At 38.5% G+C, this 72,089-nt stretch overlaps 1 pseudogene; it reads left to right on the plus strand.

Annotated features, from left to right (window-relative positions):
* Positions 1 to 29,447: 29,447 nt before the first annotated feature.
* LOC134484698 (heat shock cognate 71 kDa protein-like) lies at positions 29,448 to 47,648 on the plus strand (annotated as a pseudogene).
* Positions 47,649 to 72,089: the final 24,441 nt, after the last annotated feature.

Genomic DNA, 72,089 nt, shown 5'->3' on the forward strand with positions numbered 1-72,089 from the left:
CCTGGGTACTTGGTAAGAAGAGAAAGCAATGGACAAACAATATGTTTACTGTCAATGACTGTAAATCAACATTCCTGGCCTCACAGACTTCAGTTTTGCTATCAGGACAATAAAAAGTTTTCTTAAACTAATGTAAGGAATAAATCACACAGCAAAGTAACCAAATGGGACTTTTGCTAGGACTCTGACAGAGTAGTATTGATTTCATGGCTATTGAAAATCAATAGGGTGGTTCCTCCAAAAATTAGGACTAGATCTACCATGAGATTTAGTGGAAGCTTACCTAATGTTAAGAATACGCTAGTGTAAGTTTACACTAAGAAATCTAAGGTGATGTGCCAAGGAGACACCTGTACCCCCATGTATTCTGTTAAATTATCTGCAACATTTATGCATGCAGCTTTGATGTCCATCAATAGAAAAAAATGACTAAATGTCATGTTATGTTTCTTATCTTTGAAAATGCAGCAATGAGAGGGCTCTTTAATTGAGAGTTCAATAACAACAGTTTTGAAACAGCAACTTAAAATTATTAAAAATTGAACATTTTGTTCAAATGAGCTGGTATGAAGCAACCCCAGTGTGAGTATATAATCTCATCACATTTCTTCACAATTGTGATTCCCACATACTTTCAATGCTCCTATCCCATTTGAACAAGAGAAGAGTGGTCTGGGGCTCACACGTCTGTGAATAAATACGCAGTGAATGCAGCTACACCGGGGGCAGAGGGTAAAGAGAAGCCTGAGATATACTGAGTTCAGTTCTACCTATTTCATTACTTCCATTCCTCCCTCTTCCCCTCCCTCTCCTCTCTTCACCCTTTCATCTTTTACAAATATGAAGAAATGCATAGATGCAGACTAACACAAACATATTTTGCTGATGTCATGTATTGAACTCAAAATAGTAATGTTAAAGAGTTTATTAACGATGAACTATTTCTAATGATCCTTTTCACCGATGTGTGTTTCTTGGTACAGTCTTGATGTAGGCTGAAAAACACATGTTTATGCTTGGCCTTATCTTTCTCTGTGGAATAATCAACTATTCAGTATTATTGCAGTAAAAAGGTGATGACTTACTCTTTGTTTGAAGACCACAGAAATGTAAAGGCTGATGCAATCCTTCTTCCTTCCTTTCTTTCTTTCTTTCTTTCTTTCTTTCTTTCTTTCTTTCTTTCTTTCTTTCCTTTCTTTCCTTCCTTTCTTCCATCCCTCCTTCTTCCTTCCTTATTTTTCCATTTTTTTCTTATTTACTTTATATACCAATCACCAAACCATCCCAGGTATCCTGTATTTTATGGCTAATAACCACTTATAAATGACTACGTACCATGGATGTAATTTTGGAAATGGATTACCTCACTCAGGACAATATTAGATCCATCGATTTGCTTGCAAAATTCATGTCTTTGTTTTGAGTAGATAAATACAATTACATTGCATAGATATACCACATTTTCTTTAACCTTTCTTCAGTTGAGGTACATCTAGGTTGTTTCCAGTTTCTGTCTATTATGAATAAAGCTGCTACGAACATAGTTGAGCATGCGTCTATGTGGGATATTAGAGCATGTTTTGGATATATGACCAGGAGTGGTATAGCTGGGTATTGAGGTAGAACTATTCCCAGTTTTCTGAGAAACTACTAAATTAGTTTTCAAAGTGGTCGTCTACATTTACATTCCTACCAGAAATGGAACTATGTTTCTTTTGCTCTACATCCTTGCAGGTATGAGCTATATCTGGAGGTTTTAGTTTTAGCCATTCTGATGGGTATATGATGAAAAGTCAGAGGTGTTTTAATTTTCATTTCTCTGATGAGTTAGGACTTTGAACATTTCTTTAAGTGCTTCTTGGGCATTCAAGACTCCTCTGTTGAGAATTCTCTATTTAGTTCTGTACCCTATTTTTAACTGGGTTATTTGGGTTTTTCTTATATATGCACTATTTAAGGAATTAATAATGAATGTGGAAGAGTCTGTCCGCTTATTCTAGAAGGCTGCATTCAGTATCTTCAGGTATCAGTTTAGGAGGCTATAAACTACAAATGCATGAAATCTTTACTGAAGTTACTGTCATTGGTTGGTTTCCTCACGACTTCCTAAAGCTTAACCATTCCCAGTATAGCAAACTTCTATCCTAGGTCCAGCCTGACAAGCGCTAGGAAACTCATGAGTAAATAGGTAGAATTTCTTCTATAGCCATAGCTGTTAATGATTTTTTTCAACTATCAAAACCTTTATCTTATTTTTCTCTGTCAGATATTGAAAGTATGATCACAATGAATTAAATTGAGTTCAGGGATATCTTATTTTATTTTATATTATTTTTAGTGAGAAAAATCATCATTCTTATTACTTATTCTACCTGTTGTAGCCAGTAATGACCAATGAATGTAGGGACATGGAGCAATTCTCATATAATAGATAGAGAATTATGTAGCATATTTAGTAAAATTGGGTGGCTACTCTCTTTAGGATCTAACTCACATTCAGTAAAATGACTCAGATCCAACAAAATGTATACATTTTATTCATATTTTATAAAGTTTTAAAATGCATATACCCAAGAAACACTAGCCCAACAAAGATCTATAATTCTTGCATCACATTCAGCTGGTGTTTTGCATTCCTCTGCTGCATATTCCAAAGAATGCATCATAAAATATTATTTTATGTTTTGTCTTTAGTGTTGTTGCTCTAGAGCTCTGGTAATCTACCTGCATTCTAAGTGTCCCTCCATTTAGGAATATTCCAATGGCTGGTTGTTTTCCTCATGAGGATGACAAGCTTCCCTTACAAGAGAAACACATAGAAAGTTCTAATTACTTTTTATAAATTATTCTTACTAGAAAAACACTTCATATGTGCTACACCTGATCTCTTGGAGGGTCCCATTAAAGAGCATGATACCTAAGAAGCAAGAACTACTGCTGGCATCTTAAAGCTATCCAAAGTACTGCTTCTAATTTTGTGAGCATCATTTACTTTAATGGCTGTGAGAATGAAGCCACTTAAGTATTGTTCATCTTTATATCAGAAGAAACATGAGTGAGATATTTAACATGTAAAATGTGAAATGGCAGTAAAAAGATTGGAGGTTATCATGAGTAATCAGACACTCAGAACAAAGTACTGTAGAAAACATGGTACTTTACCATTAATGTAAAGAGGGTATTTGTTCTTGATACTTTTCTCTTCTCTCCTCTCCTCCCCTCTCCTCCCCTCTCCTCTCCCCTCTCCTCTCATCTCTCCTCTCCTCTCCTTTCCTCTCCTTGCCTCTGCTCTCTTCTGCTTTCCTTGTCACTTCTATACTTTCTTTCTGTGCTCCCTTCTCTCTCACACATGCATACAAACACACACACACACACACACACACACACACACACCACACACGCACGCACGCACGCATGCTTGCACAATTGTCTTGCTCCTCCTTCCACCACCTCTCTGGTAATTGAGTTACAGGCATGTGCCGTCTTGTCATGTTTTCTGTGATACTGAAAGTGAATCTCAGGACTCTGTATCCACTAGGCAAGCATTCTCTAACATAGCATACATAATTAGTTTTATAAACCAGATCAAAATAATTTGAAAAGTGCATTTATTTCAATTTTGTCAGTTAGTTTTAGGCATGAAACAGCATTTTCATCATCGAATAAGAGGTTCAATAAAATCAGCCAACTCTCTATGTATGACTTGCTCAAGCAAAGTCCTCCGGTGATTTAATTTCTAAAAGATCTGTGTTTGAATGTGTGCTAGAGCTGATGAGATTATTCATGACAGGATCATAGTATTCATCAAAGAACCCTTTATTTCACTGTGATATGCACTTTTAATGGAATCTCAAATACTGAGTGTTAGACCATCTCTTCTCTTTCTTTAATTTGAAATTTAGCCAAATGTCACTCTTTAGATCAAAGAGTCTTAATGAAATTCATCCAGAAGGAAACAGCCTGAAGCAGACTTTGGAGAATAGTACATCATCAGAATCAAAATGAATGCGATCATGTGGTATGATTATGTTTTTGTTTCGGTTTTATTTCTATGCTTCAGAGTGAATGTAAAATACTGAAACCAGTGCCTTTAAAGTTTTAAACATGAAATTCATAGTGCATAGTCATAAGAAGTAGTGGATACAAACACGTTAGGGAGTAGAACTAGCCTATATTATTCAAGGTACAGGATCATAATGAGTCATAATATATACCAGAAGACAGTTAAACTTTTGCACATAACTGTTGCATTACACCCAAAAACGAATTTACATGACTGTGTCTCCTACCGTCTGTAATAAGTATCAATTTTAATATGGATGTCTTCAAATATAAATATCCCACTACTGGAATAGTCAATTTAAATATAACCTAATCAAACGCTTGAGCACTTTACAGTTCTTCAGTAACTGTTAGCAAAATACTATGCCTAGAGGAAGTGGGCAGAAGAACCTGGCCATTGCCAACATGAAGACGTAGAGGCTGTCTTAGTTAGGGTTTCATTACTGTGAAGAGACACATGATCAAGGCAATTTTTCTAAAGAACAATATTTAATTGAATCTTGCTTACAGTTTTAGAGGTTACATTAATCGTCATGGCATGAAGCATTGCAGCATGAAGGCAGACATGATGCTAGAGGACCTAAGTGTTCTAGACCTTGATCTGCAGACAATAGAAGAAGACTGTGGGACTGGGTATGTCTTGAGCACATGCTTGCCTCCACGATGATACACATCCTCCAAACAGGCTTCTTCTAGTAATACCCCTCCCTGTGGCCAAGAATTCAAATACACACGTATGGAGTATGTAATCTGAAGGCCATAGCTATTCAAACTACCACAGAGGCTCATGAAAAGAAGAAAGCTTAGGTCAGAACATTTTATATCTTCTTACCTTTCAGCCCCAAAGTTCTCATGCTTTGGAGACTTCTACAGATTTTACTACAGAAAGATATCATTATAAATTTATTTTATTTATAAATTGTCTAATTTTAATTATAAAAAAACATACCATTTTTATGGAGAGACAGAAGATACATTTTTTCTTATAATATGGAAACAGGACTATGACTTAAACACAGAAAGTAGGAGTCATGACTTAATACAAATTATAGGAACTGTACCCTAAACACAGAAAGTAATGATTGCACATAAAACTCAGGAGGTAAGAATGATGTCCCAAACACAGGATGGCTAATCTACCAGCTTAGAAGCATGACTCAAAAAGGCTATAAAATTATTGTTTATCAGATTCTGCTGACCAAGTAAACACAATACACATTTCCAGAAGAAAAATAGAGGCCCTCTTACATTGGGGAATCTAGTCAAAAGAGCCTTGTGTGTTGGCATTTTCCTGTCATCCAAAGAACATGGAAGGAGAAAGATCCTTAGACTAGGCTGTACAGAGAAGTTACATCATGTGCCACTTGCTCTTCAATTGTCAGTGACTCTTCATTAACTTACTGTCTTAAAATTATATGAATATTAACATATTTTATGTCAGAATCATATTATGTATTTATGTACCTTCGATATATGGTCTCTTGAAGAGAAAAGTGAAGCCTAGTACTGTATATCAGAAATAAACCTACAAATATTATCAGGCTGACCCTACATTTATTTATTTATTTATTTATTTATTTATTTATTTATTTATTTATTTGTATGGTTTAGTCTCTGGCCAAGCTTGTGAGGATTTACAACCATTAGATTAATTGAGGTAGGAGATCTGCCTTAACAGTTGGCAGGAATATTCCTTAGGATGGGCTCCTGGACAGAATAAAACAGAAAAGGTCAGCTGAGAATAAACATTCATCACCCTTTGCTTCTTGATTGTGAATGCTATGTTATGAACTGCTTCAAGATTTACTTCAAGTTTGGAAACAAAGTGAACTATTTCTCCCTCAAGTAGCTTTCAGAGTGTGTTATCACATCAACAGGAAAAGAAATGTGACACACATCTGCATATACACGGCTACATATCCCCTCACACACAATCTATGAAATAGCCATATATATATTCATACACACATGCTCATAGACTACATAAAATGCATGGCACATTGCATATTCATACACAGAAGCAAGCATAGAAAAAATCCATTCGTGCACACAAACATACTTGAGATATATGTACCTAGACACAAACACATTCTCACAGACTAGACACACAGATACATACACATGAATACACAATACACACCTAAACACACACACACACACACACACACACACACACACACACGAGAGAGAGAGAGAGAGAGAGAGAGAGAGAGAGAGAGAGAGAGAATTCTGGTTAGTTTGTCAGATAGAAATAAAATATTCACAGAGATCAATTTATAATATTAGTGAAAATTATGAAAAACTTTTGAGCATCAGCTAGCAGAAGAAATTACATTTGTCTTCAAATCACTGCTTTGGTTATATTGTAAATTTATTAACTTGAATGTTCAGAAACTCACAAATAAAGAGATTTTTATTGCATTCTCTTCTAACTTCATGAATACCAGAACATGTAGAGGCAGGTCACAATTCAACACATTTCAATTTCCAGACTACAAGATTTACTACCTTGTCAGGTTTGATTCATTTCATAATACAAAATTTCCTTTTTTGTTTCATTTTGTTTTATAAATTCACTGAAATAAAATCTCACCATAATCTATTTTATGATCTGCACAGTTAGATTTTACAGTGACCTAAGGTGTCTGTGTTGGTTTGCCATGAGAAAGCTTACAGTAGAATTCAATATGCTCCAATCTTCATCATTGCCTGTGAACTTGTCTATACTTGAATTTTCTGTGCTTGAAAACACTGTGTCTTATTAATATGTTTCTATGAAGAAAAATTGTAATTCTGGAAATTTGTAATTTATGCTGCCTCTCCTTTCATTGCTAATAAATTTTCATGTGAGAGCTCCGGAAAGGAAAGTATAAAAGTATTTGTCTCAGACTCAGTTGTGCTTTAAGGTTAATCAAAAGCTATGGTTCTTAGGATAGACAGGCAGGCTATATACCAGGAATATGTTGCCATGTCAGAGGCAAGAAATGTGGGGCATTATTGGAGCCTTTGCCAAACCCTTGGCTTTGACTCATCAGAAAGAGGCTCAAAATATAAAGAAACGGTTATAAAATGGATTAAAGAAATTTTCATTTCTCTATGCAGCTTTTGTTTTGTCAAGCACACACTGCACAGGACTGTAGTTATATAGAAACAATAACTCCAAAGGCTAACTTCTCACTAACGGTAATCAAAGCCACTCACGCAGTAAAGCTGGAACTTGGGAGGGAATATTCACATTTTATAAAGCAGTGGTTCTCAATCTGTGAATTTTTACCCTCCACGAGACTCTACATCAAATATCCTGCATATCAAATATTTACATTATGGATCATAATAGTAGCAAAATTACAGTTATTGCATGGAGCCATATTGGATTTGGGCCTAGCCGCTTTTTGACTGCATGGTTCAAAGTGACTCTGGGCTGTTTGGCCACAGAGACTCACCCCTAAGATGACTGCCATAAGTCTTAAGATTGTTGGACAAAGCCTCTCCCATGAATTTACGGCACAGGAAGATAACATTCAAGGGATGCCTCAGCTCCCTTAGCAGATACCAGTTATCTCCTCAGTCAACACCCAGTGTCTCCACCACCTGACCTCATCGCCTGACTTCTTTGCCTCCAGCTATCACTGCCTATACCCTCATCTCCCCCTCCTTCATATTTCACAAAGGTCACTCCCCCTACCTGAAAGCCTTAAAAGCTGTAACGTTCATCCCAATAAACGAGACCTTGACAAAAGAATCTTGCTTGGTCTTCTTCTTCTCTTCACCTCCATTTTGGCCCACAGGTAGAAAGCCTCTTTGGGACCCTGAATAACTGGGTCCCCGCTGGCGGGGACAAGTTATGAAAAAGGAAGAAAATAATTTTATAGTTTGGAGATTGCCACAACATGAGGAACTGTATTTTAACAGGGGTGTATTACATGTATGGTCTGTGGAATCCTACAATGGATGTCTTCCCAATGGAGATAACTTGTTAGTTTATAATGCTGGATGCCACAGTAATACCAATCCAGTACTGAAGTTCAGGGGGAGGTTCCTGAGACCATGCCTTTAGTACATGCTGGATACATGAAGTAGCTGTGTTCCGATATCAGCAAAGATATAGCAGTGGCCACAGCAGCAGCGACAGGCTACAATAGCCCACAGCAAAGCAGAAAATCTATGAGGGGAGACATCATTTGTCTCTTTTGGACCAAAATTTATGTGGCTGCCACTGGATTGTGTTACCCATATTTGACATGGGGCTTCTCATTCCAAATAGCTTGGACAAAGAAACTCTCATAGATGAGTTAAGAAATTCCAGATACGATTCAGACTATGCACTGCAGATAACAAAAGTATCCTCTGAAATTGGTTCATAAATCAATGAGAGACACTGGCATGTCTGTCTATAACTGTGTACGAGTCAGACAACGTCAATGGAGGCAGGCCATGGTCTCTATGACCTCATCTACAGTGGGAGAGGGAGATTAAAAGAAACCATGAGTTAGATATGAAGGTTTATTGTCTGTTTTAAATCAAAACATTATAGAAGAAAGAAGAAAATAAGTCTACAGGACTACCTCGCATGTAAAACATCCAACACACAATAAAAATTACTAACCAAAAGGTGAAAATTATGCACTAATTCTGAAGTTGAAAGAAAATTTGTAGATAGTGGCCTTAATCAAAGAATTCAACAAGATTGCAAACAGCTGTTAGTCAATACACTTAAAGTCTGTGAAAAGGATAGATGTAATAAGGAGACATTCAAAAGAAAAAAACGGAAGGGTTGATCTGAAAAAAATGCAGTATTTAAAGAAAAAGTTTTAGATGATTTAAAGAAGTGAAGATGAAAATGTGAAAGCAAAGATGTAAACAGGATGTTGAATTAAAACATAAAAATAATATTCTCTTAATGTGAGGAATTAAAAAGAAACCAAAAGGGGCTGGAGAGACTTCTCAGCAGTTAAAATTTCTACTTGGTCATGCAGACAGTTCAGAATTGGTTCCCAGTAACAACATCGCAGGGCATAACCATATACAACTACATGGGATCCAGTGCCCTCTTCAAGCCTCTGAAGACTATAGGTACATATATTCTGCATATGTATATATGTATGTATGTGCACAAAATGCTCATATGCATAATATCAATCATATTTTTAACAAGGAAAAACAAAGAATATGGAAATATGGAGGTATGCATTATTTGACTGTAGAACAGTTCAATCTGAGAATGTAATTTAAGAAAAGAAGTAATAGACCTCCTTAATAAAAATTGATTTAGAGCTGGAGAGATGGCTCAGCCGTTAGAGGCTAGGCTCACAACCAAAAGTATAAGAATACTGACTGCCCTTCCAGAGGTCCTGAGTTCAATTCCCAGCAACCACATGGTAGCTCACAACCAACAACCATCTTTAATGAGATGCGGTACTCTCTTTTGATTTATATATACATGTATGTATACTCTAAAAAACCTTTTAGATCTATTTTAAAATTTATTGATTTACTAATGAATGCCACAGGTTAGGATACGTCACTGACATTAATTGTCTTTCTGCACAAAATGAGAAACTACTAGAAGTAAAATGAAGTAATACAATACCATCAATAACAATTACAAGGTAAGGAATGCTATGAATTATAAAAATTTTCTCAGGAGGAAGTTAGACATTAGATACAAGATTGCAGACATCAGTACGGGGTCGAAGTGATGGAAAGCTGTAACCCTTTTTCATTGAAGGTGTGGGATCCATTAGATGAGCAATGTTCCCCAAAGATCTACAAAAGATGAATCTCAATTTTATTCCTTTTTGATATTCATAGAGGTTAACAGCAGGACTTACATTCTCTGTGGAATATCAGTTCAGTTATAACGTAATTTTGTTTAAAGGAAGTTTCCTCTATTTATAAAGATTGGGAGAATTTTCTAATGTTAAAATTTCAACAACATTGGGGGTGTGATATTGTCATACACCAGCCTTGGGAGGTAAAGACTGGCATTATCTTTCTGTTCCAGGGCTGGGTAGGTCTGCATAGTGAGTCCAGGGCTACACAGAGAAACCTTGTCTCAAAAAGAACCATAACAGTGTAAAGGTGGCCAGCTGAGAGTCTCCCAAACATATTAGAAATAGCAAAGCCTCCATAGAGATATAGAGAATAAGAGTAATTGTCTTTTGTAACAGAAAACGGATATGTCAGTGGGAAAGTACGCCTGTGAAATAAAGCTGCAACATATGAACATATCACACACACACACACACACACACACACACACACACACACACAAATGCACATAATAAAAAACAAAATACACACAGAACTGAAGGAACCTAAGGGGTTTGCAACTCCATAGGAAGAACAACAATATTCCAACCAGACACCCCCTAGAGACCCAGGGACTAAACCACCAACCAAAGAGTGCACATGGAGAGATCCATGGCTCCAGTGCATATGCAGCAGAAGACGGCCTTATCTGGCATCAATGGGAGGAGAGGCCCTTGGTCTGGCCCGTGAAGGTCCAATGTCCCATGGCAGGAGAATTCCAGGGCAGTGAGGTGGGAGTGGGTGGGTGGGGGAGCACCCTCATGGAAGCAGGGGGGGGGGGAGATAGGGGGTTTGTGGAGGGGAAACCAGGAAAAGGGATAACATTTGCAATGTAAGTAAAATATCCAATTAAAAAAATTAACTCAAGAGAACATAAATTATACAATCACTAAATCTCCAAAGAAAAGGTTGACACATTCAAAATAGTTCTTAACCACCTCAGTAGATAAAAGGAAATAGGCAAACTGGATTTTATCAACATTTAAAAACTTGAGAAATTTGAATAATATTTTTACAAAACACACAGATATCACGTGAGAGACACTGCAATTCACAGGCCAATGATGTGTTCAATTCAGGGCTTACAGAAATCACAGAACTCATCCAGAACATGAGAGACCCAACAGAAGAGAACAAATGACTTGACAGAATGCTTGAACCGCAACAACTTTGCAGAAGGCAGATGAGCATAAGAAAAGATGTGGACACAAATTAGTTGGAATGCTGCCACATTGGAGTAAAGAATTGGGAGCAATAAGTAAGTGTTGGTTTTGGCACTGGGAATCCTGTGTCAATGTGTGGGGTAAATATGGGCAAGGTCCTCTGAAGATCATGCAGTTTTCCTGTGCAGTTAAGCATGTGCTACCATGCTTCTGTGCAATCCCATTTTGAGGTATTTTAAAAGGACTGAAGCTGTGTATTCACACAGAAACAATGGAAAGTATCCAGAATTTTACTCATAATCCTTGTAAAATGGAAACAAGCTAAACTCATTCTGTTGGAGTATAGATAATGTGTTGTATTGAACATATGGAATAGTTGTATAAGGAGAGGTTTATGAGAAGGTTTTCAGGGGGAAATCGAAGAGAAAAATGATGAAATTCTATTATCTATTATCAAGTAAATATCAAAAATAAAAGAAAATTGTACATTTTGGGGAAGATTCTCTTAGGCTAAAATTCAAAGTCACTTATATTTTCTATATCCCAGGTGTCCCCTATATACACAACAGATTGTACTCCTTTATCATTATTGATCTATCATTTATTTTAGGGGATGGTTGAAAGTGAAAACACACGAAGGCTAAGGAAGAATTATCACTATTCTCCTACCCAGTACACTTCACATGTAAGAACGATTCAGCAATGCATCATGATTCTGAGGTTTCAGAATACAGAGAATATTTTAGCAACTGTTTTAAACAAGATTGTTCTGAAAGCTAAAAGCATACTCATTTCCATTTCTCATCATTAGTATTCTGATTTTAATGTCACAATAATGCTGATTAACACTGACTTTGAGAACAAACCTGATCAGAGCAGGCAGCTCCAGGAACAATTATGGAGCTTGATTAGTCCAAAAAGGTACTTGGAGTTTTCCTTTAGCCTTCAGAGGCATCAGATATGCGTTAGAGGACATTAGGCACTAGAGACAATGGAACACATTGAGAACCTCTGATACAAAGGGAGGAACTGAAATGGAGAACATGCATAGATGAGGAGTGTTGGCTACAACTGTGCCTTTTTAACATAAGTCCCAGAGATACCAGAGAGGTAAGAAAGGAAACATAGCCACAGCAGGAAGACTATTCTACACAAGAGATCACTGCCATTAACTGAAGTCTCAATTCACAGGCATACATACCTCTTACTAGATCTGTGAAGTACAGGTATTTTCTCTGTAGCCTGCCTGCCATGAGTACTGTTTTATCACCTCAAAATAGAAGAAAATAGCATCTTTATCTGAGTTCATCATGAAAATGACATAACTATAATTTCCTAATTCAAGCCCCGAGATGCCTTGAAAGCTTGTATGAATGGTACTAGTTTATGTTAGATTTAAAAAAAAGAAGAAGAAGAAGCAGGTTGTCTCTGATGTTAGCTTGTCTTGCTGTCTCTGACAGTGGCTTGATCCTCCTGCAGGTTTCTGTCAGCACTCCTGTAGACCTGTTTTCCTGTTTTCTTTCAGCTGTGTCTTGGAACAGAGTGCTCTGCTCTCAGGTGTGTAGGCACTCCCTCCTGCTGACTGTCTACATTATTGAATGTAGAAGCCTATGAGTTTCACAAAATTTGTTTTCTGAAGACATCTTTCTATGAATGTACATCCCTACTATGCACATTCTATAGAAGATATTCTGACTTTCTGCTCCTTGTGAGAGATGCTGTACTTCTGTTCCTCACTATGCCATGGTGGTTGTATGGTCTCACTAGGTGCAGAGAGTACTTAGCTCCTCTGTGATCTCATGACTACAGTTTTCAGAGATGGTAAATTGCCACAAGTTATTTTCTTTCTTGTTTTTCACTGTTGTACAGAAGTCAAGAAAAATATGGTTTTAAATATCCCTTCATGTCTAGAAGCATAAACCTCATCATTAATTTTCACTAAAATTAAGTTTGAGTATGGCAAGATGCAGCTTTAACAAATAATATACCCATAGTTGGGTACAGTTAACCAGACAGTATTGCTTGAATTCTGAATTTAATCACAGATTCTTCCTTGAAACTGTGTTTATAAATGGCTAGCCTTGGCAGAACATGGAGAATTCAACTGAACAGTTGGAATGGCACCTGCTAACCTTTATCCTATGGGTATTCTGTGTGCCTCTTTCTTTAGTGTAGACAAAATTAAGGTGATAATGCAATTGTAATACTAAGGTTGTCTTAGGACTTGTGAAAACTTGTTCCTTGTTTAGGAAACAAAAGTCTAGTCCAGATACTGTTTTTTCTCACACATGTAATAGGAAAATTGTAATGCCATTCTTAAGATGAATATCATGTGCACATTGTTCTAACACACAGTCACACACACACACACACACACACACACACACACACTCACACACTCGTGCACAGCATAATATGAAAACCCTAAAGTTTCACAAAGATTTTGCAAGATGGCAGATTGAATGAAATTATGCTGTTTCCTTTTTCTAATTAAAATTCCTAAATAAAGCCTGTTAAACATTGGATATTTGGTACATAACATTTGGACACTCTGCAAAACTCAGTAGCACATAGGCTTCTCTGGCTCCTGCCTCTATTTTAAGTTAATAAGAAATGTCTCTCTGGTCTCGCTGAGGAGTTTGCCCACAGGCATATGATTTTTGAAGGTATTATGAACACCAGCAGCCAGCTGCACACTCTTGAACAACTGCAAGACACAGAAACCACATGACAGGAAGACACCGAGGCACCAGAACTGAGAGCTCTCCTAATCTCATCTGGTCTGTTTTCTGGTCTGCATTGACTGCTGCTCTACTCTACCCTCAGCAGGCAAGCCAATACACATCTTACCTGACAAGGATTTTAAACTTACCCTTCAAGCAACATCTCTGCAAAAGCAGTGCAACCTGGTGAGAGACGCTCACTCTGAACCCTAAAGAGGCTGGAGTCCTTCCCAGCAATTTGTCTTACACAGCAAAGCACACCTGCTCAATTACTCAACAAATAGGCCTTGCCACACCTTTCTTTTCTGTCTTCAGTAGGAAGGCACACAGGTTCCTTTCTTCTTCCCCAAGGGGCCACAACTGCCCTGTGAGCTCTGGACCCTGCTGACCAGAGGAAGCAAAAGAGCAAGGACCAGTGAAGGAGTACTCCAGTCGGTGGTGACATGAAATTCAACACAGGAAATGATCTGCTACCCCTTCTGCTGCTGCTGCCCCTGAAATACCAAGCTGGTTGTGCTGGTCAAGGAGGCACTTCCCCTTAAGCAAGATTCTAACTGAGTAATTAAGGCTCAGAACCCCTGAAGAAAGAAGACTCTTTCTATGGTTCCCCTAACCCCTGGAGAAGTTTCAGGATTCCAAGAGCTTCCCTTCCGAGTAAAAGGAAGACAGCACCTCACCATGTCCCTTCCTCCCTCACCTTTCCAAGTGACTTTACCAGACTAAAATCAAATTTGAGTTTTATTTCTTTAAAGATTTGCTTGTCATTTTAGTTTGTAATCTTTTCATGGTTTTTAAAGAAATTCACATTGCCTTCAAGTATTAATAGGCATTTTCTAAATAATGAACTATTTTGAATATTGTGGTACTGTGTGGTGTGTCTGGATTCTTGTCATTTGCTCTTACCTTCTCCTTTAATAATTACGTAGGGGTTCTTTTGAAGATAGGACATGTCTAAATTTTGTACTCAAGTAGATGCCAGTCAACATATTCATTAAATAGTAAATGTTGGAACAGAGAAAACTCAACCTATACTGGCACAAAATGTAAAAATCTCTGGAGTTCCCAGAATCCATTTACTTTTTTTCTCCATACATAAGCATCATACTATATTTATTTTTTAAATTTTTATCCACAATTTCTCCTGCCTCCTCAGCCCCTTCTTATTAAAGTTCCACTCTTCCTCCTCTGTTTCTTTTCAGAAAATGTCAGGCCTCCCATGAATATCAACCAGTCATGGCCTTTCAAGTTGCAGTAAAGATTAGGTACCTCCACTCCTATCAAGGCTGAATGAGGCAAACACAGCAAGAAGAAAGTTTGCCAAAAGCAGGCAACAGAATCAGAGACAGCCCTACAGTCCCTGCTCCCACTGTTAAGAATCCCTCAAAAAGACCTAGCTACACTACTATAAAATGTGCAGAGGACCTAGGGCAGTCCAATGTAGGCTCTGGTTTGGTAGTTTAATCTCTGTGAGCTGCCATATACCCAGGTTTGGTGAAGGTGTTGTTGACTTTAAAGTTCCTTATAAAGTGTGAAAAATGTTGAGATAAAACAATTCTTCAGAGAGTTAGACAGAACAATTTGCAAATTCATCTGTAATAACAAAAACCCAGGATAGATAAAACTATTCTGAAAATTAAAGGACTTCTGGGGGAAACACTATCCTTGAACTCAAGCAGTATTACAGAGCAATAGTGATTAAAAACTGTATGATATTGGTACAGAGACAGACAGATAGACCAGTGGAAAAGAATTGAAGACCCAGAAATGAACCCACACCCCTATGGTCACTTGATTTTTGACAAAGGAGCCAAAACCATCCAATGGAAAACAGATAGCATTTTCATCAAATGGTGCTGTTCAACTGGAGGTCAGCATGTAGAGGATTGTAGATTGAACCATTCTTATCACCCTGTACAAAGCTTAAGTCCAAGTGGATCAAGGACCTCCACATCAAACCAGATACACTCAAATTAATAGAAAAAAGTGAGGAAGAATCTTGAACACATGGGCACTGGAGAAAATTTACTGAACAAAACACCAATGTGCTAAGATCAAGAATCGACAAATGGGATCTCATAAAACTGCAAAGCTTCTATAAGGCAAAGGAAACTGTTGTTAGAACAAAACGGCAACAAACAGATTGGGAAAAGATCTTTACCAATCCTACAACTGATAGAGGGCTTATATCCAAAATATACAAAGAACTCATAATGTTAGACTGCAGGAAGACAAATAGCCCTACTAAAAATGGGGTTCAGAGCTAAACAAAGAATTCACAGCTGAGCAATATCGAATGATTGAGAAACACCTAAAGAAATGTTCAACATCTTTAGTCATAAGGGAAATGCAAATCAAAACAATGCTGAGATTCCACTTCACACCAGTCAGAATGGCTAAAATCAAAAACTACCATGACAGCACATGCTGGCGAGGATCTGGAGAAAGAGGAACACTACTCCATTGTTGGTGGGGTTGCAGACTGGTACAACCATTCTGGAAATCAGTCTGGAGGTTCCTCAGAAAATTGGACACTGCACTACCTGAGAACTCAACTATACCTCTCCTGGGCATATACCCAAAAGATTCCCCAACATACAACAAAGACACATGCTTCACTATGTTCATAGCAGCCTCATTTATAAGAGCCAGAAGCTGGAAAGAACCTAGATGCCCTTCAACAGAGGAATGGATACAGAAAATATGGTACATATACACAATGGAATGGTATTCAGCTATCAAACACAATGACTTTATGAAGTTCATAGGCAAATGGATGGAACTGGAAAATATCCTGAGTGAGGTAACCCAATCACAGAAAAACACACATGGTATGCACTCATTGATAAGAAGATCTTAGTCCAAATGCTCAAATTACCCAAGATGCACAGAACACATGAAACTCAAGAAGGATGACCAAAATGCGGATGCTTCACTCCTTCTTAAAAAGGGGAACAAAAATACCCTTTGGAGGGGATAGGGAAGCAAAGTTTAGAACAGACGCAGAAGGAACACCCATTCAGAGCCTGCCCCACATGTGGCCCATAAATATAGCCACCAAACTAGATAAGGTGGATGAAGCAAAGACGTGCAGGCTGACAGGAACTGGATATATCTCTCCTGAGAGACACATCCGGAATACGGCAAATACAGAGGCGAATACCAGCAGCAAACCACTAAACTGAGAACGGGACCCCCATTGAAGGAATCAAAGAAAGGACTGAAAGAGCTGAAGGGGCTCGAGACCCCTTATGAACAACAATGAAAACCAACCAGAGCTTCCAGGGACTAAGCCACTACCCAAAGACTATACATGAACTGATCCTGGGCTTCAGCTGCATAGGTAGCAATGAATAGCCTAGTATTGGCACCAGTGGAAGGGGAAGAAGCCCTTGGTCCTGTCAATGCTGGACCCCCAGTGAATGGGATTGTTGGGGGAGGGCAGTAATGGGGGGGAGGATGGGAAGGGGAACACCCAAATAGAAGGGGAGTTAGAGGAGTTAAGGGAATGTTGGCCTGGAAACTGGGAAAGGGAATAACATTTGAAATGTAAATAAGAAATAGCCAATTTAATAAAGATGGGGAAAAAAAACTCATGCTGTGCAACTCCATTCACTTTGTCATGTGTCTCTTTGAGAGCTCGTCAGAACTGCTTACTTTTTCTGTAAGAAGATTGGTGCTCACCTGTGTTCTGAAGTGAAAGAATGCCTGCTTTGAAACAGATGCTGTGGTTGAAGACTGTTTTATAGTCGTGTTTGTACTACAGGGGTTGCAATTCTCTTAATTCCGCATTTTAAATAGGAAGGATTGGAAAATGTCTGCTCTGTTTGTCCTCTCCCTTAAAGCTACAACAAGAGATTCCATAGCCATCCCATAATTCCATGTGCATGAACAACACCAACAATCCTGCCTTAGAGTTACTTCATTATTTCCAAAAGAAACCTAAATGTTCACCTTTTGACAAGCATTTTCTTCTGTTTTCCTAATGAGCCCCATGGAGTCTTGTTTTGATTTTGTTTTTGTTTTAGATCTTAATTTCTTGTCCTATTGTTTCTATTGTTTAGGAAGCACACCAAATTTCAAAAATATAGTAAAGGTATTGATTTGAAATGTAGCTAATACAAAGATGTATTTAACTTGTGCACGAATGCATATGGTCAAAGAACAGTAAGGCATGAAAAAATTGAGTACGTTTAGAAAGGAATGGTTGTAATTTTCAAAAGGTTTCATTCTGCAGTATTAAGTAAAGTCCTATTCAAAGATAATATCTACACTGCAGCAAGGAGACAGTTAGGGACTGAAAGAATGGTGGAAGGACTTTTTTTGATGTACTTCCTGAACAGAAACCATGGCAAGCTGGAGGAGGCTTGTGCTTAAGCTGCTGAACCTTGCTCTTTCGTGTTGTGTCCATGTTCCTGATGGCTTTAGAATGCAAATACCTAAATGGCTTGAGAAGGAGCAAGACATAGCAGGGGATAAAGAAGTGAAAGTCCGCCTGGTTCTGATGGTTTTCCATCGGGAACAACTTTGAGCACATGGTTGGTTACTGTCCTCCCAGTAGGAATCAACCCTATGCTGCATCAGCCTCTGTACCACATGCTTCAATGGAAAACTGTTTCCAGATGATGCTATACACTGTGAATGTTCATAACTCCCATATCTTCTGTTCATTATTGCAACCTCAGGATGAAGCTATTGTGTGGACCAAAATTTTAGAGGACAATAGAATCAGGAATACACAAAAACACTTTTAAGAAAATATATTTGATGTAGGAAGGAGTCTCTCTTTGGTGAACTATGGTGAAATGGTGATAGGTACTATGAGTTTCTTCACCTTCCTTTTTCACACACTGAATCTGATGCATACACAATTTAAGAATAGTATCATAAATGGATAAAAGAAGTATATGTAATAGGAGCATTAGTAAGGGAATGTATTTGTTCCTGAGGCTGCAGTCCCAACCTTAAGTACCTATTTTCAGAAGCAGTGTTTAAAATCCCATTTTCTTGAGAGTTGTAGATAAAATTTTCCCTATGACAAATGCTCCACTATCTTCATAGTAGCCTTGTTTACAATAGCCAGAAGCTGAAAATAACTCAGATGTCCCTCAACAGAAGGATGAATACAGAAATTGTGGTACATATACACAATGGAGTACTATGCAGAGATTAAAAACAATGACTTCATGAAATTCGCAGGCTAAAGGATAGAACTAAAAAATATCGTCCTGAGTGAGGTAACCCAGACACAGACGAACACACATGTTATATACTCACTAATAAGTGAATATTTGCCCAATAGCTCACAATGCCCATAATACAACTCACAGAACATATGGAGCATTACAGGAAGGAAGTCCAGGATGTGGATGCTTCAGTCCTGCATTGAGCGGGGTACAGAACGTTTGTGAGGGGTGGAGGGAAAGGGAGACCAGATAGGGAGAAAGGAGGTGAGGAAATAAGGGTGGCAGTATCAGGAACTGGAGGAGATGTGAGAGATGTACAAAGGGTCAGGAAATCGAACAAAAATATGTAGCAGGAGGGATGAGTAACTGGGGATAGCCACGGGAGGGTCCCAGACACTAGGGAAACATGAGGCTCCCAGGACCCAACAGGGATGACTTTTGCTGAAATGAGCAGAGAAGGGCAAGATAGAACCTGTAGAGATTACCTCCAGCAGACAGGCATGGCACCCAGTTGAGGGACGCGGACACCTACCCATTTCAAAGTTTTTAACCCAGAATTGTTCCTGTCCAAAAGAAGAACAGGGACGAATATGGAACAGAGCCTGAAAGACTGGCCAAGCAGAAATTGCCCAAACTGGGGATCTATCATTTTTTCATACACCAAACCCAACGCTGTTGTGGTCAAGAGGCACTTGCTGACAGGAACCTAATATGGCAGTTCCTGAGGAAGTCTGGGTAGCAACTGATCAATGTAGATGTGGATGCTTGGAGCCAAGCATCTGACTGAGCTCAGCCAACTTGGTGGGGGAGCAGGCAGAAGGACTGGAGGAGGAGAGGATTGCAACCCCATTGGAAGAATAACATAGGCTGGCCTGACCACCCAGTTCTCCCAGAGTCTAAACAACCGACCAAGGAGTGTACCTGGAGGGATCCATGTTTCCAGATACATATGTAGCAGAGGATGACCTTGCCTGACAACAATGGGAGGGGAAACCCTTGGTCCTGGGAATGCTTGATGCCCCAGTGTAGGGGGATATGGGAGTGATGGGGTGGGAGAGTATGGGTGGGTTGGGGAGCACTTTCATGTAGGTAAAGGAGAGGTGGGAGGGGGGATGTTGGATGGGATGTTGGTGGAGGGGTAACCAGGTAGTGGGATATCATGGGATCGAGGACTAGTGAAGGGGGTAACAGAGAAGTGGAATATCATTTGAGATGTAAACGAATGGAACGATTACTTTTTTTAAAAAAAGTGTCTCCTTTGGAGGCAAGCTGTGAATTCTAGTTCAAAGTTCTATATTTTACAACAGAGAAAACTGAGGCTTAGATTAAGTGAGAGTTCTCTAAGGCCACAGAGGAAAAGTAAAACAAACCCAGAACTTCCTATGGGCTCTTCTCTGTCATATCAATCTGCAAAGTGACGAATATTTTATTATCAGGAAACATGAAAACTGCTTCTTGCAATGTATTAGAAGAATTATGTTTATAGTGAAATATAAAGTATTAGTAAATAGATGTTTCCCACGGTATGCAATCCGGATAAACAGTAGGTTATAAGCAAAGGAAATTCCAGCAAAGAGAATAGCCTATTCCTCTTTCTGTGTTCCTTTAATTGAAAAATAAGAGTTGGCCCAAACATATCCCAGATCATCTACAGATCCCAAAGGAGAGTTGTTAGTGACTTGTTCATTGCTGCACATAATTGACTGAAAGAAAAGCATGCCTATAGTAGGGTCTGTTGGTCCTTATGCCCTAATGTGAAGGGATATATTTTATGCCATTTACATCTATTTATTGAAACAACTTAATACAAATGTGCATCCTAGATATCTTCACAAGTGCTCCTCATGTGCTAAATCTATTGCAATAATATAAAAAATAACATGTTAGTGTATTTCAGAGTGAAGCACGTGGGTATACCGTGTCCCTCAGTAAATGTTAAGATAGATTGGCTTAGGTTACAAATCTGGCATGTTGTTTAGGACACCTCAGATCAGTAACAAGTAGTCACATGAAATACAATAACATGCAATTAGCAAGTTATAAAAACTGAAATTAAATACATTTAGCAAATTGACTTCAAAATTCTAGACCAAGACAGCCCAAATGACAAAATTATAATCTAATCTATGTTAATATTCTGTTCAAGGGGAGGAAATAGGGGAGGATTTTCATAGAGATGTCAAATACACGATCTGATAGGGAGAATGCACACAAGAGAGCTCCTAGAAAGAAAACAGTGGGCTCTACATTCTCATCATTGTTGCTAATCAAATAACTGAATATTATGAACACTCGGTCTCCCACCTTGGCTTTTTCTGTTGTACATCTCTTGCTAAGAAATTCATAGGCTTGATGCAATGCTACACCAGGCCACTATAGTCCAATTGAGTAAAATGTCAGTTACATTAATGCAGATTTTCTTTATGTCTTCAATGGGGTCTGTCCTTCCTCCATCCAAGATGAGGTTAAGAATTCCTATTGCCCCCACTCTTACTTACTGTATCCTCCTAAGATCTAGAAGCACTTACCCATCCATAGCTCATTCATTAAGTGAATAATGGGAGTTGATGATAATAGGAACCATGATGTTTGCCCTATTAAGTGGAAGTAAATTCTAAAATTACAAAATCTGAGACTTAGAATCAAAAGGATTTAGGATGGGAGTTAATATCTTTTTGCCAGCTTTCTCTGGTCCATGGAAATGTGATAGCAATGCCCTTATGGTAATATATGCAAATAATAATTTCCAACTCAGAGACATGCACAACTCAACATACCACCATCATTATTACATGATTAATAGGTTTTGGCAAGACTTATTCTACCAAAGTGTTCTGGTATTTCAGAAAGAAGTCTTTAATAAAAACTTTCTCATAAACTTGTGCACAAGCAAGTCAGAATTAGTGGGAAAGTTGTATTGAAGTTCAAATCTGTCTTAAACTATGAAGACATTTCTTCTTTTTCTTTTTTCTTTTTTTCGGAGATGGGGACCGAACCCAGGGCCTTGCGCTTGCTAGGCAAGCGCTCTACCACTGAGCTAAATCCCCAACCCGACATTTCTTTATCTGTGAAAAAACTATTTGGAATACAGTTCTGGGGCCAGTTCTTTGTCATAACAACCAGTCCCACATAGGAAAACTAATTTAAGTGTTATCCTCAAGGGAAAACGAAGCAGTGTCACATTATTTAGCTAAGGTCTAGAACCTCTCAATTCTTCTGTCAATGTAGTTAATTTTTAAAGTAAAATTATTAACATGTAGTATAACAATATCATCTCAAGCTCATGGCAGACCCAAAGGAATAACTCATCAGTGAGGAAATCTAACACAGTGACAAGTCTAAACCCTAGACTCTTGCTATTCAGTAGCATTTCAGGGGCAAGATCCGGTCTGCGTGCTATTAAATGGTACAGGAAGGCAAGTGTATAAGGGGGTAGGAACCTTACCCTAGATGGCATCTGAATGTTGTGTCTGTGGGAAAGAGAGGTTTGAATATAAAGAAAAGTTCATAATCAATGCCCTTTCTGCCTTAGAATTATACAAGTTCCTCTTTCTCTTGCTCAAGATTATTCCCTGCAGATCTTTGCACTAACTAGGTCTTTGAATTGACTAGAAAAATCTCTGAATTACAAGTAAAATAAACAAAAAATAAGACTTATGAAAAATTGAAGTGACATGTTGGCAAAAGGCAGATATGGTTGAAGGAAGCAATTATTATTGACTGTTTAGCTTTTTATCTTTTTTCACAGAGAAATGCGAGCAAATTTGACAAATAAATTCACAAGAAAGATGGGAGAAATTGCTCTTTTCCTGACACTATAATTTGGAACATCATAGAAATGTATTGAATTTTTTCTTTTTAATGTTCTGCACAGATCTTTATTTCAGCTGTTCAGTTTCAAGAATTGTAGGCTACTGACTCAAACAGCATGACTGAGGATAAAGCCAGCCTCTGGAAGCATTACAAGTACTCACATTCTGTGAATTAATCCTTGTGTTTTAGCAATATTCACACTATGTATGCTATATGCCTAGGGAAATCTAGACCTTGAGAAATTATAAATATATGTCCACATTCTTCCAGATGGAAAATACTCAAACCTCAATCTGTTATTCTGAGAATGATTCTATCAATGATATACCAATGCTACTTATAGAATCAATTCTACTTATAGAATCATGAACACACACACACACACACACACATGCACACACACACACACACACACATCACATCACATCACAAAAATAAAGAATAAAAGTTTTCTAATAGCCTACCAGCAGGAGCTAGAATGAAAACCCAATGACTAAATATATGCTTGATGCTGTTCCAGAGGACCTTGCTTCAATTTCCAACACCTACATAGTAAATCATAACCTTTTGTAATTTGAGTCTCATTGTACTTAACATGTTTTCCTGTTCTCAAGGCAATCAGGCATGCACATGATGCACAGTTATATATACAGTCAAAACACCTATTCATATTAAAAAGAAATATACTCCTAATAATAATACTGAAACTACATATTCTCATGAGATGGGAGGATGGGTGACAAGAATATTCTTAAAATAAATCAAAGAAATATGTTAGTTTCAAGACAGAACAAAATGAAATCCAAAAATTTCCAGACAATTTTATGTTATATAATATATATGAGCTCTTATGAGTGTTTCTCAAAATATACTCTTCACTGGGTGAGAACAAACATTTCCTGGAGTGAATCTGAAAGAGACAGACCAGTCTCCTGTGCTGGGCATATCAGATCAGTTCTCTGAGGAGAGGGCAGTGGATCTCATCTCAATGTGCAGTCTACCGTGAATATGAAAGTCTAGAAATCAGAGCTTCAGTGTTGGAGGCTACAGAGTTTGGAACACTTCGAGTTCATTGGCATTACCTAATGAGGAAATTGTCTCTCAAATCATACTATTTACTGTGTAGATATACATTTAATAAGTGATCAGGTTATCTCACATGGAGAGGCATTTATCAGAACAGTTGCATAAAGCATTTTCTCTGCCTTACGTGCTATTCTCCGACAAGGAAAACCATCAGCAAAATTAAGTGCTGTGAAGTGATTTACATGTACTGTCAGGGAAATGATAGAAAATTAGGTTAGGGGCAAGGCAAATTCCTGGGGTGCACTGAAAAGCGTGGGTTTTAATTTCAGTTGTGACCAGCTGCATTATCACAATCTGTAGTGTGGCAGCAATAATCAGGAGCTGCACATGTGTGGCAAGACCTCATCATAAGACACCTGGATTTCCAGATCAGTGATATTTACCCTAGAGAGCACATATTCTGCCATAAATATAACAACTGGTATTTTGTGATGGGGAAAACATATTTTCTTCAGGAATTTACAGTTATTTAGCAAGTAATGCCCTTCCTGAACTTTGTTTCTGATTATCCTTTTTGTCTGCAGTATTATTTTTCTTTTTGTGTAAAAATAATATAGTAATATAATTTATGTAAAAATGTTGCTCAATCAGGTTAATCCTTATAATTAATCTCTGTGGTGGTTCCTACTGTTGCCCGATTTACACGGAATGAAGCTGGGACACACAGGAATGAGATTTACCCATTTTAAAGGCAGCCGTAGAAGCAATGGTAAATCAAATCCCAGTGAAGCTATGTTCAATGAAGTTTAATGAGGGACTGTGCACCCATGCTGGTCAACCACAGAAATATTTTTAAATTGAATTTGTTTTGTTCTATTGTTCTGGATTTATTTTGTGGAATTGATTCCAATGATCACTTCTTTTTAAGTTTGACTTAAATTGGTTAACACATTTTGTTTCCTCATTGGGAAGAGTCAATGCAGTGTTTCCTGTATCACATAATTGCATGATTATATGATTCAAGGACAGGCCTATAATTGTGGAGTCTGTGCTTGGCTGTCTATGATGATGTACAAGTAAAGAGCACTTCTTGGGTGTTTCTTTGTTCCCAATGTCCTTTCTAGATGGTGTCTTGACTCACAGACTTCTTAGTATTTGCTGAGCCTGGGTGAATCCAAATCACCAGAGTGACTACTTCTGAGGTAACCTCTAAGATATTACCAATCATGATTCTCCATTGTCCTTTATAGAAGCAGCGTGGCAAAGGTCAGAGACCATACATACATCTTTCTGTTTGACAATCAGAATCTTCTTGGATATTAACTAAATATCTGGTCTTCCTCTTACTGGCAATGGCCAGGATGACTTCAAATACTTGTATTTTAAATGCATCCACATTTATGACTTAGATAATTAAACATCAGTGAAAAGTCCTTCTACCCCCAATTTCTGCACTCTAATGAACACCTGTTAATGAACATACTGCTCTATCTTGTTTGATTAATCATACAGTAATCTTGTGGGATTTTTCTTAAGATATATTTTTACTTGCTGTTTTATTTATTTATTTACTTACTTACTTAATTTATTATTCTTTAATCTTTCTTTAACACTGCAGTTGTTACCCTCTCTGACTGTTCCTCATTCCATACCTCCTCCCCCATCTCCAAGAGGATGTCCTAACACCCCCAACCCACCCCAACCCCACCAGACCTCTCCCTACACCCTGTGGCCTCAAGTATCTCAAGGGTTTCTTCTTTCACTGAGGCCAGACCAGGCAGCCCTCTACTGTATAATGTGCCAGGGGTCTCATATCAGTTAGTGTATGCTGCCTGGTTGGAGACTCGGTGTCTGAGAGATCTTGAGGGTCCAGGTTAGTTGAGACTGTTGGTCTTCCTAGAGGGTTGCCTTCCTCCTCAATTTCTTCCAGCTTTTCCCTAATTCAAGCACAGGGGTTCCCGGCTTCTGTCCATTGGTTGGTTGTAAATATCTGCATCTGACTCTTTCAGCTACTTGTTAGCCTCTCAGAGGGCAGCCATGGTAGGCTCCTGTCTTTAAGTAGACCTACACCATAGCTTCAGTAAGGTTTTGAATCTTCCCCTTGAGCTGGATCCCAATTTAGGCCTTTCACTGGACCTCCTTTCTGTATGACAAGCACTTCAAGTCTCTCAAGAAAGAAATTGAAGAAGAACTCAGAAAATGGAGTGATATAACTCATAGAATGGCAGAATTAACATCGTTTTTGAAAATGGCCATCCTACCAAAAGTAATCTACAGATTTAAAAAAATCTCCATCAAAATTCTATCACAATTCTTGAAAGACATGGAAAGAGCAATTCTCAAATTCTCAAACTCATATGGAAAAACAAAAAATGCCAGAATAGCAAAAACAATTCTTAAGAATAAAAGAACTTCTGGGGAAATCGCCAATCCTGACCTCAATCCTTCATTGCTGGTGGGATTGCAAAATGGAGCAACCAATTTGGAAATCAATCTGGAGGTTCCTCAGGAATTTGTCAGGTTAGATCCTTACAAATTTCTACCTGACAGATCCAGCTATACCACTCTTAAGATATATTTTATTTGCATTTGCAGATATATGTGTTATGGGACATGGGTGTATGAGCACATTCATGCAGCTACCTGAAGAGGCAGAAGAAGGCATCGCATGCAGTGGAGATGTGGTTTCAAGTGATTGTGAGACACATGATGTTGGGAAGTGGATTCCAGTCTTCTGGAATAGCCATTCTCTTGCTTGCTAAGTCATCTCAACCATACATCACATAAAAATCTTAGGGTGAAATGCTTGGCTACTGGTTTATATTTGACAATTTATTACCCATTTTATCTCATGTATCTGAGATATTATCACAAGTTATCCCATGATGTGCTATATCAACTTTTGCCTGCACAGTGAGTAAGAATTTTTTCAGAATATTCTTTTGTTGTATGCTATCTTTTAACTGTTTCTGGGTTTTAGAAGACCTATGATCTTCTCGTCATATTTTCCTGCCCATGTTTAATATTTGATTTTCCTCTGAATTGTGGGGTTGGTGTAAGTTTATTTAATTGATTTAATTACAGTTATTTTTTTAAAGCATGATAGCATTGTGAGGGCAACAGAACACAAATTGAAAATGGCAATGAATATATTCTTAGTGTTTTATATACTACAAATCATGTATGGTGATCTTAAGTGCCATTAGGAGAACAAATCAATCTACAACACCTCAGTTGAAAGGAGAGCTTTAAATAAACCAAAGTAAAATATACTAACTTAAAATTCTGGTGAATTCTAATCACTGACAACAACCTCATTTCTTTCTGTGCATGAATTGGCAACTGTGCTATGGCAAACTTATACTCAATGGTACATGAAACATAAAGATAAATTTAATTAAGATACCTCTGCATGTTCCTGAATAAATCAATAAATTACACCAGTGATCTGAGCATTTATGATAAGCCTCTAACAGTGGCTTTGTAATGGATTTACTCTGTTTTTAGAAAAAACATAGCTTCAAGACAAATCTTAAGTCAATGGGCAATGGAATTTAAATTACTAGACAAGCATACAAAGTTTCAATCCTGTATATGAAAAATTATTAGTAATAATGAAAATAAATTTATCTTAATATGGACCATTTTTGTCAAGCCTCCTTCAAAGTATTGAAGTTAAGTGAGTAACAGAAGCAATGAGCAGCAGAGTAAGGCTTCCTCCACTATCTCATGAATGAATAAAAATTCAGTTTACTTTAAATGCAGCTGTTGTTCCACAGGTTGAGATAAAATAAAAGTCTATTGACTTTATTTATGTTTTTAATTGGTTATTCTATTTATTTACATTTCAAATATTATTCTTTTTTTGGGTTTCCCCTCTGCAAACCCCCTATCCCATCTCCCCGCCCCACCCACTTCTTGAGGGTGCTCCCCTACTCACCTACCCACTGCTACCTCACAGCCCTAGCATTTCCCTATGCTGGAGCATTGAGTCTTCACAGGATCAAGTGCTTCCTCTCCCACTGATGCCAGATAAGGCCATCCTCTGCTACATATGCAGCTGGGGCTATGGGTCACTCTGTGTATATTCTTTGGTTGGTTGTTTAGACTTGACTTGAAATTCTTGTCATACAGGAAGGGAGCTCTGGGAGTAGGGTCTGGTTGGTTGATATTGCTCTTCTTCCTATGGGGTTGAAAACCCCTTCAGCTCCTTCATTCCTTCCTCTAGCTCCTCCATTGGAGTCCCTGTGCTCAGTCTGATGGTTAGCTGCAGGAGTCCTCATCTGTATCAGTAAGGCTCTGGCAGAGCCTCTCAGGAGTCATCGATATCAGGCTCCTGTCAGCAAGTCCTTCTTGGCATCAGCAACAGTGACTGGGTTTGGCAGCTGCATATGGGATGGATCCCCAGGTGGGGTAGTCTCTGAATGATCTTTCCTTCATTCCCTGTTCTATTCTTTGTTCCCATATTTTCTTTAGACATGAGCAATTGTGGGTTAATATTTTTGAGATGAGTGGGTAACCCCATCTCTCAACCATGGGCTGTGCCTAACATCTGGATATGGTCTGTAAAGGTTCTCCTTCCCCTTTGTTGGATATCTTAGCTAATGTCAGCCCCATTGGGTCCTGGGAGACTCTTGCTTTCCTGGCATTTGTGACCAACCAACCATTGTCGTTGTTGTTGTTTTCTTTCTTTCTTGTTAAGACATCAAATCCCATAGAAAGAGCAGTGACAATATCATCAACCCTTTACTTAATGTCTGTGACAAAGAAGAATGATTTTCATGAATCAGAAGTATAGATAATTCCAGAAACCTTTACCTAATGTGTGAGACTGGAAAACATATGATTTTTCCAAACCAGGAGCTGACCTGTTCAGAGTTTGGATAATTACATCTTTTGGATTCTTTGGCTCGGCACCTGTATGGGAAGCAACTGATAGTACAGTTACAAGACAATGGAATATCCTTCAATTATGAGTTTAGTGACAGTTAAAAGTGAAAATGGAAGAACTAGTGACTAGGCAAATGAAGAAGGAGAGGATCCAGTTAGAACTTTTTACCATCTTAAAACCATTTTGAAACCTAATGTCTTGACTACAGGTATGTGTACGCCTGTGGTTTGTAAAGCTTATTTGAGGGACCAAGGATCATGGAAAATATTCCTGTGAAACTGGCATCTTTTCCAATATCCTAGCAGATGCTTCCTCTGCTTGTGCTCACACTGTGTACGTCTCTTCTGTAACAAAGAAATTGTGCTGAGAAGGAGATGCCAAATCATCTGCCCATTCACCTTCTGTGTGGTTGGTTCACTGTGATGATTATACCATTTTCATATTATGTAAGTATGGGTTGACAATCTTTCGTTATGTTCTCCAACCATGCTGTCTACTTTCACTAATCTACCAACTACAATGATTTAGGCTTTGCATTGTTATTACTTTGTTATTGTTTTCACATGGACTAGTCATCTGGAATGAACTAGAATCCAGAAATAAAAGATACAGGTTTTTTGACCTGGATCTTGAGGCATAATGGGCACAGAGAGCTTAAATCCAGACAAGGGGGTACACACTTTTGATATCAGAAGACAGAGGCAAGGAGATCTCTGAGTTCAAGCCTAGCCTGGTACAGAGCAAATTCTAAGTAGAGAAAAGCTTAAGTCTAGCCATGGTGGACCACACCTTTAATCCTAGCATTCAGGAGACAAAACCATGCAGACATCTGAATTCAAGGCCTATCAAAGGGCAAGTTACAGGACAGCCAAACTTAGACAATAACAGAATTGGAAAACAGAAAGCTGGTGATGATGTAATAGAACAAGGGAGCATGTTCCAGTTCCAGCAAGCAGTTTTGGCCATGTGGCTTTGGGTATAGGGTCAAAAAGAGAAGGGATTGCTGGAACAATTAATGCTGGTTTGCTGGAGCGAAGAAATTAGCAGTGATTAAGAAGAGATGAGCCTTAGCAGGACCCATGGCTTCCCCTTCCACTGGTGCTCTTACTAGGATATTCATTGCTACCTATGAGGTCAGAGTCCAAGGTCAGTCCTAGACTGTTGGGGGTAGGGCGGCAATGGGGGGAGGGTGGGGAGGGAAACACCCATAAGGAAGGGGAGGGGGGAGGGGAATGTTTGCCCGGAAACCGGGAAAGGGAATAACACTCGAAATTTATATAAGAAATACTCAAGTTAATAAAAAAAAAAAAAAGAAGAGATGAGCATCGGTGAGCAGAAATCTCAGAAGTGTTTCTGAGAGCACTAAAAAGCTGTGTTCCAGAGATAGCTAAGGTTATACCTCATGCCTCAGCTGGACTTGGTAATGTGTAATTGTCACCCAGGTGGTACTAGTTTTGAAGGTATGAAGGTGTCATGCAAAGAAGTTGAGGCTTGGAACCATGGAGTGAGCCTATGAGAGACTATTGGTAAAGCCTAGTTGCAGCTATTGGATATTGGAGCTATCATTACCATGGGATGATCACCAAAAATAGTGGCAGCACTGGAGTAGAGTCAACCAGAGCCTAGACTGTTACAGAGGGCACAGCTTGAGAAGTGACCTGAAGTGACCTGAATCCTTTGGAGGAACCCAGAAGATCATGTGTAGATCCTACAACAACAAATGCTGTGCCCTGATCTCAAAAACCCCAAAGAGACCACCTGAAACCACAGCTCTGATGCACATGAGAGCCTTTATTCTGTTTATTCCACAAACCTTCCTGATGCAACAGAAAAAACCACAAGTGGAGCTTTACAAGCCTGGGCATTACATGTGAGGGTAAAAGAATGACCTCTAAACTAATTGCTTTACAACACCTGGTTAAACCATAAAGAGGATTTTTAGAATGGAGACTTAAAAACAAGATGGAGTTTATTCTGCTACCTCAGTCCCTTCAAAATCTGTAACCAAGTTTATTGACTACCCCAAGATATTCCAGATGCCAGAGCCATGGGATTTCTGCTGACAAATCTATTAACAGGAAGTAGAACCAGCCAGGAGAAAGTTTGTGCAGTCAACAAAGATGAAAAGGAGTTGGAGATCTGAAGACTGCTTTGACATCACACATGAAGACTCAGAGTTTGAAGTTTGCCTAGCTGGTTTCCTGACTTGCTTTGGGGATTAGTTAAGTTGTTGGATGGATGTCAGAAGAGACACTGAACTTTGGACTTTTAACATTGTTGAAATTGCTATCGACTCTGGGAACTTTTAAGTTGAACTAAGTGCATTTTGCACTATGCTATAATTACAGTCCTCATAGATTCATGTTTCAACAAGGCATTGGGGCCATGGAGTGGAATGTGCTGCTTTGAATATGTTTGGCTCAGAAAGTAGCACTATTTGGAGGTGTGGCCTTGTTGGAGGAACTGTGTCACTGTGGGTATGGGCTTTAAGTCCCTCATTCCAGTTGCCTGGAACAATCTTCTGTCTGCCTTTGGATGTAGAACTTTCAGCTTCTCCAGCTCCATATCTCCTGGATGCTGCCATGTTCTTACCTTGATGATTAAATGGACTGAACCTGTAAGCCAGCCCCAATTAAATGTCCATTGAAGGGAGTTGCCTTGGTCATGGTGTCTGTTCACAACAGTAAAACCGTAACCAAAACAAGATATGTGTGCTATTATTGTCTTTTCTGTAACTTAGTAATTTTAAAATTATGCCTTTAGGCATATTGCACAGAGTTTAGAACTTATACTAACCTAAAAACCTGTGCATGTTTATTCACAGGAAGTTAATCTAAAACAGTTAAGCTAAAATAATCCTCAACAATTAGTGAATGAATAAAACGAGGAAAACCATGCAGTGGAATAGAAAGGGGCTAGGGCAGACATTTGTTTTGATTTGGGTATCACCCGAGGGATTTATTCTGATTAAAATATGACAGTGTCAGTGTTTAGGGATTCATATTTATCAGTGGATGCTTTTCTTAACAATAGGAAATGTTATTTTAAAAACGAAAGGTTAGAGAGAGAAGTGGTACAGGGCTTGCCTTGCAAATGGTCCTCACGTATGGGGAAAATGACAATTTCAAAGGTGTACATACTGTATAATATCAACTGTCTGATATTATTTTGGGTTTTCCTGGCATGGTCCCAGGCAGTTTCCCAAGTCTTCTCTCTTCTTCTCTCTCCTCATTTTGCCCCTTTATTCTCTGTGTTTATGGAGGACAGATGTTATTTGAGGAACCTGTCAGTCATTGCATTAAAGTTGGTCTGCTTCTCTTTGTTTCTCACAGCAGAAGTTTTGATGTGATTCCCAACTTTACTTCCTTGATGGATCTAAATTTAATAAACAAATTAACATCAATTAATCATTCTGTGACTGTTGACACTGAGTGGGAAGGTAACTCACAGTGCATACTGCCTGAAACTGACAGAGCATTCTCTGCTCAAGCTTCATTCATTTAGATCTTATTCACATGTGGTTCATGGACTCAGACAACCAATTTTATATAGTGTTTAAAATAATTTCAATACAAATTAATTACATTAATACAAATTTAATTCCCTAGTCAAAAATTTTAATGAAAATAACATTGAAAGACAATATAAAATCATTAATAATAGCTTTCCATATCTTCTGACTTTGGTTATATTTGGTGAGAATTTTTCATTTTTCTTATTATTTAACCATTATTTATGATTTTGTTGAGGTTTATCATTATCAAAGAAAATTTATAAAGATAATCCCATTTTGTGAAACTTACTAAGAGGAATTATATGCTTTGATAAGCCTGAGCTTCATTAATATGTTCCAAGTCTTGTTAAAATGAAGTGTGTATTTCTATTTCCATGAGAAATCGCACACTGACATACAGAAAGAAATCTCATAAGCACAAGAGAAAGAAACCAGTGTATCTAAGAGCCCACTGCTATTGTCCCATCACAGTGATAAGATCTGTGCTTGTCTTGGGCATTGGCTCCTGATTTTGTTCTGTGATCTTAGATGTGTATTCTTCTAACTGGCTGGACACGAGGAACCATGGAAAAATTGGATAAATAAGATGGCCCCTAGGCTCCTATGTCCAAATGCTTAGTGACCGGGGAGTAGAATTCCTTGATTTTGGGATGATTTGAAGGATTAGGAGGTGTGGCCTTGTTAAATGAAGAATGTCGCTGTGAGTAGGTTTTCATGTTTCAAAAGTTTATGCCACTCTCCCCCACCTGCCCCTCAGTCTGCGGATTAGGATGCAGGTCTCAACTACCTGATCAGCACAATTTCTGCAAGGCCTGCTGCTATGATGATAATGGACTCACCCTCTGAACCTGTAAGCAAGTCCGAAAATAAGTGATTTCTTTTATAAAAGTTGTCATGACCAGGGTATCTCTTTACAGGGATAGAACATTGACTATGATAGGCATCAACTCAGAGAGACCTATTGGCAAGACTCTATTGTACTCAGTGATATTGATCCATTTATGTGTAAAGAATTAACAAAATCAGAGACAATCCTTCCTTATGACTTAGAATCCTGGAAGTACAAGCTTATTTCTAAACAGAAGTATTTCTTAAAATAAACTAATAAAATTGCCATAAAGGAAAGCATGAGAAATACATTCTGAAAGTATTATTTTCCCTCTTTCTTCATCTGCTTGTCTGCTGTAGGAACTAACTGTTAAGGAAACATAGAGACTGATTTCCAGAATGGTTGTACCAGTCTGCAATCCCACCAACAATGGAGGAGTGTTCCTCTTTCTCCACATCCTCGCCAGCAGGTCCTGCCAAGACTGAACCCTCAGTGAATGGGATTGTTGGGAGGAGGGTGGTAATGGGGGGAGGGTGGGGAGGGGAACACGCATAGAATAGGGGAGGAGGAGGGACTAAGGGGATGTTGGCCTGGAAACCAGGAAGGGGAATAACAATCAAAATGTAAATAAGAAATACTCAAGTTAATAAAGATAAAAAAAGGGCAAATTATGGTCAATAATCTTCACTGTCAAAAAAAAAAAGAAAAAAGAAAACAGAGACAATAGTCCAGCTTCATTAATGTTCTCGTAGTAATATGCATTGTAGTAATATGCATTGTTAGAATTGGCAAATGGAAGGCAAAAAGACATTGTTAATTATCTATTAGTTCAAATTACTTTTGCTTATTAAAATATTTCCAGCTTTCAAAGTTTAAACATAAAAATATATAACTATTTTCAGACAAATAATGACGTTTCATGATTTTAAAATAAGACTTTTAGCGTGTGTGTGTGTGTGTGTGTGTGTGTGTCTGTGTGTGTGTGTGTGTGTGTGTCTGTGTGCGTGCCTTAAGAATAGTCCGATTGGCATGGAGCAGGAGTTAGAAGCAGTGGCAAGAAATTGGTCAGGGATGCCAGAAATTGAACTCCAGTTCTGTGCAACGGTAACTCTTGACCACTGAGCCATCTCTCAAGTCCTATATTTGAGGATTCTTTTTTTTTTTTTTTTTGTGTGTGGAATATCTTTTTTATTTGGATTCTTTCCTTTTTTTTTTTTTATTAACTTGAGTATTTCTTATATACATTTCAAGTGTTATTCCCTTTCCCGGTTTCCGGGCAAAATCCCCCTCCCCCCTCCCCTTCCTTATGGGTGTTCCCCTCCCAACCCTCCCCCCATTGCCGCCCTCCCCCCATAGTCTAGTTCACTGGGAGTTCAGTCTTAGCAGGACCCAGGGCTTCCCCTTCCACTGGTGCTCTTACTAGGATATTCATTGCTACCTATGGGGTCAGAGTCCAGGGTCAGTCCATATATAGTCTTTAGGTAGTGGCTTAGTCCCTGGAAGCTCTGGTTGCTTGACATTGTTGTACTTTTGGGGTCTCGAGCCCCTTCAAGCTCTTCCAGTTCTTTCTCTGATTCCTTCAACGGGGGACCTATTCTCAGTTCAGTGGTTTGCTGCTGGCATTCGCCTCTGTATTTGCTGTATTCTGGCTGTGTCTCTCAGGAGCGATCTACATCCGGTTCCTGTTGGTCTGCACTTCTTTGCTTCATCCATCTTGTCCAATTGGGTGGCTGTATATGTATGGGCCACCTGTGGGGCAGGCTCTGAATGGGTGTTCCTTCAGTCTCTGTTTTAATCTTTGCCTCTCCCTTCCCAGCTACGGGTATTCTTTTTCCTCATTTAAAGAAGGAGTGAAGCATTCACATTTTGATCATCCGTCTTGAGTTTCGTTTGTTCTAGGGATCTAGGGTAATTCAAGCATTTGGGCTAATAGCCACTTATCAATGAGTGCATACCATGTATGTCTTTCTGTGATTGGGTTAGCTCACTCAGGATGATATTTTCCAGTTCCAACCATTTGCCTACGAATTTCATAAACTCGTTGTTCTTGATAGCTGAGTAATATTCCATTGTGTAGATGTACCACATTTTCTGTATCCATTCCTCTGTTGAAGGGCATCTGGGTTCTTTCCATTTTCTGGCTATTATAAATAAGGCTGCGATGAACATAGTGGAGCACGTGTCTCTTTTATATGTTGAGGCATCTTTTGGGTATATGCCCAAGAGAGGTATAGCTGGATCCTCAGGCAATTCAATGTCCAATTTTCTGAGGAACCTCCAGACTGATTTCCAGAATGGTTTTACCAGTCTGCAATCCCACCAACAATGGAGGAGTGTTCCTCTTTCTCCACATCCTCGCCAGCATCTGCTGTCACCTGAGTTTTTGATCTTAGCCAATCGCACTGGTGTGAGGTGAAATCTCAGGGTTGTTTTGATTTGCATTTCCCTTATGACTAAAGATGTTGAACATTTCTTTAGGTGTTTCTCAGCCATTCGGCATTCCTCAGCTGTGAATTCTTTGTTTAGATCTGAACCCCATTTTTTAATAGGGTTATTTGTTTCCCTGCGGTCTAACTTCTTGAGTTCTTTGTATATTTTGGATATAAGGCCTCTATCTGTTGTAGGATTGGTAAAGATCTTTTCCCAATCTGTTGGTTGCCATTTTGTCCTAACCACCGTGTCCTTTGCCTTACAGAAGCTTTGCAGTTTTATGAGATCCCATTTGTCGATTCTTGATCTTAGAGCATAAGCCATTGGTGTTTTGTTCAGGAAATTTTTTCCAGTGCCCATGTGTTCCAGATGCTTCCCTAGTTTTTCTTCTATTAGTTTGAGTGTGTCTGGTTTGATGTGGAGGTCCTTGATCCACTTGGACTTAAGCTTTGTACAGGGTGATAAGCATGGATCGATCTGCATTCTTCTACATGTTGCCCTCCAGTTGAACCAGCACCATTTGCTGAAAATGCTATCTTTTTTCCATTGGATGGTTTTGGCTCCTTTGTCAAAAATCAAGTGACCATAGGTGTGTGGGTTCATTTCTGGGTCTCCAATTCTATTCCATTGGTCTATCTGTCTGTCTCTGTACCAATACCATGCAGTTTTTATCACTATTGCTCTGTAATACTGCTTGAGTTCAGGGATAGTGATTCCCCCTGAAGTCCTTTTATTGTTGAGGATAGCTTTAGCTATCCTGGGTTTTTTGTTATTCCAGATGAATTTGCAAATTGTTCTGTTTAACTCTTTGAAGAATTGGATTGGTATTTTGATGGGGATTGCATTGAATCTGTAGATTGCTTTTGGTAAAATGGCCATTTTTACTATATTAATCCTGCCAATCCATGAGCATGGGAGGTCTTTCCATCTTCTGAGGTCTTCTTCAATTTCTTTCCTCAGTGTCTTGAAGTTCTTATTGTACAGATCTTTTACTTGCTTGGTTAAAGTCACACCGAGGTACTTTATATTATTTGGGTCTATTATGAAGGGTGTCGTTTCCCTAATTTCTTTCTCGGCTTGTTTCTCTTTTGTATAGAGGAAGGCAACTGATTTATTTGAGTTAATTTTATACCCAGCCACTTTGCTGAAGTTGTTTATCAGCTTTAGTAGTTCTCTGGTGGAACTTTTGGGATCACTTAAATATACTATCATGTCATCTGCAAATAGTGATATTTTGACTTCTTCTTTTCCGATCTGTATCCCCTTGATCTCCTTTTGTTGTCTGATTGCTCTGGCTAGAACTTCAAGAACTATATTGAATAAGTAGGGAGAGAGTGGGCAGCCTTGTCTAGTCCCTGATTTTAGTGGGATTGCTTCAAGTTTCTCTCCATTTAGTTTAATGTTAGCAACTGGTTTGCTGTATATGGCTTTTACTATGTTTAGGTATGGGCCTTGAATTCCTATTCTTTCCAGGACTTTTATCATGAAGGGGTGTTGAATTTTGTCAAATGCTTTCTCAGCATTTAATGAAATGATCATGTGGTTTTGTTCTTTCAGTTTGTTTATATGATGGATCACATTGATGGTTTTCCGTATATTAAACCATCCCTGCATGCCTGGGATGAAGCCTACTTGATCATGGTGGATGATTGTTTTGATGTGCTCTTGAATTCGGTTTGCCAGAATTTTATTGAGTATTTTTGCGTCGATATTCATAAGGGAAATTGGTCTGAAGTTCTCTTTCTTTGTTGTGTCTTTGTGTGGTTTAGGTATAAGAGTAATTGTGGCTTCGTAGAAGGAATTCGGTAGGGCTCCATCTGTTTTAATTTTGTGGAATAGTTTGGATAATATTGGTATGAGGTCTTCTATGAAGGTTTGATAGAATTCTGCACTAAACCCGTCTGGACCTGGGCTCTTTTTGTTTGGAAGACCTTTAATGACTGCTTTTATTTCCTTAGGAGTTATGGGGTTGTTTAACTGGTTTATCTGTTCCTGATTTAACTTCGATACCTGGTATCTGTCTAGGAAATTGTCCATTTCCTGAAGATTTTCAAATTTTGTTGAATATAGGTTTTTATAGTAAGATCTGATGATTTTTTGAATTTCCTCTGAATCTGTAGTTATGTCTCCCTTTTCATTTCTAATTTTGTTAATTTGGACGCACTCTCTGTGTCCTCTCGTTAGTCTGGCTAAGGGTTTATCTATCTTGTTGATTTTCTCAAAGAACCAACTTTTGGTTCTGTTGATTCTTTCTATGGTCCTTTTTGTTTCTACTTGGTTGATTTCAGCTCTGAGTTTGATTATTTCCTGCCTTCTACTCCTCCTGGGTGTATTTGCTTCTTTTTGTTCTAGAGCTTTTAGGTGTGCTGTCAAGCTGCTGACATATGCTCTTTCCTGTTTCTTTCTGCAGGCACTCAGCGCTATGAGTTTTCCTCTTAGCACAGCTTTCATTGTGTCCCATAAGTTTGGGTATGTTGTATCTTCATTTTCATTAAATTCTAAAAAGTTTTTAATTTCTTTCTTTATTTCTTCCTTGACCAGGTTATCATTGAGTAGAGCATTGTTCAATTTCCACGTATATGTGGGCATTCTTCCCTTATTGTTATTGAAGACCAGTTTTAGGCCGTGGTGATCCGATAGCATGCATGGGATTATCTCTATCTTTCTGTACCTGTTGAGGCCCGTTTTTTGACCAATTATATGGTCAATTTTGGAGAAAGTACCATGAGGAGCTGAGAAGAAGGTATATCCTTTTGCTTTAGGATAGAATGTTCTATAAATATCCGTTAAGTCCATTTGGCTCATGACTTCTCTTAGTCTGTCGACATCACTGTTTAATTTCTGTTTCCATGATCTGTCCATTGATGAGAGTGGGGTGTTGAAGTCTTCCACTATTATTGTGTGAGGTGCAATGTGTTTTTGAGCTTTAGTAAGGTTTCTTTTACGTATGTAGGTGCCCTTGTATTTGGGGCATACATATTTAGGATTGAGAGTTCATCTTGGTGGATTTTTCCTTTGATGAATATGAAGTGTCCTTCCTTATCTTTTTTGATGACTTATAGTTGGAAATTGATTTTATTTGATATTAGAATGGCTACTCCAGCTTGCTTCTTCTGACCATTTGCTTGGAAAGTTGTTTTCCAGCCTTTCACTCTGAGGTAGTGTCTGTCTTTGTCTCTGAGGTGTGTTTCCTGTAGGCAGCAGAATGCAGGGTCCTCATTGCGTATCCAGTTTGTTAATCTATGTCTTTTTATTGGGGAGTTGAGGCCATTGATATTGAGAGATATTAAGGAATAGTGATTATTGCTTCCCTTTATATTCATATTTGGATGTGAGGTTATGTTTGTGTGCTTTCATTCTCTTTGTTTTGTTGCCAAGACGATTAGTTTCTTGCTTCTTCTAGGGTATAGCTTGCCTCCTTATGTTGGCCTTTACCATTTATTATCCTTTGTAGTGCTGGATTTGTAGAAAGATATTGTGTAAATTTGGTTTTGTCATGGAATATCTTGGTTTCTCCATCAATGTTAATTGAGAGTTTTGCTGGATACAGTAACCTGGGCTGGCATTTGTGTTCTCTTAGGGTCTGTATGACATCAGTCCAGGATCTTCTGGCCTTCATAGTTTCTGGCGAGAAGTCTGGTGTGATTCTGATAGGTCTGCCTTTATATGTTACTTGACCTTTTTCCCTTACTGCTTTTAATATTCTTTCTTTATTTTGTGCTTTTGGTGTTTTGACAATTATGTGACGGGAGGTGTTTCTTTTCTGGTCCAATCTATTTGGAGTTCTGTAGGCTTCTTGTATGTCTATGGGTATCTCTTTTTTTAGGTTAGGGAAGTTTTCTTCTATGATTTTGTTGAAGATATTTACTGGTCCTTTGAGCTGGGAGTCTTCACTCTCTTCTATACCTATTATCCTTAGGTTTGATCTTCTCATTGAGTCCTGGATTTCCTGTATGTTTTGGACCAGTAGCTTTTTCCGCTTTACATTATCTTTGACAGTTGAGTCAATGATTTCTATGGAATCTTCTGCTCCTGAGATTCTCTCTTCCATCTCTTGAATTCTGTTGGTGAGGCTTGTATCTACAGCTCCTGGTCACTTCTTTTGGTTTTCTATATCCAGGGTTGTTTCCATGTGTTCTTTCTTGATTGCTTCTATTTCCATTTTTAATTCCTTCAACTGTTTGATTGTGTTTTCCTGGAATTCTTTCAGGGATTTTTGCGATTCCTCTCTGTAGGCTTTTACTTGTTTATTAATGTTTTCCTGTGCTTCCCTAAGTGTGTTCATGTCTTTCTTGAAGTCCTCCAGCATCATGATCAAATATGATTTTGTAACTAGATCTTGCTTTTCTGGTGTGTTTGGATATTCCATGTTTGTTTTGGTGGGAGAATTGGGCTCCGATGATGGCATGTAGTCTTGGTTTCTGTTGCTTGGGTTCCTGCGCTTGCCTCTCGCCATCAGATTATCTCTAGTGTTACTTTGTTCTGCTATTTCTGACAGTGGCTAGACTGTCCTATAAGCCTGTGTGACAGGAGTGCTGTAGACCTGTTTTCCTCTCTTTCAGTCAGTTATGGGCACAGAGTGTTCTGCTTTCTGGCGTGTAGTTTTTCCTCTCTACAGGTCTTCAGCTGTTCCTGTGGGCCTGTGTCTTGAGTTCACCAGGCAGCTTTCTTGCAGCAGAAAATTTGGTCTTACCTGTGGTCCCGAGGCTCAGGTTCGCTCGTGGGGTGCTGCCCACGGGCTCTTTGCAGCGGCAGCAACCAGGAAGACCTGTGCCGCCCCTTCCGGGAACTTCAGTGCACCAGGGTTCCAGATGGTCTTTGGCTTTTTCCTCTGGCGTCCGAGATGTGTGTGCAGGGAGCAGTCACTTCTGGTTTCCCAGGCTTGTCTGCCTCTCTGAAGGTTTAGCTCTCCCTCCCACGGGATTTGGGTGCAGAGAACTGTTTATCTGGTCTGTTTCTTTCAGGTTCTGGCGGTGTCTCAGGGACAGGGGTCCTGCCGCTCCTGGGCCCTCCCCCACGGGAGCCCAGAGGCCTTATACAGTTTCCTCTTGGGCCAGGGATGTGGGCAGGGGTGAGCAGAGTTGGTGGTCTCTTCCGCTCTGCAGCCTCAGGAGTGCCCACCTGACCAGGCGGTTGGGTCTCTCTCTCACCGGGTCTGGGAGCAGAGAGCTGCTGCGGGCCGGGATCCGCGGGTGTGGGACTTCCGGTAAACACAGAACGTGCCCGGTCCTAGAGAAATTCTGCTTTCCTGTGTCCCAAGCTCACCAGGCAGCTTTCTTGCAGCAGAAAATTTGGTCTTACCTGTGGTCCCGAGGCTCAGGTTCGCTCGTGGGGTGCTCCCCACGGGCTCTCTGCAGCGGCAGCAACCAGGAAGACCTGTGCAGCCCCTTCCGGGAGCTTCAGTGCACCAGGGTTCCAGATGGTCTTTGGCTTTTTCCTCTGGCGTCCGAGATGTGTGTGCAGGGAGCAGTCACTTCTGGTTTCCCAGGCTTGTCTGCCTCTCTGAAGGTTTAGCTCTCCCTCCCACGGGATTTGGGTGCAGAGAACTGTTTATCCGGTCTGTTTCTTTCAGGTTCCGGCGGTGTCTCAGGCACAGGGGTCCTGCTGCTCCTGGGCCCTTCCCCACGGGAGCCCAGAGGCCTTATACAGTTTCCTCTTGGGCCAGGGATGTGGGCAGGGGTGAGCAGAGTTGGTGGTCTCTTCCGCTCTGCAGCCTCAGGAGTGCCCACCTGACCAGGCGGTTGGGTCTCTCTCTCACCGGGTCTCGAGGATTCTTTTTAAAATATTTGACTGTGTAATTGGTCAGTTCTCACAGTGTGTTACATTACTACTATTACTGTATCAGAATGTTTGGGTATCTTTGTCTTCCTTTCTTTCCCTTCTGATGTCTGTACATCTGTCTGAGTAACTTTCTGTTCCTCCCATACTCCAATTTGTTGGTATCTCAGGAACATTCTCTGTGTTCTTGGACAGTCTCTGCTCTAGAATTCTGCCTTCTTTCCCACACACAGATGTCGATAATCCACCCTTAACTCAGCCTTGAGAAAAACAGACCTCATTCATGGTCTTCTTTCTTTATGAATTTGGTGGCTCAGCAGTGCGGCTTTGGGGTCATTGCCTCATTTCTATTACAAATTCTTCATCTCCATGAAAGCTGTAAAAGTTTCCCAGAGAAGAATCTTAAACTTTCAAACACAAATCCAAGAGTATAAATGAAGCTTAATAGAGGGTGGTTTATAATTTGTCAGTTCTGGAGGATTTGGGCTTTTGCTGATACAGATCAGCAGCAGATTTTTAGTCTATATTTAGCATCTTTGTTGTCACAAAAATTGTGGTTAGACTCAACAGCCATTGTACTTCTAAGGAAGATTCAAGAACTCTGCTTACCTTTCTTTATCCCCAGGGGCTGTACTGAAGGTCATAAAAACTATAAACTGTCATTTCCAGACAAATATTACACATCTACAGAACAAGAACCTTTAGTTTTCAAGTTTGATTATGCTGCTTGTTTAAGGTTATTAGCTGTTATAAATGGCTTACAATTTTGCTAATTAATGGGTTAAATATCAATTCAAAGTAGATTATTTTACATTAAAAAGAATGAGCACATTTTACAAGATCTATTGATAATTACCTTAACAATTTATTATGAGGACCAGATGACTTTGCGTTTCCTTGGTGTGTGACTCATTTATAAATGTGCTGTTTACTTATGAATTCTCACTCGATGTATTATTTCAAACAATTGATTTTTCCAAACAGAAAGGATTAAAAACTTATTGATGATACTTGGAAGACTTATCCCAACAGTCAATTTTTTCAATGTTATTATTTTTAAAATATTTTAGCAATATGAAAGTTCCCTAGAAATAATTTAAAGTTCCGATCAGTTATATGTAATTTAAAATCTTATATAATACCATATAAAAAGGAACTTTAAGGAACTAAAGGTGAGTTCAAGGATGAACATATTCCTCACAGCCATGAATATTTTATGAATATGTAGGAAACCACTACATGTGGGTCCTTTTATAAAGGTGGGGGACCCAACACAAATAGGTCTCTTCACCCACTTGAGACACATGAGCAAAGCAGAGGTTTTTAGACAGTCTTCCCTGGAAAGCTGAAGATGTTTTAATGACCTCTAAGATGAAGGGTGAGAGTGGGATGCCCTCTGGACACTCTTTCATCAGAAGTTTCTCTTGGGGAGTTACAATGTGGACCAAAGAACAAAGACATACAAGTCAGTCTATATAAAGTCAACCTGGTCCAATTCCAGATCTAGGAAGGGAAAGAACCAGAGAGGATTCCATAGAAGGCTCCTGGTAAGGAACATGGCTGTGTAGCTAGGAGACTGAACTGCTGAGAGAGGTTTGCAGGCTGAGAAGTTCTGTTGTGAATATAATACGGGATCCTGAAATGAGGACTCAGTGTGAGAAAACAAAAACCCACAAATATACCTGCCTATTCAGAAACCAAAGCCTCTCTAGGTCAGCTGTTGCGAACCAGAGACAAGCAGGGAATATATCTATCAGTGAATCCAATTAGATCCTAAACTCTGACAGACATTAAAAGAGGGTACATTCTATCATCAAGATGAGTCCAGTGTTAATCAACATTTATGTGTCCCTTAACTCTCAAGTAATTGCAAGTCAAATATTGATTTCTGAAGTTTCTCTTTGTAGTCTCTTTATCTTTTCAAATTCTCTATTCCTCTACTGCTTTCTCATTGTTTCCAAAATGTGTGACTTACTCAGTCAAAGCTCTTGAGTACAATGTTGACTTTAATTACTGTTTTAATAGGCTTAGAAAATACCTTTTATTCTCACAAGAGGATTGATGCTAAAGAGATAGTCCTGGATAAAATCACTTCTTTTGATGCATGTCATCTAAATATTAAGTGACACCTTTCTTATTACTTAACCACCCACTCCTCCCCACTAGCTTTTGGAGGAACACATCTCCTTTGTCAAAATTGCACACTTTACATGTCTAACATTTACATACAAATAAGAAAAAAAATCACTGCTGCACAATTTGGCCTCCCTGGGCTTCAGTGCCAACTGCACCTGCTTGCATGTGCTTCCTCACACAAACCCACACAATCTTCCACTCATACATGCATTTAAAAAGTAACTTCCACACGGTCTGTCCTTGACTAGATTGCATGTTCCCTGAGCCAAGGTCTTCTAGACATCAATGTCTGTGACAAACCCCTTCCGTTACCTGAATGCATTCCCTGCGGACATTATTATGACTCATTCTGTGTTTGTTGCTTTGTTTTCCATAACCTACTCTGTAAAAGAAAGAAAAGAGTGCATATGTATTGGCATGTCCTTCATGTTCAGCATTTTGTCCTTTGTAGTGATTGGACCCAGTATATCCTTATTGAATGACATACAATTGGATGAGACAGTAGAGTCTGACTCATAAATAGAATAGAAGCAATCGCTCACATCTTTTTTTTTTTTCTATTAACTTGAGTATTTCTTATATACATTTCAAGTGTTATTCCCTTTCCCGGTTTCCGGACAAACATCCCCCTCCCCCCTCCCCTTCCTTATGGGTGTTCCTCTCCCAACCCTCCCCCCATTGCCGCCCTCCCCCCATAGTCTAGTTCACTGGGGGTTCAGTCTTAGCAGGACCCAGGGCTTCCCCTTCCACTGGTGCTCTTACTAGGATATTCATTGCTACCTATGGGGTCAGAGTCCAGGGTCAGTCCATGTATAGTCTTTAGGTAGTGGCTTAGTCCCTGGAAGCTCTGGTTGCTTGACATTGTTGTACTTTTGGGGTCTCGAGCACCTTCAAGCTCTTCCAGTTCTTTCTCTGATTCCTTCAACGGGGGACCTATTCTCAGTTCAGTGGTTTGCTGCTGGCATTCGCCTCTGTATTTGCTGTATTCTGGCTGTGTCTCTCAGGAGCGATCTACATCCGGCTCCTGTTGGTCTGCACTTCTTTGCTTCATCCATCTTGTCTAATTGGGTGGCTGTATATGTATGGGCCACATGTGGGGCAGGCTCTGAATGGGTGTTCCTTCAGTCTCTGTTTTAATCTTTGCCTCTCCCTTCCCTGCCAAGGGTATTCTTTTTCCTCATTTAAAGAAGGAGTGAAGCATTCACATTTTGATCATCCGTCTTGAGTTTCGTTTGTTCTAGGGATCTAGGGTAATTCAAGCATTTGGGCTAATAATCGCTCACATCTTTAACTGGAGAAATGGTAGGACCACTTCATAGTGTGTTTATCACATTTGAATGATTGAAAATGTTTGAGTAATACTCGGTGAAGAGGGATCTTTATGTCAGTATTATCTATTTTTCTTAGAGGCAAGTCTAGTGGTAATAAGGAACGTATTTCAGCACATCGACTCATAAACAAGAATCAGGGAGTGGCAGTTCGGAATGCTAACTAGAATCAATGACCTGTGGAAACAGAAATTAACAAAATTACCTCTGCAGCTCCAAATTCCTCTCATTAAGCTGAACAAATGTAAATTTTGAGCCTACTAATGAAGGTATTATAAGATATCATAAAACATGATCACCACCAGGAATGAATGAAATTTTAACAACAAAATTATGATAACTATATCCAGGGCCATGGATCATTCTGAAACTCAATAACCAACAATCTTAATCTCCCCTGCAAAGTGGTGAATGCTGGGTTAGTATTGCCACTTTGATTTTTATTTATTTTTAAATGATTATTTTACTTTTAGTTATGTGTCTGTGTATTTATGGGTATATATGAGTGTAGGTGACACCATAAAAAAACCTAAGATTTCTGGAGCTGGAGTTGGAAATTGTTGTGAGTTCACACAGGTGCATGGTAGGACTTTAAATTGAGTCCTCTGCAAGTATATTAGCTGTGAATTTTTATAAGGCAAGAGCACATCATTATGTTGTTGGACCCAATCTCAAATATACTTACACAAATCTTTCTCTCTCTCTCTCTCTCTCTCTCTCTCTCTCTCTCTCTCTCTCTCACACACACACACACACACACACACACACGCACACACACGCACACACACACACTCAGTGATTCAACCAAAGTACTGAATGAACTCATAAACTAGGCATCAATAAAGAAAAATTAAATGCAAGACTTGGGGCTGAAGACTGAATAAAAATCCAATTAAAGAATACTATGGCTCATTGAACGAGGAGCCAGCTCTTGGTTTTCTTTTCTTTTTTTTTTTTTTTTTTTTTTTTTTTTTTCCGGAGCTGGGGACCGAACCCAGGGCCTTGCGCTTCCTAGGCAAGCGCTCTACCACTGAGCTAAATCCCCAACCCCATAGCTCTTGGTTTTCTGTGTGGTCTCGTCATCAGCATAGCCAGGCCTACAGGCAAGCAACCATGTCTAGGAACCTGCAATTGGCATTGATCTTGGCACCGCCTACTCCTGTTTGGGTGTTTTCCAACATGGAAAGGTGGAAATAATTGCCAATGACCAGGGTAAATGCACTACACTAAGCTATGTCGCTTTCACCAACACAGAACGATAATTGGGGATGCAGCCAAAAATCAGGTTGCTATGAACCCCACCAACAGTTTTTGATGCCAAATGTCTGATCGGATGTAGGTTCAATGATGCTATTGTTCAGTCTGACATGAAGCACTGGCCTTTCATGTTGGTGAATGATATAGGTAGGTCCAAGGTCCAAGTCAAATACAAAGGGAAGCCTAAAAGTTTCTACCCTGTCCTCAAAGGTTCTGACAAAGATGAAGGAAATTGTAGAAGCTTACCTAGGAAAGATTGTTACCAATATGCCATGGTCACAGTGCCAGCTTACTTCAATGACTCTCAGAGGCAGGCTGGAACTATTGCTGGCCTCAATGTACTTTGAATTATCAATGAACCAACTGCTGCTGCTATTGCCTATGACTTAGATAAAAAGGTTGGAGCTGAAAGGAATGTGCTGGTTTTTGACTTGATGTGTCAATCTTCACTATCGAAGATGGAATTTTTGAAGTCAAATCTACAGCTGGAGACACCCACTTGGGTGGAGAAGACTTTGACAACCAAATGGTCAACCATTTCATTGCTGAGTTTATGCGAATGCACAAGAAGGACATCAGTGGGAACAAGAGAGCTGTCCGGCGTCTCTGCACTGCCTGTGAGCGGGCCAATGGCACCCTCTCCTCCAGCACCCAGGCCAGTATTGAGATTGATTCTGTGACGGAATTGACTTCTACACCTCCATTACCCGTGCTCAATTTGAGGAATTGAATGCTGACCTCTTCCATGGTACACTGGACCCTGTAGAGAAGGCGCTTCGAGATGCCAAACTAGACAAGTCACAGATCCATGATATTGTTCTTCTAGAATCCCCAAGATTCAGAAACTTCTGCAAGACTTTTTCAATGGAAAAGAACTGAATAAGAGCAAACCCTGATGAAGCTGTTGCCTATGGTGCAGTTGGCCAGGCAGCCATTCTATCTGGAGACAAGTCTGAGAATGTTCAGGATTTGCTGCTCTTGAATGTCACTCCTCTTTCCCTTGGGATTGAAACTGCTGGTGGAGTCATGACTGTCCTCATCAAGCGCAATACCACCATTCCCACCAAGCAGACCCAGACTTTCACCACCTACTCTGACAACCAGCCAGGTATACTCATCCAGGTGTATGAAGGTGAAAGGGCCATGACCAAGGACAACAACCTGCTTGGGAAGTTTGAGCTCACAGGCACCTCCAGCATCCCGTGGGATTCTACAGATTGAGGTTACTTTTGACATTGATGTCAATGGCATCCTCAATGTTTCTGCTGTAGATAAGAGCACAGGACAGGAGAACAAGATCACTATCACCAATGACAAGGGCTGCTGGAGTAAGGAGGATATTGAGCACATGGTCCAAGAAGCTGAGAATACAAAGCTGAGGATGAGAAGCAGAGAGATAAAGTTTCCTCTAAGAACTCACTGGAGTCTTATGCTTTCAGTATGAAAGCAACTGTTGAAGATGAGAAACTTCAAGGCAAGATCAATGATGACGACTAACAGAAGATTTTTGACAAGTGCAATGATGTTATCATCTGGCTGGATAAGAAACAGACTGCAGAGAAGGAAGAATTTGAGCATCAGCAGAAAGAACTGGAGAAGGTCTGCAATCCTACCATTACCAAGCTGTACCAGAGTGCTGGTGGCATGCCTGGAGTAATGCCTGGCAGCTTTATCTGCTGGTGGTTCTTCAGGCCCCACCATTAAAGAGGAGGATTAAGTCAGTCCAGGTAGAGGGTATAGCATTGTTCCACAGGGACCCAAAACAAGTAACCTGGAATAATAAAACTATTTAAATTGGCACCAAAAAAAGAATACTATGGAAAAACTGGAGCAAGAGGAAGGATAAAGCATGAAGGACTTATGGATGAAATTAAAATCTCAGTGGAGATTGTCAAAAGACCACAGGAAGAGAATATGAGCTCAGAGACCTGTCTTATAAAATATTAGAGTTAGATGAAACTAAATAAATAAAACCCGAAAGAACAGAGAAAGTCTCCGAGACATAAAATACCAGAATGTGAAAAGGGGGTAACTTCTAAAGAATGTTGCTTACAATATTGAAACATTTCTTTTTTTAATACACTGGTAGCCAGAATGATTTTTAGGGAAGGAACATATGCAAACCATTTTGGCATATGTGCCTCTTTCTAGGATAACAATTCCATTTTCTGTTTACAATCTACATCCCCTTTTCTTCTGAAAGAGGCTAGTGTTTTCTACGAGATGTGTGAAGTCTAACTTTTCTTAGCATAAAGACTCAGGATTGTATAAACATTACCAACAGAGTTGGCTGTGCCTTTGGTGTATATCTAAAGTTTGATTACCTGGAGGAGCATTGTTTTTCTCTGGCATTGCTTATTCTCCTTTTGTGGAGCTTTGCCTCCTCCCCTCCCTCCCTTCTTTTCTTCTCCATGTTTCTCTCCCTTTTTTCTCTCAGAGTCAAATGGAAGCTTTTTGTCCAGAAGGGTGGTTAGAGCTATTTGTCTTGGATGTATTACAACTTAAATACCATCTGACCATCAGGAAGAGATAATAATTATTCCTTATTGTGGAAAAAAATCCAAGATGTAAAAGGGTAGGTGTTGCTTAACTTCCTTGCACTGTGAGGACCAAGATGTGTGGACTGGACTATGCAGCTAGTCTATCCAAAAGCACAGGCAGGAGATTATAGGAGGAGAGCTAAGATATGACACAGTATTTTTTGTTTAACTTTTATACACATTTGGCATATGTTTAAATCCATAAAGTATACCAGCATTTATATGTCCCTTTTGTAAAATAAAATTCATTAAAACTTTACATGGAAATTTTGATAGAAAATGTTTTAATGAATTGGGAAAAGATCTGAACTTTTCCCATATTAGTTGACTCCTCTTCCAACAGGTTTGGATTTTATTGATTGGACTGGCTGTGAGCTTCAGTTTATGAGAGTAGTGTGTCTAGGCTGTTCAAAACCCAATTTTAAAAAGGATATATAATAACTGTAATAAATATTGTTTTATTAGAAGTTCTATCTATACTAAGACAACTTTAGTTTACATAATTGTCTTCTCTTCATTAATTTTGAAACACAGTTTAGTATATTTGACACTTTCTTTTGAGCTAATATTGATGTTTCTTTGAGGTTATATTTTGCTGGAAAGTGAAAGATATTTTTCAGATGATATGATACACTCTTTTGCTATCACTCAGCTCTGTGAATAAGGTGGATTGCTAACATGATGGAGTGTCTTATAAAAGTCATGATCCATCCATTACTCTGTAACCCTGTAGCATTTTAGCTAAAGTTTATTTCAGTTGCCAGATTTTATATTATTTTTTCTGTAAAGCTGTGGAAACTTCAAATCAATTAAAAAAATTTAGTAACATCCACTATGTTTCGATGTATCTCTTTTAAATGCTATGTGTGAGCCTTGAAGAAACTATTAAAAAGTGAGACCATTGTTCATTGATCAGTTCATGAGGGATTAACTCCAGTTTATGGCATTGGTTCTAGAGGTTATGAGACATAACCAGTTCAATATTTCTAAAGTGAAGATATAAATTCAAAACAAATAAGTATTGTTTGTCCTTTTTGATTGTTTGTTTATTTTGGTTTGTTTGGCTGGTTTGGTTTGGTTTTGGTTTTTGGTTTTGGTTTTGAGACAAGGTCATACTATTCAACCCAGGATGACCTAGAACTCACTCTATATACCAGACTGGCCTAAAATCACAGAGCCTTCCCAAACCTCTACTTCCTATATGACTACATCATATTTTAATAATGGAACTTTCAATTGTGTTCCTTGACTTTTTAGCATATATTTTAAGTCATGAACACATATAATAAATTTACAGAATTGTATGATCTTCCAATATTTTTATACTGATAAGTCAAGATTAGAATATTAATAATAATTTATTGACTGTCCATTCAACATTTATATCTTCAAAAGTTTCATATAACACAGGCTGGATTTGAACTCACTATGTACCTTGAGCCTAACCTTGAATGTCTGATCCTCCAAAGACTGTTTTTTAGAGTGCTGACATGACAGGTACACACCATACCCAGCTCTCAAACACAAGTTCAAAGATTCAGTTACAGACACTGCATCATTATTAAAAACTAGTTTTAGGGAAATGTCCAACCATGGAAGTAAATTATTCAGCCATGCAACACATAGTAGCATTCTGGACTTAATTGTTTAACCTTGTACGCAATAAGTATGGTCATTTTTAATTATTCATTAAACATATGTATATGCACACACATTGGTCTTTATACATTAAATGTTCTAGTCTTATGTGTCTCAGTGTATTTAAGGAAAGACTGGCTTCTTTGGAATCCATCTGATCCAAGTGGGCATGTACAGGTCATTGGGCATATAGAGGTCTCTAAAGTTAGAAGGGATTTGTTTGTGATGGATGATGCATTTATCACTTTGATGACTGACATGAATCTAAATCCCACAGCATATCAAAGGCTGTTCTTTCAGAGACTCATGAAGCGTTTGTAGATGCGTCTTTTCAGTTTAACCTTTTGGCTATTTTGAGACTTAAAACAGTTTCCTGGCATCAGATTTATTGCACAAAATATCTAACTAGAGAGGAGTCAATACATAGCACTGCATCATCCATTCAGGTCTGAGAAACAACTGCCCTCATTTGTAATGACAGACATTATTTTCCTCCAAGTCATGTTTCCTGAAAAACCTCATGTTACCACAACGCACCCACAAAGGCACAATTCATTGTCTGCTAAAGCAAATTATACATTAACTTTTACCTCTCAGAAAAACCTCAAAATCACAGTTCATCTAGGCATAAATTTGCAGTTAAAGCATTAGCATGAGAAGAGAAAGGTAACAGTGCAGATTAACATTAATATTGTTAATTTACCTTAAATTTGCAAAATCTCTCTATTAAGCTCATCCAAATATCTGTTTGTAGGATGCTTTTCAAACTCTTTTCCATATGCAATATTAACTCATCTTGCAGCTTCTCCCAGGGTGGCCTCACAAGCCCAAATTCTGTCTCTTAAAATTTGTAGCATAATTTCCTTAGGCAGGGAATACCAGGGGGTCAAATCAGTATGTTCCAATCTTTCCAGATAGGTCAGTTCACTAATTCAGTGACCTCCCTATGGGTTCCAAACACATCTGTCCATCCTTTAATCCATTATTATGATCCTCCAGTTTTCCTCAGTAATATTTCTGTACTAAACTTTCTATCATTAGAGCTGTCCCCTCATGAGGGTTCTCATCTTTGCTCACTAATCCAGTAGACCCAGCTATTTCTCCCTGATCTTGTCCCTTGTATTTTCTATGGACACTCTTCTCTTTAGTGACCCACAGGTATAATTCCCTTTTCCTTGTGGTTTTTGATTCTCTTAATTATCAAAGCCTAAGTTTTCTAAAAAAAGTATTTCCTGTTTCAAACATTTCCTGGTAAATTTTCACAATGAAGGCAGTCAGTCTCCACCACTGCAACCCCTTGTCCCAATATGCCTGGGTTGGCTGCTTGACTGGCAAGAGCCATGGCAGTTTGTTGCTAACAGACATCAGCGTCATTTCTTTCTCTAGTAATGCCCTCAATTCTTTTCCCCAGGTTTTTTAACCAGAATTGTATTTGTGAACAAATATGTTATAGAAAATGGTAAAACAGACAAGTATACAGGAAAGAGCAGAGCCATCTCTGTACTGGGAAGCCAGAGGTGCTTTACTCAGGTAGACGGTGCTCACGCAGATGAAACTGTCCTGCAGCCATGTTCCCAACCATGTCACAGCTGACATAAAATTAATTATAAATTACACTTTCTCAAAAGTTTCACATTAACATTTTAGAGAAATCCAGGTTATAACAATATAAATGGCCTTAGAGACAAATTTACTTTAGAGTCAAAAGTAAAAACTGAATTGGGGGTTTTAGTAATAAATTACCTTTGAAATGAGATAATTATTGCTTTGCTGTTTTACAGGAAAGTTTATTAGTTTCTCACAGACAATCAGTTGCAGGAAGATACAAAATCAACGTGTTGAAAACATCTACAAAGTGAGCAAAGTCGAACATAGATGTTGTGTTTCTGAGGTCAGCTTGGCTGTGGTTTGACAATGACCCAGTTTACTCAGAAAGGCGAGCCGCTGTAATGGTCCAGGAAGAAACTTTATGTATTCCCCTACCATCTAGTCAGCCGACTAATGAAATGTTGTCAGCAGAAAAAAATTGCAAAGTAACATTGCCTGAAATAGTCAATTACTGAACACTGCTATTCTCCACAAATATGTCAGACTAAATAGTTCCCAATCTTGCCTTCAGCAGCTCTCAAGCCCACGGGTCCTGCCATGTTTGACTAGGCTGGAGCCTCTGACCCCCGGACATTTCACTAAGTAGTGGGTCTTTAAGAATGTGGCTGGAGATTTTATATTCCATACCAGCCCTCTGTCTGGAACTCTGCAACTCGCACACGCCTCTCTCAGCAGGGAACTCAGTGTCTCTGAGATCTTTAGGCCTTTAGTTGCAGGGACCAGAATTGGGCTGTTGGGCCCACAGCAGATTAGTGTGCTCTTCCTGCTCACTTCCTGGTGTTTACACGCCTCAGTTCCCCCTATGGGCAGCTTTACTATAAGCAATGGCCTCCTTTACAAAAATATTCAAAGCACAGCTTGTCCTACCCCTCCCATCTACCCTCAGCCATTTTTCTTAGAACAGGTTTGTGCCTCTACTTGGGATATTTCTCAAGTTAATTTGGATTCTGTGTCATATTTGAGTGTCATATGGAGAAATTAAGTCTTGTGCTTCCTCACAACTCCATCTCCCAGAAATAAGACTCAGAATCAAAATATATTTACAAAATACTTTGGTCAAATAGCAAAGCACTTCTCTTACCAGATCATAACTCAAAATAACCCCTTTATTCTAACCTAAATACTGCCATGTGTCTGGTTATCTAGGCTCAGGTACCATACACCTGTCTCGTCCCACTTTCCTGAAGGAATCTCCTGGTCCTATCCCAGAATCCTTTCTGTCTCCTGGATATTCTACCTCTTATTTCCTGACTAAGTTGTAGGCCATCAGATTATTTACAGGCACCACATCCATAAAACACAAGATATTCTCTGTACATTGCTTGTCTGAGATGATTTAATACAAGGGTTTTTATGGTGTGCTTAACCTCAGGCTGCATTTTTTTTAACTAGAACCTTTTGTAGTCCTGAACTTGTAAATGGAGATTGTGGTAGTTTGGCTTTATAATGGAATGTCTTAGTCTATGACAATTGAATGTTTTGCTGGTTTTAGTATTCTGGCCTTGTATCTGTCATCTCTTAGAATCCTCAGCATATTAGTTCAGGCCATTCTGGCTTCTAAAGTCTCCACCGAGAAGTTAGGTGTAGTTGCTATAGGCCTGCCTTTACATGTTATATGGTCTTTCTCCATTACTGCTCTTATTTTGTTGTTGTTGTTGCTGCCATTTATGTCTGTTGCTTTGATTATTATGTGGCAGGAGGACTTTCTCTTCGGGTCTAATCTATTTCTTGTTCTGTATGATTCCTGTACCTTTATATTCTTTAGGTTAGAAAAAAATATCTTCTATCATTTTGTTCAAACATTTTTATGCCTTTTAAGTAGTGTTCTTCTTCCTTTCTATTTCGATTGCTTTTATATTTGGCCTTTTTCACAGTGCCTTATATATCTTGGCTACTTTGTGTCAGCAATTTTTAGATGTAACATTTTCTTTCACTAATATATCCATTTCTTCTACTGTATAATCACCACCTTAGACTCTCTTCTTTCTCTTTAATTCTGTTTGGAAAGCTTTCTCTTTTGTTCCTGGTTGAATTCCTAAAATTTTCCTTTCCTGAGTTTTCTAAGCTCAGATTTTCTTTACTGATTCTTTTTCCATTTTCACTTCTTGAACAGATTTATTCATTTCCTTCTGCTTGTGTTTTCCTGAATTCCTACACAAGATTTATTCATTTCTTCTTAAAGTTTCTCTCTAGTGTTAATTAGGTGTTTTTAAGGTCATTTCCTTGTGTGTCATCTATGTTAGCATATTCAGGGCCTGCTCTCATAGGATATTAAATTGAGTGGAGATGTACCCCCATGGCTGTTATCTATTCTAACACTGGGGACTGAAGATCTGGGATTGTGATGACTATAAGTCTAGGTGCTGGTTTCTGGATTTGTCTTTTTCTTTTTTGGAGGGCAGGGGTGTTTTACTCCTTGGTTTCTGTTTTCTTTCCGGATTTCCACAGTTTTGCATTTTGGTAAATTTTCTTTAGATTTGATAATTGAGGTCTTTGGGCTTCCAAGGAAAATGTATTCCTGAGAATTGAGAACTGACCCCTAGTAATGGGGCTAGGCTAGAAATTTGAAAAGATTCTCAGGAGAGTGTTCAACCATGATCTGTTTTTTTTGTCTCCTTAGAATTGGGGGAGACCATGAAGAAAGTTTACCCAAAAGGGTCAGCTATGACCCTGGTGTGTGGGGTAGTACAGAAGAAACAAAGGAGAGGAAAAGATCTAAGGACTGCCTACTGCCTTTCTAGGAAGAGTGGTCTGTGGTTAGGATAGAGAGCCTCTGAAAGCTGGTGGCTATGATAAAGCACCAAGGCGGGAGAGGGCGGTTAGAAGGTATTTTACTTAAAGATTTTACAGATATTTTGAACCAAACTAAATGAAGTTAAAAAGCCTGAGTAACATTTTAAGGCAACTCATCAATTCTTATCACTGTGGAACAAATAACATGTATTTTATTGAGTGGCATAATAATTTCTGAAGCCTCTCTACTAATAAATTGTTTAACACTTATCCATTACATCACTGTTAAGTATATAATTTCTTATAAACAGCAAGTTATCTATCATTATGAAGAATTATGACATGCATAAATTTCAGTAACATTACCTTTTTGATATATTTTCTTAGAAGATAAACAGGAAGAAGGGAAAGTAGTGGATGAGGAGGAAAGATACAAATTCCATGAGCGACTGCTTTAGCAGCAGTTTTACTTAAGAAGCCCATAACCCACTCTGCTTCGCATGTTATATTTCTTATAAAATTTAAGCAAGCATCTCCAGAAAGCAATTTAAAGAGTGGGGCCAAATCCAAGTAATGATGGGCAGATAAAAATGTACTCAATTGATTTGGCCCCAAGTTCTTCATAAGTAATTGAAGTTGCATTGTTCTGGGAACTTTTAACTGAGATGATGATGTGCAATTTGTGGTTGAGTAATAATATATCCTAAACAATGATAAGGTGGTTACTTTTGTCTTTTATCTGCAGCTCAGTTTAAACATTGGTTTTTTTAAGTTTAAATCCCGTGAAAATGAAGCATTCATTTAAATGTTGATTACATAAGCGGGAGAGGACTATATCATCCATACACTGAATGATCAATACCTTAGGAAATTTAATCAGCACCAGTTTAAGTGCTTTGTGTCCTCATTGCAGTTGTTCCTGTATTTGACGTCAAGCTTTGTTCTGTTTTCCTCATGAAGGGAACGTTATCAGTCTGTAATGCCCACTATCAGGGACAAGAAAGAAAATAGCTTAACAGAACAAGCAAACACAAAACAAAGCTCTGGGGAAGCAAAGTCCTTGCTCACACTGCAGCAGTGTGTGCTGTTTCTTGAAATTCAGCTTTTGCATCAGAAGCTCCCTCTCGGGGTTCCAAAGTTCAGAGTTTAGCCCTTAGTGACAGGGCCAGAAGGCTTTCAGATATGGCAGGAGCCCTTGGGAGCGTGAGCTGAGAATTCGCAGGGCCATCCTGGATGCCAAGTGGCTGTGGAGTCTGTTTGGCCCACCCTGCCCGCATGTGCTAGCATTTTCTCTTCTCCTTCTGAGAAGTTACAAGCAACATATTATTGAATTCCAGTTAGCAAAATAATTAACAGAGATTTCATCTCCATTTGCATGGACCCTGTATGCTTAGTTCCTATGCATATATAATTGCAGAACTATTGAGCTGAATACTTTGTTCCTTTAACATTTAATATTTTGCTGTCTTTAAAAATATTGCAATAATTTCATGAGATGCTTTGTCTAAAAGTATTCAGAAGAAACCATATTAATTTTATTTTCTCGCTAGCAGTGACTACTCCTTCAATGAGAGTCCAAGTTTCTTAACTGCCTAATTTCTACTTAAAGGTAAAAATTCTTATCTTTGCAAGGACCCAGCCCATCATGTTTGAGTTTCTGGCTGTGGGGATCCCTCATTCATCAGGGGCCAGCTGGAAATTGGTACAAAAAGGGTAAGAATGAGCATTAGTTTATGCTGACTGAGCTTGTGCTGTTTCAAACTTCTGGAGGCTGATGCTAGATGGTTTATTTTAACCATGGTACAATTAGCCCCAAAACTTGGGATACCTAAGAAAAATTCATAGATCATATGAAGCCCAAAAAGAAGAAAGACCAAAATGTGGATGATTCATTCCTTCTTAGAAGGGAGAACAAAATGTTCATAGGAAGAAATAAAGGTACAAAGAGTGTGAAAGGACTGAAGATTGCCCCACCTAGGGATCCATTTCATATGCTGCCACCAAACACTTCACTGTTGCTGATGCAAAGAAGTGCTTGCTGACAGCAGCCAGATAAGCGTGTTTCCTGAGAGGCTTTGCCAGAGCCCTACTGATACAAATGAGGATTGTTGCAGTTTACTATTGGACTGAACAAGGGGACCCCTAAGGAAAAGTTAGAGTAAGGAGCTGGATTGCAGCATCATAGAGAGAACAATATCAGCCAACCAAATCCCACCAGAGCTCCCAGGGACTAAATCACCAACCAGTGAGTACACATGGTGGGACCCATGACTCCAGTCACAAATGTTGCGGATGGTGGCATTGTCCAGCATCAATAGGAGGAAAAGCCCTGGTCCTTTGAAGGTTCATTTCCCCAGTGTAGAGGAATGCCAGGATGTTGAGGTGGGAGTGGGTGGGTAGGAGTGGGAGCATCCTCATAGATGCAGGAGGAGGGGGAGAGGTTATGGAAGAAGGGGGGATGGGGATAACATTTGAAATGTAAATACATAAAATGTCCAAGAAAAATAAAATTATTTAAAAAAGCCAGTCTGTGGAGAAGTCTGTTGCTCAATGTGATTACTCATGGCCTGAGGTCTCCATCATGCTGGGCTATTCTAGCCTACCTGTCCCTCTCTAGAGCCACTGGTTGTGGTTATAGACAATAACAACATTGAGGGTGTAGGAGCAGTGTGGGAAGAAAATCTGGTGACAATTTGCTTAATTCCATAAGCACAACCAAACTTAGGACATGTTTACATTGAAACTCTTCAAAGTACATGTGGCATTTTTGATAAAAACAGGGTCTATTTTTTTAGAAACAATTCCCAAAAATCTAGGGAGATTGGCTCAGGTAAACATAATAGCTTGTGGGATTCAGGATTGTCTTGACCCTAAGATTCCAAAGATGCTATTTAGGTTTTTGCAAATTATAAGTGAAATGTCTTATAAGAAGGGGTTTTATAGGCTGAGAAATAATGTTCAAGATATGAGGGGCACAACTCTGGAGTAAACAAACAGTATTCTAGTGCATCCAGGTGAGTGCTGACCCTACAGGTAGAAAAACATAGCAGGTTGTAAACTCTAACCTTTCTCAGCATTGTAGCTGGAAGACAGGTAAAAAGTTCTGTTCTATGAGGAGCAGACATTTGTTTTTAACATTTGCTAGCATTACTGATGTTTATGCATATGCTCAGGGACCTCATGCCCTCCACAATTTAATTGAGTTGAAGAAAGAATACAGAAAGAGGACACTAAGTATTTTTTTGACACTAAGTATTTTAAATGAGCAAATATTTGCAAAAGGATTTTACCCATGTGTAATGAAATAAGTATACAAATTAATAGAGTGAAGGGCAATAAAATGGCTCATTGGATAAAGGTGCCTGCCACCAAGTCAGATAACTTTATCTTAAGTCTCACTCATGTCCTACATGGGTATAGGAAGGAACACTATTGTACGGGTCCTCTGACTACAGCATTTGCATTAGAGCATGTGTCCCAAATGCACACATAAAAATAAATGAAACAAATAAAAATGTAGTAATTCTTTTGTTTGACTGAGTTATCAGGGCTTCTGTTAGTAACATCATAAATTGATTGATTTATTTTAGCTCCCAATCCTGAGATAACATGCAAATGCCCTACTGAGGTAGTAGACTTCTAAATGTCTCTTATATTTACTAAGTGTAATCCAACATATGAATAGATAGAAAAAAACACATAAAAACATAAGTAGATGATGAAAATATACTAATAAAATATAATACAACTTCATGATCAAAGCCCCAACAAGATTAGGAATTCAAGGTATATACCTAAACATAAGGAAATGAATTTGCAGCAAGTCTACACCTAACATCAAATTAAATGGAGACAAATTCAAAGCAACTCCACTAAAATCAAGAACAAGGCAAAGCTGTCTATTCTCTCCTTATTGAGTCAATATAAAACTTTAGTGCTATAGTCTTATCTAAAGCAATTACATAAGTTGAAACGGATACAAATTGGAAAGGAAGAATCAAAGTGGAGTTTTTTTGTAGATAATATAATAGTATAAGTAAGTGTCACTAAAATTTCCACCTGTGGATTCCTACAGCTGAAGGAATTCCTCAGCAAAATGTCCAGACACAAAATTAAGTCTCAGAAAACAAAAGCTCTTCTATATAAAATGACAGAGAAAGAAATCATGGAATTGACTTATTTCATAATAGCTCTTAATAGTATAAGATATAGTGGTGTAACTCTAACCAAGCAAGTGAAAATTGATATGACAAAAACATCATGTTTTTTGAAGATATTATAGTAGACATCAGAGAATGGAAAGATCTTCCAGGCATATAAAGCAGTAGGGAAAACATAGTAAAAATAGCCATTCAGCGTCAATATACTTCCTATCAAAATTTCAACACAATTCTTCACAGAACTTGAATTTATAATTGTCAACTTCATATGGAAAAAAATCCAGGATAGGTAAAACAATCCTGAACAATAAATGAACTGCAAAATGCCTCCACATTCCCAATTTCAAGTTATTCTACAGCATTATAGTAACATAAACCACATTATATTCTCATAAATCTAGGCATGTTTTATCAATGTAATGGAACTGAAGACCCAGACATAAATCCACATACATATGAACACCTGATTTTTCTCTAAAGATGCCAGAAATACACATCAAAAGAAAGAAAGCATCTTCAATAAATGATGCCAGTCTAACTGAATGTTTGCATGTAGAAGAATGAAAAACAGATCCATATTTATCACCCTGCACAAAACTCAAGTCCAAGCAGATCAATGACATCAACATAAAACTGAACCTGATTGGAGAGACTTGATATCTCTCCAAAGATAAATGGATACAAAATATGGTACATTTAAAAATATGGTATTACTCCATTGTTAAAAGAGATAACATCGTGAAATCTGAAGATTATAAATGAAATTAGAAAAAAATTATTCTGAGTCATATAATCCAGACCCAGGAAGATAAATATGTACTTATTTGAATGTAGATATTAGCCATTAAATAAATGGAAAACAACCTATATTCTGTAGATCTGTGTAGACACATTAATTTTCCTAGAAGAAGGAATATAAAAGACTTTATGGGTAGACTAGGGCTGTAGAAGACAAGAATAGGAAGATGAGGTAGGAATTAGGTGAGGAAATAACATTCTGTGTGTGTGTGTGTGTGTGTGAGAGAGAGAGAGAGAGAGAGAGAGAGAGAGAGAGAGAGAGAGAGAGAGAGAGAGAGAGAAGAGAGAGCTCAAATTGAGAAGCATTTGAGGCTTGCTATGGAATCTTAGTGAGGTAGAATTTTCCTAAAATCGTTCCTAATGAGGTCCCCTAATAATAAGGGAGACAGAGTCTCAACTGGTCATGTTTTTACTCTAAATGAGGCTTCTGATATTTTGACTGGGATGCATTAAATCGAGTAGTTGGTCATGGGAGACCCATGGAAATTCCCAAACAACCCATGCTGTTGCTATGTAACCTTGTGTGTTGCTCTCTACAAACCGACTACAGCCCTATTCCTGAGGACAAGGCCTAAAAAACCATTAAGCACAGAAAACTTGAGCTGGTTGCCTACATGGAATCTTTATGTTGATGTTCTAGTACTTTTGATGCTGGAAGGTACTCTGCACACTACCAAAAGAGAAATGTAAACATCATCCTAACCATTGAATCTTAGACCTACAATCTGTTCTGCCTGCAAGACATCCTAGGGCAACAGTGGCTCAGAACCTGTAGAAGTAGCCAACCATTGTGTGGTTGACTCAAAGCATTCTACACAATCTTTAACCCATCCCAGACACTGCCTTGGTGACCTAACCCACAGAGAAAATAATATAAAGACCTTGGATCAATCTATCTCTCACAAGCAGCTCCTAATGTTGCAATGTTATTACAGAAGATATTTACACATACTGTTACAATGCATGAAGCCCTGCAGCTGTGTCATACTCTGCAAAGTTAAGAGTGGAGCACTGGATGCGGGCTGTTTCTAAATTGATTTGCGTGACCCCCTACTAAGCTTCTCAATGCTCTACTTAACTGTCCTGTCTGGACTGTTCACCATCACTATTTCTATCTCAACTCTTCCTCAAATATGGATGAAATTTGTAAACTTATACTTGTCGTACTGGTCATGCTCAAAGTCTGCATGTGGAAGTTTATTTGAAGGGAAATTATTCACAGAATTGATGAACAACTGCTTTCATAGAAGAGGTTCTAGTCAAATACTGCAATAAATATTACATTGATACTAAAATAAAAACTTATAATTGAAACCAGTCTTCAATTACACTGATAATCGGGTTTCAACTATGCAATAATTTAACAGAATGATAATACTTACTAAATAAGATAAAAGGATCCTAGACACAAAATGGCATTGGTGGAACAATTGAAATTAATAAATAAGAAAAGATTTATAAAAACTATGATTTAAACCTTGCCACAGATTTATTAATTAAGCTGATTTTGAATATAAGATTATCATAAACATGGAAACTAAGTCATTAAAAAAGGAAGAAGCAAGTCTGGATGTAATCATGTGAGTATGATAATGATGTGAGCAGCAACACAAAATCTACATTTATATAGTTCTTCTTTTGACTATACTACTAATCGAAGTAAAAAAGATAAAATAGTACTTTCAAATATTTTAATACTACAGATTTTATAACCTATGAATATAAAGAGGAAGGAGAAAAAAGGAGATGAGGAAGAGGATGAGAAGAAAGAAGAGGAGGGGAAGAGAAGGAAGAGGAGGAAGAGGGGGAGGAGGAGGAAGAGGGGGAGGAGGAGGAAGAGGGGGAGGAGGAGGAGGAGGAGGAAAACCACCACAGTGATTTCTGCCTTACTTTCATAGGGCTAAGTAGTCATGGAATGACTTTCTCATTGCAGGTATCTATATAACTAAGAAAATGAAGAGATGAAACTGTTTCGAAGTTTGTCATCTGCATCCTAGTTCTCTGATCTAAGAGGAAGGAGATAAATAAATGTGACCTTTAACAAGTACTTTACCTTCAGTCTTGGGGACCTCAGCACAATACAATGTAGGGAGGGATATCCACAAAGGCAAGTTGGACCAGCTCAGGTAATGAGACAGAAACTCTTACTCAAGGTCACTTGAAAGGCTTGAATTTGAATTTAGGCAGAATCCTCATGGTCCTCTGTAAAATATAAAACTGTATATTACCTATACAAAATTCATCCAAAAAGAAAAGGAAAATGTACTACAGGTCTTTAATCTGAAAAGAAACACAAGACAATTTTTGACATGGCCCTGAGTAGTTATAGCATGAAGATTTTACTTAACTTCCCAGGCATTAGGTTCTTATCACTTCAAAAAGTTTCTAAAAACTACTTAGTTCTGAATTTTAACAAAAATTCTATGTGTTTGTACATCATGAAGTTCTGTTGGAGAAGCAGATAAACTACTGAACTTTAATTAAGATGATTAAGCACTATAGTAAACAGAAATTGTGTGATAGGCTACCCAGTGCACTGTGAAATGTGGCATACTGACTGTCATACTATCAAGGTCATAAACATTGAGGCCTAAAGTGTGAACAGATGTAGTTCTGGACTCATATGCTGTCAAAACATTCTGCATCCTAGGGCCATAGGTTCTGTATAAATTTATACAGAGCCATCATGACAGAATAACGTTGGAGCATAGTGCTGAGAATCTCAGCTTTCATCAGTGGATGAAGATGCTCAGTCATGAAATCCAAGCATTTATGATGAGACTGAGGTAGCAGAGTCACTATTATTTCATGTTCAGCTTGGGTAACATAGGGACTTTTTAGGTCAGCCTGAGCCACATAGTAAAATGAAACTATTTCAAAAAACCCAAAGAAAATTGTATTGGGGTTGGCAGGGAAGAAGAGAGTGAAGAGGAGGTGTGAGGAGAAGGAGAAGCAGCAGGGAAAAGTAATGAAGTTACTCTTCTTTCTTTGGAGTAAATAATTGTTGTTTTTTTATGTGTGTAGATTTTTTACTTCATCAGAAATATAAACAGTGGGTTTTATTAGGGACAACACAGCATTCTTTGACTTAAAACTCGAAGCCGATTTGAACTCAAACTCAAAGTTACGATAATTCATCTAGAGTAATTCAGTATGTTACATTCATAGATGTTAGCAAGACTTCCCCTTAATATACTTGTCAACTTCTAATGGGTGAAATGAAGTTTTTAGAGTTTTCAGCTAGCATGAATTCGGTGAATATTTTTGTACATATGAATTCACACATATATTGGAGGTGTAGCCATTCATGTGCTTATAAGACAGCAATAGTTGATAGCCTGTACTCTGAATACGTGAAATAATTTTCTTGTGCTGTATGTGTATTATTACAGCAACTCATAACCACACCAGCCATACAGGGAAAAATATGTCTCTGTCTCACTGAGTATCGCAAGCAACACTGATCATGTCAAAGTTCCTGGTCTCTTAGCAAGCCACTTATTATGAGTATTGGGTGATCCTGTGGGCGAACTTATTTTCAATCCTCACAAGGTTTATCTGGGATTCTCTTCTGTTTCTCTTAAAATAGAGCGGGGCTTTTCTTTGCCTTGAGCATGTAGGGTAACTAGCTATCCTATGTATTAAGTTTGGGTTTGATTGGAATGTCATTTTGATCTCTTCAATGGTCAAATAAAAGCTTAAGTTCCTCAGAATTCAAGGTTTAAAAACTGTGTGTGTGTGTGTGTGTGTGTGTGTGTGTGTGTGTGTGTTCATTAATATACAGTGGTTCTGCACATTTTCTATGGCGGCCACAGGAACCTCAGATTTCATTTGTGGGAAACCATTCACCTTGGTTTTGTTTTGTGATTTAGATTGTCTGTCTGTGTGTGTGTGTGTGTGTGTGTGTGTGTGTGTGTGTGTGTGTGTGTGTGTGTGTGCGCGCGTGTGAGGCAAGGTCTGGCACTCGTACCCGAGGCTATGGTATTGTGTTAGACTGGAAGGAGAAAAAGCACCAGGAATCCTCCTGATCCCTTTACTGGTATTACAGTCAGGTGCACCAAACCCAGGTTTTTACATGGAATCAGGACAGAATGTTGGTTCTCCCTGCTTGTCTGCAAGCCCTTTAACACACTAAGCCATATGTACACTCCTATGTGTACGTATGCCAGGGAAGTGTACATGAGTCCTACTAGAAAAGGTGTGATGGGGTGGCAGCAACTTTAAACCTGATACCTTAAATTTGTTTCCATGACTACAGGTGTGTGATTTAGATGAGCCAACTGGAATAGCTTGGATCAATCAGAAAAAATATCACAAAAAGCCCAACAGTGCAATATGTCAGGAGAGAGGAAGCTATTGTTAATATAAATATTTAGGAATTTACCTAGGACCTCGCTTACTGATCCTACTTCATATCAATGGTAGCCCATAGAAAAGCTACAGCAATCCAACCTCCCAGAGTCTATTTAAATATTTCACTTTTAAATTTTAAATTTAATATTTAAAGAGCTTGTCAAGATTATCAGAGGGGTGATGATAGATGCTGTCCTTCATTTAAATCTGTATAGTCTGAATATGGGGAAATGGACTTGTCTTGCCTAGTGACAGAAAAATGTCACATTATATTAAACAACAGAATCACAGTGAAATCCATAAAACATTTTATTCACATCTAGAAGCACAAAAGCTATATTGTTTGTAAAGTTTTGCAAATTAAAAAATGAAATCCTATGGTAAGAAATTAATTTTGGTTCTTGAATTGCTTAGAAGTAATAAATACCAGAGGGTGTTAATGATTTCTACTTGCACACTTCATTTCAGAAGTGGATGAGCCTGGGTTTGGGGTAGGTGCCATTTGATCTAAGACTGTTCACACTCTTTTCTGGGAGACAGGACTTAATCTTACTCTACCACATTTCCCTTATCATTACTGAGTTTGTTCTCAAGTACGAAAGGCATTATGTACAATTATATACAACATCAGCCAAGAAAATTACTGCTCTAACAGCTGCATGATTAATGTTACCTTGGTCCAGCAAAATCAGCCAAAGCAATAGCAAGTATGGGCCAGGAATAGCTAGACTCTCTCATAAACATTTCCGTATTTCTGGACTCTTCCCAGAATATGAAGATGCATTTAAGAAAATGCAGCATATAAACTTTTAAATTATTAAGGAAGCCATAGTGAACAATAGATAATTTCCTGGACTATGCAAATCTACTTAAAATAAAACAATAAACACTGACAGATATTTGGGGTGGAAGTAGACCTGGTCTATATTTAGATACTATGTTTATTATAATCCAAATTCGATAGATTTGGATGTTTTGGCACTTGAAAAATATCACACATATTATCTCAGTTGAGAAATTTAAAATTAAATAGTAAAGATATATGTCAAATGACTTTAAACAATTAATCTTAAAACTCAGGTAACATTAGAAGGGGGAACAAAGATAGTCACAGGAGGCGATTTGGAGACAGAGTTTGGAGTAGAGCCTGAAGGAATGGCTATTCAGAGCCTGCCCCACCTGGGGATCCAGCCTATATACAGCCATCAAACCCAGACAACATTGCTGATGCCAAGAAGTGCTTGCTGACAGGAGCCTGATATAGCTGTCTCCTGAGAGGATCTGCCAGAACCTGACAAATACAGGGGCAATTGCTAGCAGTCAACCATTGAATTGAAAACAGGGTCCCCATTGGAGGAGTTAGAGAAAGGATTGAAGGAGCTGAAGGGTTTTGCAACCGCATAAAAACAAGAATACCAACCAACCAGAGCTCCCAGGGACTAAACCACCATCCACATGGACAGACCCATGGCTTCAGCTGCATATGTAGCAGAGGATGGCCTTGTTGGGTACAAATGGGAGGAGAACCCCTTGGTCCTGCCAAGTCTGGACTCCCCAGTGTAGGGTAATGTCAGGGCAGGGAGGTGGGAAGGGGTGGGTGGATAGGTGGGGGAACACTCTCATAGAAGAAGGGAGAGGGGGAGGGGATAGGAGGGTTATGGAGAGGAAACCAGGAAGGACATAACATTTGAAATGTAAATAAAAAATATCCAATCAAGAAAAGATTGCTAAACAACTGAATAATCATAGAAGCAGTGGAAAAAATTCAGGCAGCATTCATTGCCTTTACAGTGATGCGGTTTCTCCCTGCAATTGTTTTTGCTGTCACTATTCAGGGTCCTAGTGGGTCAGATCTTAAAGACACAGATGAGTTAACTGTGCTATTAGATCAATGCACATAGAAGCCACTATTAGATCAATGCACATTAAAGTGCCCGCACAGCATGTTTTCATCTATCCTTCCAAGATGGTGGATTACAAATGTCTTTCTTTTAATCTGAAGGCTTACTCTTTTTAAACTCCATTTTTTCAGGTTATATTTTGATCACAGTGTTTTCTCTTTCCTACCTTCTGTTTTGTTTGGTGTAGTGTTTTGTTTTTGTTGTTGCTGTTGCTGCTGCTGCTGCTGCTGCTGTTCTGGTTGTTGCTATTACTGTTGTTGTTTGGAGGTCGGTTTTTTGTTTGTTTGTTTGTTTTTATTTTTGTTTTGTTGTTGTTGTTGTTGTTGTTGTTTGGTTGGTTGGTTGGAATTTGTACTCTCTGGTCCAGTGGGAAGGAAAATCCTCTGAGCACTGAAAAAAACTCCTGAGAGTCTGAGGGGTTATAGCACATGGACTTTAGCTTCATGAGCTATCAATGAGAGAAAACCCATGGGGTATTTGAAAGAAGCCTTGAATGTAAATCACATGTCAATGTGTTGGGCTCACTGAGACTTTTGACGTTACTACTGTTGGAGCTGATTATCCCTCTTTTCTTAAAAAACACGTATCTATTTGAAGCTGAGGAAATGGGAAATATCATTGGTAAAGTCTAGTGTTCTGAAAGTAAGCCATGATCAAATTACAAACAGCAGAAACCATCAGTCTCCCAATGTAAAGTAGAAAATAAAACCATTTCCTGAAGTAAAAGGGGAGAAGCAAAGAGAAATAAATACTGAAAAGTGATTTCTACTTGACAGTGGTCTAGAGTTCCTAAAGAAGGAAGATCCCTGAGTTACAACAGCTGGAGGAAAGAACCTTTATATTTTAGGGTGTGTTTGAAAAATGAAGAAGCCAGAAAGAGAGATCATGGGGAAGGAAGACAACAGACAGACAGACAGACAGACAGACCTAGCATATGTTAGAGAAAGCAAGAGAGAAAGTGAGAGAATGGGGCATGCAAACCAAATGGATTAAAAACATAGACATTAGACATGAAATTGGGAAACAATATAAAGGAAATATTGAATCATATGTCTGGGTGACGATGACGATAAAGACGATGATGGTGATGATTATCATTATTGTTATTTTAGGTTTTAACTCAGAGAGCTCTGGTAGCATAAATTGAATGCATTGAAATCGATGTGTGGAACATATGAGCATCTCTGGGTTCACTCCAGAAGCAAGCATGGCAGCCAGATGTGGAGCCAAGCCAAGCATTCATGTAGAGGAATGGATGAGAAAAATGTAGCATACATACAAACAACACAGATGTGCATTCGTCTGAGTGCTACCCAAGAAGAGATAGATATGCACTCTATCTTCCATCAAAGAAAATCTATTATTTGCACGAAGTGCATAGAGTTGGATCACATTGCATGAAGAAAAATGAGCCACACATGAAAAGGGAAGGGTTGTGTAATACTAGTCACATGAGGCATCTGAACACAGATGAAGTTAGTAATGCTGTTCCATACATAGATTTATAATCACCAAAACATCACATTCTACCCTAAAATTTAATGGTTATACTTATTTGTTAATTTATAATAAAACAATTAAACTGAAAAAGTAAGTATGCTAGCTTCATTCAACAAAGACTTCTTTCCTTAGGGAGTACATATTCTAGATTCTTTCTGTAAACCAACATCCTGAAAATGCAACACTTCTTTGATCTAAGGTTTCTGTACTCGGTGAAATAAATTGCCTGTCACACAGTAGCACTGTCAATGAGTTCTGGCAATGATTTCAGGTTCTCCCAAAAGTGTTCCTTTTAGAGTTTTTACTATATGAATAAGGGACAGATATTTTTTAAAAGATATTAATTCCCACTTTCTTCTTTCCCATGCCCTACTATCCTGTATTGCTCTGTGTTAACAGGTAGTTTGTTTTTCTTACATCTAGGGACTGATAAGAGAAGTAGGAAGATAGTTCAGAATTTTGGAAGAGATGTTTCATTTATCCTCAGAGACAAGGCTCTTTCTGTACTGGGGTGTGAAGTATTTGATCAGTTCAAACAGAGGCAGCTGATACTTTAAACTGGAGTGCTGCAGTCACAGTCTGGTAGTGATGAGAAGATGAGCAGGAATGGGTTCTTATCAGAACACAGACAGACACAATAACTGCGGAAGTGCTAGGCCTTTATCCCTACCTTTCATGCCTTTCTCTATGCCTTCTCTTTTCCTGCCTCAGTCATTTGTCCACACAGAATTAAATATACACTCCAGAGAGGCTCTGAGACACCGTGCATGTGATCTGTCCTCATGACGTAAAATACTTTCAACGGCATCTTACACAGAGTCAGGCCCAGTCACACTGCAAGAGGATGAGTGCAGCCATTTGTGTTTTCTCTGCATTATTTTAATAGACAAAGTAACACAAAACATCTGAGAGCTGAGTTTGCAGTTCAGTGTTTCCTATTGTATGTAATTCTGTTTGAACCTGAGAGGGAACCCAGCATTAAGAGGATATCTTTCATTGTTTGTGTGTCCAAATATTTTCCAGACTTTCTAAACAATTCTTCCTCTACAAAGTACACTTCTCCCTGCCAGACTCTAATGCTAATATTTTACCATGCTAGCTAAATTAGGAATGTGAGTTGTGATCCAATGGTACATGGATGGGTACATACGCACATGCACATCACCCTGCGAACAGCTTTGGTGCTAGCAATGCTTGCTTAACTAAACCTGAATCCAGAAGTCGCTTGTCTGGAATTCCGTGATATCTGTGTTATCATGATTTTTATGTACAAACATGTTCATGCAGAAAGAAAGCTGAGTATTTTCATTTTGGTATTGATTACACTTATTCCTATGACTGAAACACAGAGACTAGAATCATTAATTACATTTAAAAACAGCATATATATTTCCCTTGATATTTATAGTATTTTCATCTGTGATCACAAGGCTATCCTTCCGTCTGTTGTTCCACATCCCACTTGAGCCAGGAGTACAGGCCTAAGCATTTCTGGCAGAATGTTCCCACATGACGAGTTCTAACATCATTCAAAAGTCTATGATCCATAACGTTGATGTTTAGAAGCCCATCACTAACTTCACTCTTATGTTTGAACACCTGCCAAATCTGTGTGTTGCTAGGACACTGATCTTTTAAACTACAAAAGAGATAGGTAAGTGGAAATCAAAGAATTTCCCTGTTACTGTGTGCCCTATCAATCAAACCCTTCAAGGAGTTGAAAGTTTTAGACAGGGTTCAGATACTTTTTATATCTCTCTATACCAGAGTTAAGCTAAGTTTAGTCATTAGAGGAATTAGTAAGCCTAACACTCACCTAATAATACAATAATGATATACAAAACTCAATACTTGCTGAAAATTCATTATTATAACCCACTAGGACACCAGTTTATCAAATAAAGGAAGAAAAGATTCATATTTTAATAGGCTTAAAATAGAAAATTACTCCTAATTTTTGTGTTGCTGATAATAGATGGTTTAAACATGTTAGATATATCATTCTGACATGACTCAGTTATAGCACCATTAATTTTTCCAGAAGAATAACGAGAACTTCTACTTTATTCAGTAATATTCAAAATATTCCTTAAAAGATATATTTAATGTCTTTCTTATTTATTTTTTTTCATCTTTAGTAACTTGGGTATTTAAACCTCCCAAAATTTTAAAATCCAATCTTTTTAACTTTTGGTTGCAATTCTTTACATAAAGTATTTAGATAACTTGCTTTAATAACATAGTAAAAATTACTTTTTTTCATTTTCTATCTATGAGTAGTATGCTTGTTAAAGGGACCCACAATGGAAATCTAGTTTTGTCTCAAAGGTTTCAGGGAAGTAAGGGTTTGCTCTGAAATGCTAAAGAATCATACAATTAACTATCTCCCTCTAACTACCTGCATAACATGTAAGACTGCATAAACATATATATATATATATATGCATATATATATGTAATTTAAATTAAACTTTCTCATGGGGTTTATAATACTCCCTCTAAGACCTAGAGATCATCTAACAAAGACATACAAAAGCAGACGTGAGAAGCCCTCTTTCCAGTTGTTGGTTAGACTTATCAAAGCGACTGCTGAATTATACAGCCTGTCACTATTGCCTTTGTGTGCCACCAGAGGTAGAAAGTAAGTCCCCATTGCTGAAATCACCATAGAAATGCTTCAGAAACAGCATTTTTATGATCTCAAACTAACTTGAATGCCCATTCCCTGAGAACCACCTTTCATGGTTCCTCAAGACACCATACAAACTTGCAAAGGACAAAAAAACCCAAGAGTTCTACCCAGCCACGGTGCTCATGGACCAAAACAATGACCAGCATGGCACAGTAACCCTAATGATGCCATTGTTGGTAGTAATTAATATCCCTAATTGGACCTATAACACATTTATCAAGATGTAAATCATGTCTGGTATAAAAAACAGTTCCACAAAATACCCAAGACTAGCAAAGTTATGGACGTTGAAGGAGAACATACATCTTCCCCTAACTAAACCAGCATAGCCTCCAACCTCATTAAATATTTGTCCTCAATCCCACTGTTAAGTGTAGGGCTCACCTCTCATCAAGGAAACTTCTCTTTGAAAGAGATATATAGAATTACAGAAAACTACTACTAATCAAAATGAGTAGTTGAAGATCCAATCTGAGTCCCAATGGATACATCCATGAGCAACTCCTGCCCCTAAAACACAGGGTTCATCCCAAAAGGTGAGATAGAATGAATGTAAGAGCCAGGTGACCTGGGAGTCTGCTGTGTAATTGTGTCTCTGAATAAAGCCAGACTCTATCCCTATAAACTCACAAATATGATTGCATAAGTATGTCTACACAAGGATTACATCAATAGACTGCTAATCTGAGAGAAAGAAAGATCCAGAAGCTCAATCCTACACAACTAGAAACAACTAAGGAATGCAAAAGAGCAGAAGTCTTCCCCCCAGAAGAGCACACTAACCAGTTATTCCAATGATTGGATTTCTTTCAGTCAGGGATGATCTTGGAATTCATGTTCTCTCCATGTGGTCTCATTTAACATGATGGAAGCTCATGTAAACACCATGATCATGAACCACTACAACTTTGACCTTACATAAACATTTTTGCTTTATATCCAGCCTGCTTTAGGTGTTTTGATACAGTAAGCATTCTAACACAAGCGACAATACTGACATATTCCTCCTCTCTGCTAGAAAGGTAGTGACAGCACTGATGGCTCTAATATACTGATATTCCTAACACCACCTATGAGCTTTAGATATTTTGATCTCTTAGAAATAGATTATTGAAATGCACACCCTAGAATCATGTGGCTCATCAGCACAACCCTCTCTATTTCAGCTGATTATAAAGCAATCCATTTATATGGTCAAAGGAAAATCCAGATCATATCTCAGATCAATGGCATAGACCAAGTCTCTAACAGGATCATAGAAGAAAATGTTCTTAAATTAAGGAAAGATACATTTGTACAGATAAAAAAAAGCATTCACAGTTTTCCTTTCTGTCATTTTCAACAGACTTGTGATGATGATGGTGATAAGTGATCGCGATGGTGTTAGTGTTGTTGGTGGTCGTAGTAGTGGTAGTGATTAGAGTTGGGGCCACACAAGCCTTAGTTCATATTTGGAGATAAGAAAACAACTCTGTGTGTTTATTTCTCTTTTTTCGCATACATGTGGGTTTCAGGATGGAACGCAGGTTGCCAGACTTGAAAGTGTCTAATTACTGAGGCAACCTGATGTCCCCAGTGACTGTATATTCACAATTTCCCACATCATTGTGTAACAGGCCCCTGCCCATAGTTCTATCTTCAAGCCAAGCCATATTTCCTTAAGTTTCATTTGAGAATTTACTCATTGATGCTGGACTTGACTCTCCATTATAAAAGATCTTTCTTATAACAGTCTAATAAATATTTTTACAGAGTATGTTTTAGGATCTGATAACATTCTTTTTATATAAAAGTTTACATACAGGACTCTGGGTTTGAACTATCTTTGGTAAATTATATATTCAAACCAGAAAATAATTTAATTTACAAATATCTATATAGTGCACCAATGGGAGAATCCTTGTATTTCTTACTTGTTTTTGCTATGTGACAGTGTGACAGTCATCCAGATCTAGAGTGTCACATATGATCACAAGTGTTTACCTCCAGTTTTTTTATAATCTAATCACAACCAAATTTTAAAACTTGGTGGAAGCTTGAAAGTAGTATGTGATAAGTCTGGCATTTTGATTGGTATGCACCAGTCACTTGATTCAATTTACTTTTATCTCAGAAAATACAAATTACTGAACAGAAACATAGTCACCAGAAAAGTCAAGTCATTGATAAAATATCTAACCATCATTTATAGGAGGGAGAAAACTTCCTGAGGATTTTCTGGA

This window comes from Rattus norvegicus, chromosome 1 (assembly GCF_036323735.1).
Source record: "Rattus norvegicus strain BN/NHsdMcwi chromosome 1, GRCr8, whole genome shotgun sequence".
Lineage (NCBI taxonomy): Eukaryota > Metazoa > Chordata > Mammalia > Rodentia > Muridae > Rattus > Rattus norvegicus.